Source organism: Brienomyrus brachyistius, chromosome 17, assembly GCF_023856365.1.
Source record: "Brienomyrus brachyistius isolate T26 chromosome 17, BBRACH_0.4, whole genome shotgun sequence".
NCBI classification, from domain to species: domain Eukaryota; kingdom Metazoa; phylum Chordata; class Actinopteri; order Osteoglossiformes; family Mormyridae; genus Brienomyrus; species Brienomyrus brachyistius.
In genome coordinates, this window is record NC_064549.1 from 1,877,398 (window position 1) to 1,949,486 (window position 72,089).

The 72,089-nt window shown below is 48.2% G+C and overlaps 1 protein-coding gene across 3 annotated transcripts; it reads right to left on the reverse strand.

Annotated features, from left to right (window-relative positions):
- Positions 1-10,023: 10,023 nt before the first annotated feature.
- On the reverse strand, positions 10,024-48,177 carry LOC125711958 (cholinesterase-like). Of its 3 annotated transcripts, none has more exons than XM_048981455.1 (5): positions 48,087-48,177; positions 41,724-43,235; positions 41,280-41,437; positions 39,943-40,051; positions 10,024-13,036 (listed from the first exon to the last, which is right to left on the reverse strand). In XM_048981455.1, exons 2-5 carry the CDS (start codon positions 43,217-43,219, stop codon positions 12,844-12,846), a joined length of 1,956 nt encoding a protein of 651 aa, XP_048837412.1. In that variant the 5' UTR covers positions 43,220-43,235; positions 48,087-48,177; the 3' UTR covers positions 10,024-12,843. The 3 variants fall into 3 exon arrangements, with proteins under 3 accessions (XP_048837412.1, XP_048837414.1, XP_048837413.1); XM_048981457.1 differs by lacking the exon at positions 10,024-13,036 and adding an exon at positions 15,324-15,479; XM_048981456.1 differs by lacking the exon at positions 10,024-13,036 and adding an exon at positions 37,442-39,686.
- Positions 48,178-72,089: the final 23,912 nt, after the last annotated feature.

Genomic DNA, 72,089 nt, shown 5'->3' on the forward strand with positions numbered 1-72,089 from the left:
GGGCGTAAATGCCAGGAAGCTGCAGATGGGCAAACGTCTGGCTGGACGACTGCCACATTGTCAATTAGCCCCGGCTCTGCATCTCCCAGGGCACGCTTTGTGCCTCCCCGAATACCGGCACTACCTCGGGGGGCGGGGCACACATCCGCCGTCATTCCACGCCGGGACTTCTGTCTTGGGCCGCGATGATGTCATCACCCTTGTATGACGCCGCCCTGTCAGAGGCGTGATACCTGCACAGGTCGTCCATGAGCCTGTCGTCACGCGGGAGCAGGTCCCCCTTCCTCCAGGCCACCGGTGCGAAGCCATGCACAGCTGCCACTGCCTGCATTCGCATCTTTCTCCGCGTGCTTGAGATTTAAATTCCCATGAAAGTCGAAACAACGTGGACAGGCAAGCAGCTAAAAAAAAAAAAAAACATTTTATTCTGTCCTTCTGCCTGTGGCAAACAAAAAAAAAAGTTTTAATGGTGATTTTTTTAAAGCAAATTGTGACAGAAACTGAGGGGTGAATGAAAGCCTGAACGGCAGAACTAACTTCCAGGTGCAGCGTGACTTCAGCCCAGTAAACACCTTCCCTCCCCCCACACCCTCTGCAGGTAAAAGTACATCTTTCCTCCCTCGCTGTGCCAGTCTGTCCCTGTCACTCCCCCCGTCTGCTTCAGCACCCTCATCATGTCTGATGGCATTTCTGCAGCTTCTCACCATGGTGGGCTGTGCTCAGAGAAAGGGCAGCTGACAGCCTTAAGCGGGACGAGAGCACGGCTCAGGAAGACGGGAGCAGCTAGGGCCGTATGAGTGAAAATAGGACGCTTTTCAAACCAGGCATTTGCGTGGGGGCCACAAAGTTTGGGGGCCTCCTGTAGGCCACAAATAGTCACTGCACTTAATATTAAATAAACGCGTTCCTCATTTAGGAGATGCTGAATCAGCGTGTTCCTCTAACCAGGCCTTGAAACATCTGGGGTAGGTGAAGATGCTTCAGAAACATCTAGCACATAACTGGAGCCCGCAGGTTCCTTGCAGATTTTGGTGGCAGAGTGCCCTGCATTCAGATTGTCCCTCCTTATGCCCCTCAAGGCTGTGTCAAGCCCCTTATCATGCATGGGGGGGAAGCACAGAGACACTGAAAGGTCTCCAATTCCACCCGCCTCCACGTAGGCTGACTGCAAGCAGACGTTCTCTTTTCCTCGCGTTTGTTCAGGATGGGAACTGGGGTAACACCGATGGAGGTGCTCAGATCTCAGGAGTTTCAGGGGCTGACCTAAAACATCAAACGCTCTCCTAAAATAACGTCTGCTGCTGTTTGAAGGAGCGAAGGAGATGCTTCTGTGTTACCGTGAGGTTTGATGGGAAAACACCGGAGCCTCAAGGTTATTGAAAAAAGAAATCGAGCTAAGAGGAGCAATGTTTACGGTACGGTCCGGCCATTCCCCAAAATGCCACCCGTCCCATTTCCACACCAAATTTGTCATTATTATATTTTAAATTGTCCCCGCTGTTTAATTTGGATTGGTGACACATTGTAATTATATCTCAAGGCCCCCAGTGAATTTAAAACTATACATTTTAAAAATTCAGCCTCAGGAACGTCTCTGTGATGCTCACTGACGGTACATAAAGCACGGTGTCTGTCTCTGGACCCTAACTTTGACGTGCCCTTTAGCCATCAGAATATCACTGAGCAGGCTGCAGAGTCTGGTCCTGCTATGCTCCTTCCTAGCGGTGCAGGGCTGTATTCCGCAACTAACACCGATGGCTGAGCTTTACAGAAAGTTCTCATTTCCATCCATCCCAGGTTGGCCTGAGGATCCACAAACTCCGTCCCCCTTGAAAACTGATCCTTCAGCAGCCCTGGGGGAGATTAAGGGGGGGGGGGGTATGAGATGTGGGGGGGGGGGTGGGTGCATAACGAAAGAAGAACAGAGGAGCTGAAGCTTAGTGATGTAAGCTGGAATATTAACATCCTCATCAGCCCCCGTCCCACTGGGTATGAGGGCACAGAGTAGCAGCAGTGAGGATGGGCATCGGCCGGAGCAGGCAGAGGAGGGCGAGAGGAGCAGGACGTGCGGATCTCAGCGCTGAATCGGAAGGGAAAATTAGCGATAGTGGAGACGATGATGCCACAACAACAGGGTCAACAGCAGGAAGCACGTGTGTAAAGAGGGTTTATTTTAACCCTGAGATTGGGTGTCTCTGGGTGTTCAGTGATGTGGGACAAAGCGAAAGTTGAGCGTGTGGGCATCATGCAGACGTTCTCCCAAGGCACCATGTGTGGCGTGAGTAATTGGGCGCCCGGTAATGTGTGCCTGTGACGCGCTTAAAATAAAGTCCAGCCTCGGTCTGTCTGCATCCGTCCTCTGCCTGTCTGCGAGCCTCTCGCTCCTGCCCTACTTCGGCATGCTGTCTCCCTGCCCAATCCGATTTCCAGATCACAATTTGCTTTTTTCCCCTCTGTTAGCTGAGTAATTAGGCCATGGTAATTTCAGAGTGAGAAAGGATGACCCTCGAGTTTATCTGCTAACTCTTCTCATTGTTCTGGGGGGGGGGGGGACGGATTGGTGGAGGAGGGGGGGGCGACGGCTCGCCCTCTAAACTCACCATTTATCCAGGTCAGCCTGTTATTCGCCGCTGCAGCTGTTCCGGAGTGCGTGCCGCTTTCTTCTGCCTCGGTGTAAGGTCGGTTTTTTTTTCCTGGTGTTTTAAATTGAAGCAATTACTATCATTGTTAATTTAAACGGCCTGCACGCTGACGGGCCTCTTGGTCACACCGGGCTCCGTATAGAACGAATTAAAATTCACAGCGGAAGTGAGAAATGGAAGACCATTTATCATTTTATGTGGTACCACTGAATACAGCACAGAAATTCAGTATCTGTCTATATACACAAACTGCACCTCGCTATATATACATGCATATGCAGTAAATATACACGTATAACCTTTATCTATCTACACACACATGCAAACACAGCAGCCTTTTCTTGCGGCCTAATTACTTGCAGAAGTAAATGCTGACTTTCCTCTCGACGCATTACAAAATGATGCATGCACATTTTTTAAGCTTAATTGTCGGTCGAGGCCTGACCCTGGATGTTGTTTGCAGATACTTACTGAAGCTTGGGGGGTGGATGGTTGGGGGGGGGGTCACTTATGAACCGCAAGACTCAGGCATTCTCAACGTTGTTTAACTTTGACTCATCTACCCAAGGACATCCGCTCTCTCCCCTCCGGCCGTGAGCTTCAGATCTGCGTGGAGACCTCAAGCTCAGGGATTTGGGCGAGGCTTGAGCCTGGCTCGTGATCCGGCGGGTAAGACACCATGGGAAGCTTCGCTTCGGCGAAACGCTGTTTCACCGCGGTATGAAGCCATGGGGAAAAAAACGCCCATAAGAGGCAAGGTCCCACTTCCACGCGGACAGGGGGGGCGTGAAAGGGAAAGACAGCAGGGAACGAAAGTGAGGAGAAGAAGCTGCAGGTTATTGATGAATATGTGATATGATAGTGCGGCCATCTCTGATTCCCCACCTGCAGCTAACTGCCAAGATTCACCCAACTGACATGATCCAGCAATGGGCCTCCCAGTCATCTCCTCCACCAGTCTTCTCCTCCACCAGTCATCTCCTCCACCAGGTATCTCCCGCATCCTGGAGAATGACATTAACGATAAATAAAACATTTCAACGGCGGATCATATTCATAAAAGTAGGATTAATGTGACTGTGATGGGTAGTGATGAAATATTAAAATGATCTTAAACGCAATCTGTTTTCTTTCTGCTACCAGGAGGAGAAAATCAGGGCCGGACTCCAAAATGAAAAATTTAGGAGAAACATCTTTTGTACTTTAAGTAACTCATGAATTATTGGTGCTCGGAAGAGCATGATGAAGATGATGTTTTACACTTTACACGAGCAGAAAGTATCAGAGCTGGTAAATTTCAGTCAACGTTAATGTTTCATGAATAACCGCTTTGACAAGCATGGGTCCTGCTCACCTGGGGAAGCTTCTATGCTCACTTTTACACTCGTGCAGTGAACCCTGCAGTGATCCCTGCAGTGAACCCTGAATCCAGTGTAAACTGAGGCTCCGTCTGGTGCTGAAATGGACTGCTTAAAATAACGCTGCATACGTGTGTGTGTGTTTAGCGTAGGATCATCGCAAATGCCTCGCAGCATGCGCGCGCCTGTGTGTTTAGCATGCCGCCGGTCTGTCTGTTGGCGGGGGTGAGTCAGCGTGTGACCGTCCCGTTCCTGTCAGATTCTGACGCGCTAGCGGCTGTTGGCTCCACTCGCGGGATCATGCTGACCTCCAAAGAAACCCTTTCGGCTCCCCATGCCGCCACCCTGGCACTGCTATTTTTAACCGCACGCCAGCGCCATTGCCCACCCCTCTCTCCCCGTCACTTGTGCAAATGTTACACGGGGAGGGTTAAGTGGAGAATATTCAGGATTTCTTCTGCATGGGGATTCCTCTGATGATACAGGAACTTAATTCAATCTTTGTCTTCTCCAGCCTGGACAGGCTGTATGATATATACCGATGTCCTTCGTTTACATTGGCTTAATAAAGAAGACGCAGTACAAGATTCTTTGAAGATTCTTTAATGGAAATCTCTCCAGGCATAAAACAGGTAAATACTACTTGGATTTCAATTACCACTATGTATGAAGTGTCATCTTCTGGCCCAGCCAGTATTACTGCTGTTTGAGTTTTAATAATAGATTATTAATTTTTTTTTGTATTGCTAGATTCGGATGTTATTTTTGTCTCTCCCGGTACGCAAACAAGCCCAGAGTAATTAATGATCTGCTGTTTGTGTTCGCATTTACACCTCGTCGTGACAATGTCAAACAACCTTGCACAGTGGCACGTTTCGGACCGTTAATGACTCACGTCCTCGGTGATTGGTTGGAACGGCATAAATAGACACCCCCCCCCCCCCCAGCTACCCCATCAGGATAGGATTCGGACAAATGGATCACTCGCATGACTGGACTCGCTGCGTGACATAGGAGAGAACCTGCCGCCGCAGCAGTGCACTATGGGTAATAGTGCCCAGCAGTTGGTGGCTGTAATCACTTCACATTTGTCTCTTAATTACTTATTCATTACCGCCGGTCGGAGGCGTCCGCGGTGCTGCTGCCATGGAGACCGCAGAGACAGCGGCCTGAGGTTCATCCTGCCTGCCACGCTTCACCGTTTCCTGCAAAGTGCAGGCGCGCTTCAGTCCGCCATGACACTGAGCACCTTCCCACCTACAGTAATCCCAGCTTCTCTCCCATACAGCTTTCTTCCAGTCAGGCAGACGGCTTCCTCCATCTAAACCACACGTCTGTGACATTCCCCCCCAGCGGAGGGTGCGTAGCTCATGCTGACAGGCTCCTGTGCTCGCGATCAGAAGGTTGGTGGTTCAAATTCCACGCTTGGCAGAGTAGCCACATCTCAGTGAGGCCTTAGAAAAAGGAAAAATCCTGAAATTCCCAAAAAATTCTCCTGGGCTGCTGGGTGACCCTGCAGTCAGACTCCAAGCTTCCTGCTCACCCCTAAATGTGTATAAAAAACAATAACATGTAAAATAACATATTTAAACGTACTTGTGCAAATAATATCGCACTGACCTTATAACTGCATTTTCACTACTTAAAAATATAATAATAGATCTTGATTTGAAGTTAAAAGGCTCTTTTTTCCATCCTGATGCTGGAATTTCACTGCAGAAGTCCCCCCCCCCCCCCCCCCCCCCCCCCGCCCCCCCATCCTACTCCCCACTGCTTTGGGGTGCAGTTTGGATGCTTTCCACGTAAAAGCACACATACTTATGCTATAAAGAGCTGTTTCTGGAACTCTCCAAAAGACCAAGGTCACTGAATTCTACTGAAAAGACTTTAACCCTCTGACCAAAAAGAATCGGTGAGGGTTGGACTGAGCAGCGGTTTGACATTTTTTTCCGGCAGGTAACATATAGAGAGAGAAGGATTACAGGGTCCTCTGGGAGAGAGGGAGGCACTTCCTGTTCCTATAGACTACACTCCACCCCCCCCCCCCCCACCCAGCTGAGGGCTTTATTGAGCAAGTTACCATCAGCCAGGGGTATACAGCCACCTTTGCTAATGACGAGGTGAAACATCTCCCATCTTCTTCACAGGTTCTGTAATTTGCAACTTTACTGCTGCTCAAAATCTGCCTTTTCAGATCTGAAGACAGACACTGAATTCCAAGTGTGATAGAACGTGCAGTGAAATACACACACAAACACACACACACACACTCACACACACACACACACACTCACACAAACACTCACACAAACACACTCACACAAACACACACACACACTCACACAAACACACACACACTCACACAAACACACACACACACTCACACAAACACACACACACACAAACCCACTCACACAAACACACTCACACAAACACACACACACACACACACATACACACACACTCACACAAACTTGCCCACCATTTCCTCACAGTTGGAGCCTGTGGCCTCAGACGGGAAGGAGGTCCTCTTGGTTATTCTTTATCTGATGTGTCCTGTCCTGGGTCCCGACCAAAAGCAGGAGACATAAAGTACACACAAAGACGGGGGAGCTGGGTGTGCCCTCGAGTTTTACGGTGCTAATACCAGGGAGGAAATGTGCTCCCCCCAGCCCTGCACTCGCCGCTGAATCAGGCAGCGGAGATAACCCTGAGACATTATGGGCTATAATTGAGTAGTATGGGTAGTTAGGGCATTAATCGCACGTGGAACTAGACTTTAAAGAACTTGCAGAGACATTTATGATGATGGATGTGGTTCGTCGCCATACCAACCTGCTGCCTTTACAGAAATGTATATATTTATAATATATATATACATACATACTTATATATAATCATGCATACACAAATGCACATGCATTTACACTTCTTTTCAGCCAGCTGGGACATCAAAACAATATACAAGTACAAATACAAATCTATTTATTAAATTGGCATAGAAATCTATTTAGAAATTAAAATACATCTTTTGATATATCTGCCCAGTCTCATTGTGAGATCCAATCAGTTTTGTTTTAATGGCCCGCAGGGGTGAGATAATAAGCCTTGCAGAGTCTGTCTTGTGATTTCTGCTCTTTTCATGTGATGCTGAGTAAAGCCTCCTCTTCCCACAAGTGCAATCTGATGCATCGGCCTGATTGCGCAGAGATAAAACACGCATGACTCGCATGCACGGCTGAAACTGAAATGCCCGTCAGTCGCGGAGATCTCCGGATCATGGGCTCTCCGGGGCTTCAGGAGGAACGAGAAGCTCGCAGCGTTCCCACCAAGGTTCCTCAAAGGGTCTGACGTCAAGTGGTGGTGCCATTTACCCTGAGAACACTGCGGTCAGCTGGATTCCCACAGAGCTTCACTGCGTTCGCTCACAATGTTTCATTTAAATTGGTTTCAGCAATAATAATGTCTAGAAAGTTTACTTAAGTATCGTAACATGTCAATACAAGGGATAAAAGGGACAGAATTATACCTTTCTCTTCAATAGAACAAGCATTTAGAGGAACGGTTGTTGTACCCTAAGGTGACATTATTCACCTCTGATTGCTCTGTGTGCACCGGGGCCGACACTGCGCAAACACTGGAAATCTAAGCAAATGGATGCCATATAATCCCAGGCTTTGGCTGGTGGTACATCTACACACACACACACACACACACACACACACACAGACGTTGGCATGCCTATCTAAATGGGGACCTTGCATTCATTTCTATGGGAAAAACCCTAATCACAATCATAAGCCCCACCCAGCCCTAACCTTAACCAACTTAAGTAACCAAGTAACCAAACCAAGTACAAGACTTCTGGCAGTTTTACTTTTTTGATTGCATTCACAAATCTTTGTGAGGGCCTGGAAAATGGGACCTGGGGCGCACGATGTCAAAATAATAAGTTTTTATCACATTATGGGGAACATTTGGTCCCCACAATGTAATATAAACATAAGCCACACACACAGACTGCCATGTGTACTGTCACACAAAAACCATCACATATTACTGTTACCGGGCATTAGTGATTATTTAGAAAAAAATTTGCAGCTTGCAGATTGTTTAGATGTTGTTTATTTTTGGCTCAGGGACAATTATAAGCCGAACTTGCTAAGCTCACAATATGCGTATTACAGACTGGCTGCAGTGAGATATTTGCTGTGGTGTTTTCAGGTTAAGTACCTTGCTTCAGGGTAAGACAACAGCACCATCCCACAAGGGAACTGTGGCACTGGTCACTACGGATCGGGCACTGAGGCAGTGTTCGTGCTGGGATGAGAGGAGGCCACATCCTCCTGGCTCCAAACACCGAGCCTGGACGTCATCTCTCCAGCCTCCCTGGGAGCCGCACTCCCATCCAGACACCGGAAGAGGATCCAAAATAAAGAGCAGATGCATTTTAATTTGTTTAGTGGATGCTTTTATCCAAAGCATCATTCTTTTTTTGAGAAGAGAGGCGCAGCTATGCCCCGGAGAAGCCGGGGGTTAAGGGTCTTGCTGAAAGGCCCAACACTGAGATGACTCTGCTGACCCTGGGATGCAAACCAATGACTTTTGGATCACAAGCACAGTATCTTAACCTGCTGCGCAGCACGGCACTCCTAGACATACAAAACCAACGAACCCACAACACCGGAACGTGCGTGAAGCGGTATCCACATCATAAGCCAGAGAGCGGGGAGAGAGCCAAAACGTGGACCGTCTGGGGCACCCCGAGGACTGTCCCCGATGTTGTCATCGGCGATTTGGAGCATGGCTCGGAGATGTGCGGAGGATACCTCACTGCAGGTTGCCTGTTATGCTGAGTGCGGGAGGACACAGACAATAAGTCCGTAATGTTCATCACTCCTACATATCGAAGAGCCAGTCCACCAATATTCCTTACACAAGGCGGAGGCAAAACCTGCCAAGTGCTCATTTTGAATGTAAACTATAAATACCCATAAAATGTTTTGTCAGTTGAAATTTCCTGACCTGGCAACCTACTGTAATAGTTCCTTCATCCTGACTTAAAATGACAGTAAATAATGACCATAAAGAAGATTAATGAACAAATAGGGGCCCAGAACCAGAGAGACCTCATTGTTTTAGAAGTTTATAGGGTAGTGAAAGGGGAATCCTTCAAATTTCGCTTGGTCAAAAACTGGGAAGAGTTGCCTGCTGTTCACGTTGAGTGGCAGCTCAGGATGCAGACCCAGGTCCGGCACCGGACTGGGAAAAACTGGTGGCTCCCAAATGGATATAAGTTTCGATTCTCGGATCTTGAATATTGGAATATTGGAGTATTATTGATGTGTTAATTTCCAAGACGATAGGATTCCACTTCACTTGGAATATATTGAGATATTTATCATCAGGAAAATCAATGTATTTAATACAAAAAATTCCTAGGAGGCTGGACTGATATGTGGCAGCAGGATGTTTCCGGAGCAGGAGGAGGAGGTGCTGAAGATGGGTCTGCGGGCCATTCCCTGGGGGGAGAGGAACATAAGGGGCAATCACATGACCTGCCCCCACCGCAGCACAGCGACGCCCAGTCCTGCTCAATGATCTGTCTCCAGGCTCCAGCTCTGAATGGCCAAAGAAACGGCAGAGGGGAAGAGCTGGCGCCAAACAGGGATTCACATGCCCAGAGGTATGAGCCAAAAGTGTTACCCGCCAGGTCAGTGTGCCACCTCAGGAACAGGACCGTGGTACAAGCAGGTACAGGCGCGGCTTCCTGTTGATGTCAAGCTTGTTAGAGAACGACAGCGCCCTGTCTGTCTTACGGGAGGTCTGCGTACTGCTCAGGCCAGCAATGCCAGCAATCAGGTGACCGGGAGCTCCAGTGAAGTCTCACTGCCATATATTTGGACACTGTGGCGTACAGTGTTACTCACTGGCACCACTCATCCCCACAACTCCCCCATCCCACCCCCCCGTCGGTAGTGGGTGACCCCGTTCCCCGCTCCTCCCGGTGCCTCCTGCTCGCAGCACCCCGCTGGGCCTTCATCTCCTCACTCCCACCAGTGCTGCTCTCGCTTACGCTGCCGCCAGCTCTTGGCTCTCGATTAATCTCCGTTTTTAAGCTGATTTGGATTTCCACATGGCACGGCGGACGTCCATGCGATGCTAATAATTCACATTGTACACATGCGTGTATATTTATTCTTAGCGGCTAAGAAGATGTCCGTGTTTTGATCTGCAGTCGTAAACCGGAGAGGTGCAAACCTCCATTGTGAAGGAGGGGTATTGAACGCAGAAGTCCTTACCTGGCTCGACATCTTCACCCATCAAGTTTCAGCTGAAGGGCCACTTACTTCCGCTTATGGGTGAAACGAAGGCAGACACACGCTGCCACCTGCTGAGAGCATTATCTGTGTCAGGGTCTTAAAGAGAAGAAATGATTATATGATTATTTCTTTATCATATTCCCCTCCACAGCCATCTCATAGATCTTGGGTCTGGAGTGGGCACACGGTGTGTCTTCCAGTACAGCATGACCGGGGATAGCACGTTGTGTGCTAATGTGCCTTGTACTCAGCGGGTGGAGATGCAGTGGGCAGCTCTCTGCGTCTTAATCTCTGTGGAACAGAGGCGGGTCAGGACAAGCCAGATACCAGCTGGGCGCGGGACGCAAACTGTGGGGTCTGCAAAACCTGGGGAGACTGTAGCTGTTACACCAGGGTATGGAGAGGGGGTGTCGTTTTAAAGGGAAACACCTGAAACGTGTAAATAGAGAGCTGAGCTCAATGTGTCAAAAATAAAGTGAAAGACAATGGGGAAACAGAGCATAGGTAGGAAGAGGGCTAGCGTTAGCCGTATGGGGAATACCTGCATTGGGTATACAGAGATGGTTAGCGGTAGGTTTGTGCAGAATGCTAACTTCGGGCAGAAAGTGAGGGGTAGCATTAGCCATGTGGGGAATATTAGCTTTGGGTATACAGAGGGGGTTAGCTTTAGCCATGTGGGGAATGTTAGCTTTAGGCATAAAGAGAAGGAACACTTTAGCCATATGGGGAATGTTAGCTTTAGGCATAGGAGAAGGATAACATTAGCCATATGGGGAATGTTAGCTTGAGGCATGCAAAGAAGGTTAGTTGTAGCCATATGTGGGAAGTAAAGCCTTAAACATGTAATGAAAGTTAGCTTTAGTTTTAATCATGTATGGACGGTTAAGAGATACTTTTTAGAGGGGTCTTCTGGGGGGCTCAACCATCCAGATAAACACCAACAGCACCGAAAACATACAAAAATAAAAGATTTGAATAAGATTAGCTTTAGCTTTAGCCATGTCAGGAAGCTTAGCATTAGCCTTACGTAAATGGTTAGCGTTAGCTTTAGCCATGTCAGGAAGCTTAGCATTAGCCTTACGTAAATGGTTAGCGTTAGCTTTAGCCATGTCAGGAAGCTTAGCATTAGCCTTACGTAAATGGTTAGCGTTAGCTTTAGCCATGTCAGGAAGCTTAGCATTAGCCTTACGTAAATGGTTAGCGTTAGCTTTAGCCATGTCAGGAAGCTTAGATTTAACCATATGCAGGGTTGCCAACCGGTCAGCTGGCTTGAGTGAGATTTTCAAGTCTGCACATACATTGCACACATATTTACATGTATGCAACAGTTTTACCTGATAAATAGTCTGTAGGGTTTGCAAAGAACGCCAATGCTTCTGACGTAGCTATTTTCAGGATTATAATGGAATATTATAAATTTGCAGTTAGATTTCTTGCTTGAGCAGGATAGTCTGAAAGTGTGAGTGTCACAGCAGATGTGCCATAAGGAAATAGTTAGCTGCAGCTTTAGCTTTGTCAGGTAGCTTAGCTTCATGCAGGTGTTCTTGTTTAGTTGTAGCATAGCGATGGGGAGGGATACGATTCAGTTTTAGTCATGGGGAAAGGTAGCTAGTGCCAGCTGAGTGCCCCCATCTCACCTGAATGATGATACCAGCAACTGGCTACTGCTGACTGGTAGCGTGATGTGACCAACAGACACCATGGAGAAGCCATCGGTGGGTCTCTCAGATTTACCAAGGGGGGATGCTGTTCCAGATGACAGGACTGCGATCCCTGTATTGATTTATTGCTTGCAGCTTGGGGGGGGGGGAGTGGGACGTTGGACATGCATATGCTAAGTTAACAGCACCCGGGCGTGTGTGCTTGTGTGTGTGTGTTTGTGTGTGTGTGTGTGTGTGTTTGTGTGTGTGTGTGTGTGTTTGTGTGTGTGTGTGTGTTTGTGTGCTCATGTATATTTTACTGTTGTGGGGGGCAAATGTCCTTACAATAAAAACCTGTTATTTTAACCTTGTGGGGATATATTTTTGGTCCCCACAGGGGGAAACTCAATTTTATAAAAATCTGTCACTGCAATCAAAAAACTAAAAATGCCAAATGTCTTGTATTTTGTTGGGTGACTTAAGGTTAAGGTCAGGGCTGGGTAGGGATTAAGGTTATTTTAGTTGGGATTAGAGTTTTGCCCATAGAAATGAATGGAGAGTCCCCGCAAAGATACAGATGCCTAATCTGTGTGTGTGCGTGCGTGTTTGCGCGCTTGTGCAGATGCATGCTGGGAGCCGGTAGCTTCCCGGAGCAGAGCAGAGGGGAAAGCCCCTCTCTGAGCCTCGAATGCCTGCAAAGTGCCTGAGCTTGGCCCATTGGGAAATCAAGCTCTCCGCAGACAGCTCTGCACCCTCTCCCGTCCCGCTCTGTCTCCGCACACCTTCCCTGGGGCCCCCCACTCCCTCCCCCATACACCTCATACTGCCATCTGTTGCTCCCCCAGCACAGAAACATGGCGTACTTTGCACCGCTTCAGCGCTACATTATTTTTGACCTATTAGTGTGTGAATTTTCTGATGCGATTGTAGGAGCCTGACGGTGTGGTATTAGCATTCCGTACATGCCGGTGTTTCCCGAAACCCACAGTGCTGCAGGTGCTTCCTCACGGTCAGGACGAGAGGAAACAGGATCATGTTTAATGGATGGATGCTCTCTGTGAACCGCTTCTGCCCTGTGATTGACAGATGACAGACACTGTGAGCCTGAGCACACACACACACACACACACACACACACGCAGGCACGCACGCACGTGTAGGGTATACCTATCCTTATGGGGCCCGCTCATTCACTTCCATGGGAAAAATACTATTGTTAACTATGACATGCACACACACACACACACACACACACACACGCAGGCACGCACGCACGTGTAGGGTATACCTATCCTTATGGGGCCCGCTCATTCACTTCCATGGGAAAAATACTATTGTTAACTATGACATGCACACACATATACACACACACGCACATGCACACACACACACTCGCACATGCACACACAGATACACACACACACACACACACATATATACACACACATGCACACAAATATACACACACGCACACACACACACACATGCACACACACCTACACACACACACATGTTTGTATTCATACCTTTGTGGGACCTGTCCATTCATTTCTACAGGCGAACCCTAATCCCAACTGTGGCAACCTTAACCCCAGACTTTTAGCTATTTTAGTTTTTTGATTGCAGCCACAAACTTTTACAAAATTGAGTTTCCCCTTGTGGGACCTGGAAAAAAATCCCCACAAGGTCAAAATAACAGATTTTTATCGCATTGTGGGGACATTTACTAATATATAAATCATACACAGACATAAATCCACCCCCTCGGAACCCCACCCTCCCACATAAAGAGCCGTGTGACCATAGAGCAGCCAGAGACGTTTCATTTCCGTGTGGTTCCAGAAAGCGCCAAATAGCTAATGGACGCTTCTCTTCTTGAAGCTAAACTGAGCAAAAAGGTGTATTTCTGCTTCCAACATCTCCACTGAGAATGTTCCCTTTCTTGCAGCGTTCCCTGAATGCCAGCGTGACTTTTCCCGCTAGCGACGGTGCCGCGGGCTCGCTGCATGATTGACGCGTCCGTACGACAACGACGACAGGAATCTCCGACTGCTGCCACCCGGAGCAGAGAGTGATGGAGGCCCTCCTCCACCAGGCTGGCCAGCAGGGGACTCAGCTGCTGAGCTGAGTCTCAGAGTAAATGGAGCCAGGAGTGAACTGGGCACCAGGTCACCAACTGTATGGGAAGGTGGGGGCCCTTGCAATACTGTACCCAGATGCGGCTTTGGTTTCATACAAGCAATAAGGACCTGGATCATCATCCATTCCATCTATCCATCCATCCATCCATCCATCCAGCCATCTATTTTCCCACTGTTTATCCTGGACAGAGTCGTGGGACAGAGGGGGGGGCTATCCCAGGCAGCTGGGGTATACCTTGCATGGAGTGCCAGTCCATCAGAAGGCAGGCATACAAAAAACAATCACATAATGCAAGCAATTTAGAGATGCCAGTTAGCCTACATGCATGCTTTTGGACTGCAAAAGAATACAGGGTACCTGGAGTTTACCTGTGTAACACGGGGAGAACATGCAAACTCAGCACACGCAGAGCTGGGGTGGGATTTGAACCCACAACCATGGAGGTCAAAAACCACAATGCTACACTTAAAAAAAAGAAAGTCTTTGATGATGATAATAATAATAATAATAATAATAATAATAATAATAATGCATTTACAGTATATAATAATAATGATAGTAATATTAACAATGCTTTTATTTTATTATATCAGAATTAGCACCGGTAGTAACAGTAGAGACACCATTTGATGCAGCAATTAATGCAACAGTTACAGCTCTATATTACTAGCTAGTGAAACAGCAATCACAATAGTAACAGAAGTTGAAGCAGCAGTAACAGTAGTAACAGATCTATAATAGAAGAAGCTGCAGCAGTAATGACAGTAATAATAGATCTATGTTAGCTGCATTATCAGCAACAGAACAGCATTAGCAGCAACTGAAGCAGCTGTAACAATATTAACAGATCTATATTAGCAGCGGTTGAAGCAGCAGTTACAGTAGTAACAGATCTATATTAGCAGTAATTGAAAACAGTTACAGTAGTAACAGATCTATATTAGCAGCGGTTGAAGCAGTAGTTACAGCAGTAGGAGATCTATATTATCAGCAACTGAAACCAAAGTAACAGTATTAACAAATCTAGCGGCAGTTGATGCAGCAGTAACAGTAGTAACAGGTCTATTTTTGCAGCAATTGAAGCAGCAGTTATAGCAGTAGCAGATCTATATTATCAGCAGTTGAAACCGCAGAAACGGTATTAGCAAATCCAACAGTAGTTGATGCAGCAGCAACAGCAGTAACAGATCTATATTAGCAGCATTAGCCGGATTGGAAGCAGTCTGTAACAGCAGTAGATCTGCTGGTCGAATTCAGCCGACCTAGAGAGCAGCAGCCTGCTGCTGACAGTGACAGGTGCATGATGGGTTCACTGCGGCAAGGTTGCCTGTGGCAGAGCCCGAGTCCCTTTAACGACAGGGTCAGGCTGATCTGCTGGGAGGAAGGAAGGGGGCGTGTGCTTTTAAGGGTTCAGTGGAGGAGATGCAGCATAACCCCAGACACATTTGAAATCACAATCATCCCATTACAGGAAGGCCTTGGCCAGCTGACCCCTGCCCTCTGCTCAAATGTTACCCCGCCTGTGTGCACAGTGCAATAAATGTATGTTTATTTAGCATTATTGCAAACCAGCTACACCCATATGATGGAAAGGCTCCTCCATACAGTAATGCCCATTGGCATGTTTAGCCAATAAAATCTGTAAATGTCACAAGTGTAGGGGGGCGGGGGGCAGGTTATAAGGTAACCCAGGCAGCCTGAACATGAAGCACGTTCACGTTCATCCCTCACTGGCCTGGCCCGCCGCCTGACGTTTAACATGCAGCTGCGAGGCCGTCGGCGCGCGCTGGTTACCGCCTGGCGCGGCCTGGCGTGTCCGTCCGCATAAATGCGCTAAATCTCAGATTCTTCTTTGAAGGGGATCGGTGTTTGCTGATATATTTAGAGCGACCATCTGCTTCCGTGCCGAGTCTCCAGATTTGTCTCACCACGCTGTCCAATGCTCGACTGTACAGATAAGTGATCCGGTTCTGCCTGTACTGAGACGACCCGATCCTGTTTCGCCCCTTACAGGTTTCCGCCATGATGAGTATACCGTTCAATAGCCAGTCGTATGTAAACTGAGGAGCACGCTTATGACAGCTCACTAGCCATATCTGATATGAGTATTTCTTAAGTATTGGTTCTGATAATATTTATCTACGGATTATGCACGGATGATATTCATTTCCGCCGTAATAGCTTTCTGATGGCAGCGGTAGCATTGCACTCCGCAGGACGCAGAATACATGCTAACTCAAGACGCCCATGGAAGCCAGGATCCCCCTCAGAAAAGTAAACTCATCTCCGGTTTCCATACACGCCACTTAAACGGCATTAAAGGGATATTCGAGTAAGAACCCAAAAGAAAATGAGAAGCAAATGTCTTTACAGGATTCCAGTGTGAGCATTTTGCGAAATTCATCTGCAGTCATGTTGGTTAAAATGTTTAGAGGCAGCTATAACAAAACAACAGCTGGATTGCTGGATATATGAGATGACCCAAATACTCATTACTCATTTGCATATCTTTAAGACTTTACGAACCTTTATCGAGTTTAATAGCAAGCGTAAACCACACACTACAGCATGGAAACACAGGCCAGCATCAGGCTGGAAGAGTTAGTCTACAGGGGGAACTGAGCCAGGTTCCGTGGGGCTGATCCTAGAACAACAGGACTCCTGAGCATCAGTAGGCTTCCTACCTGTGGATCTGCTCTTCGGTGAGAGTGTGTAAAAGCACACAGGAGTTATTAATGCCAAGCCTGTAAAGCACATGCATGACCAGGTGCTGAGGGAGTGACATAGTACTGTACTGAGAGTCTGAGAGAGTCCCGTACTGAGAATGACAGCGTACTGTACTGAGAATGACAGAGTACTGTACTGAGAGTCTGAGAGAGTACTGAATTGGGAATGACAGACTACTGTATTGAGAATGAAGGAATACTGTACTGAGAGTCTGAGAGAGTCTCATACTGAGAATGATGACGTACTGTACTGAGAATGACAGAGTACTGTACTGAGAGTCTGAGAGAGTCTCATACTGAGAATGACGGCATACTGTACTGAGAATGACAGTACTGTACTGAGAGACTGAGAGAGTACTGTACTGAGAATGACAGAATACTGTACTGAGAAACTGAAAGAGTACTGTACTGAGAAACAAAGAGTACTATACTGAGAATGACAGAGTACTGTATTGAGAGACTGAGAGAGTACTGTACTGAGAAGCAAAGAGTACTGTACTGAGAATGACAGAATACTGTACTGAGAGACTGAAAGAGTACTGTACTGAGAAGCAAAGAGTACTATACTGAGAATGACAGAATACTGTATTGAGAGACGGAGAGAGAACTGTACTGAGAAGCAGAGTACTATATTGAGAATGACAGAATACTGTATTGAGAGACTGAGTACTGTACTGAGAAACAAAGAGTATTATACTGAGAATGACAGAGTACTGTATTGAGAGACTGAGAGAGTACTGTACTGAGGAGCAAAGAGTACTATACTGAGAATGACAGAGTACTTTATTGAGAGACTGACAAATATTGTCCTGAGAATACCAAAGAGTCTGAGAGAAAATATATGTCTTCACAATGCCAACTTGAATTGAATTTATTGAACTGTAGAAAGATTATTTCTCTGTGCTGGAATTCTGATGAATATGTGAATATACCCCCCATGGCCCCTTGCGGACGGACGTCAGACTTGCAGGCCTCCCTCCCATGGCCCTTTTGATCCACACATGTGCATTATTAGGGGTTTTCTGTTTGTTCTCTGTGAAAAATAGCGCTTACCAATCTGTGACCGAGCTGCTCCTGAACTTTCACACGGAAGAGAACTAATGGAAAACCGCCTAAGGATGGGTGTTGCGCAGAATGAAAGTCGTATTGATTTGTGTAGCCGGATTTGTGTAAGAGCGCAGACAGGCCTGAGGTGGGTGGGTTGAGTGGGCTGTGAAAGGAGCTGCACTGCTGCAGTCTGGACACCAGGGGGAGCCGGATGAGGGGTGTGTGGGTGTCCCTGTGACTCTCTCAGCCTTCTGTAGTGCAATTGGGAACACGACATCCCAGTGACAGTCTGCCATTACATCATACACACATACAGGTTTGTAATTATATCTTTGTGGGAACTTTCCATTCATTTCTATGGGGAAAACTTTAATCCCAACATGACAGCCTTAACCCTTTCCCAGCTCTAACCTAAACCATAAGTAACCAAAGTGATTACATTCACAGATCTTTGTGGGGACCTGAAAAATGATCCCCATACTGTCAGAATAACATGTTTTCATTAGAACATGGTGGCCATTTGGTCCCCACGATGTAACATAAACATAACCCACACACCCGTGCGCACACACATACACATACTGTCGCTATCCTTGTGCTCTTTAAACGGCACTACAAAGGGAAACGTGATTTCCCTGTCGTACTTGTGAGATGTGCCAGCGGGCAGAGTTTCAGAGGATGTACCGCTCAAGGCGACCGCCGCTCGCAGCCTGTTGCCGCCGGTGATACGGCGTAACCCTAATTAACACGGCACTGGCACAGCCTTGTGTCTGTATCGCTGCCACATCCAGGCTACCAACCTGAGCAGCGTGACTCACAGCTCAGGATTCTGCAAAGCAGGATGGTAACGTCACAAGCATAAGGCCTTCAACCGACTGAACGGCGGTATTGGTTCAACTGCAAAATTATTTGTGATGAGCCCAAAATAGTATATTTGTCCAGAACACAGAATTGTAGAAAAAAATATGTATTTTCTTTAGGTCTTTTATAGTTTTAGTAAAATTACAAACGCCACACGATGATGGACTTGCTGCTGTATACCTTGATTGCACGGCGCTGAGAGAGAAAATTTCAGAAATATAGAGAATTTCATTTGATTCTTTTCTGCAAGGTCACGTAGCAGAAAGCAGGCTACTTGCATGACACTCCTTCAGATCCACTCCAGGTGAGGAAAAAAAAACCCTTTTCACTATTATTTCACTTTGCCATCTTACGGGAAGCTACGCTCGAGTCTCTGGGAGCCCTCGAGATAAAGTAACAGACAAGGAGCAGCGTGGGGCCCTAAGTTTCCCGGGCCAACGGCGAATCTTCCTCCTCCTGCTTATTCTGCATGAAAATATGATTGGGATAAAAATAAAACCCTGTGAGTCAGACATGTGAGTCTCTAGCTCTGCCTGCCTCCCTCCCCCCATACCCCCCCCATGCGTGTTTTTGCATAATTACCCAGCGTTACATGATCGTCAGCCTCCCCGTGTTTTTGGCATCACCTGAAGTGCCTGGGAGAGGCTTGGGAAAAGCCTCTCGGATGAGTCACGCTGCCCCCCAACTCCCTGCCTCTGTCACCGTCGCCCGATACTTGAGCTTTGGCTGTGTGGGCAGCTGGGGAGAGAGTGCGACTGGGGGGGGGGGGGGGGGGGGGGGGCGCAAAGAAGGAGAGAGTGAGGGAGCGAGTGAACGAAAAACCGACATGCCAGCCCTTCTCTAATGAGGACCCCCTGTCAGATGGAAGGATTGTAACCACTGCCCAGGTGCATCACCCTTATCAGTCATAAACGGCCAGCGCCGGCTTCCTGGATGCTCCGTTCCTGCTAAACTCCTTTTTGCCTCATTTGGTTGAAATGCTTTGCCTTTTTTTTTTTGTTTCACCGGCATCTGTCAGCCTCTCTCGCTTTAATCTTCCTCACTTCGGCACACACATAATAAATCAATAACTGATTTATTATGCCTTTGAGTCCCACGCTGCTTCTGTCATATCACTCTCCCTTTTTACCGTTACACAGTTGTGCGCCACAAATTTCTTTCCCCCTGGCAACATGAAGATTTCAGCCAATGGTTCCAGATGCCTTGTTAAGTAATTTCTCAGCACGAGTTTGGTATTTTTCCTCTATTTTCCAGGCAGCAAGACACATTTCTTACTGAGTATGTAGCTGTAGGTTTGGTTTTGGTGCATGGATGAGGGGGAAATCATATCCACCCCCTCACATCCCAAACATCGGTACTATAGGCCTCCTCTTGGTCACACTTTAGCAGACGTGCCTAATTGGGCACCTGGGGAGCTTGAGTGGGTTCCCCAACCCACAATGCACTTCGGCTGCTATATACAGTCCACTTGTATTTTAAGGAGAATGGATGGTGGAGCTGCATTGCATCGAGGCTGGTATCAGTAAATCAATAAGCTGAACATTCCTGTAGGCTTAAGGTGACCAGATAATCCATGTCAGGGAGGATACATTGAGCTAGTTAAATGTTAACTACCATTTCACTTAAAAGGACCTGGATTTCACTTCAGCACTGAGTTATTGCTGTGTGCTGATCAGAGGTTGCAATTTCAGGTCCAGAAAGTAAAAAATCCAGACCATGATTTACTTTCAACCAACCAGTTGAGCGTAACGAGTCACAGTCACAGAGGACTCATCTGGTTGGTTGAAAGTAAATCATGGTCTGGATTTTTACCTTCTGGAACTGAAATTGCCACCCCTGGTGCGGATTAGTCAGTCTCTTTTAATCATGCATGTGTCACTAATGTTAAAGTGGAACAGCTGGATGAGTCTATCAATGAAGGAAAGAAACCAGTCAAAGCACAAGAAGAACTGAACTATTTAGTCAATCACAGGAGCCTTTCAATTTTAAAGTAGTTTGTAAAACCTGAAGTAGCTCAATGTGTCCTCCCCAACTCAGATTACCTGATCAGCCTATTCAGGCTTGACCCAGATTCTTAGCTTCTATCTTTGATTAATTAGTTTTTTCTTTCCTTTGATCTGCAGGACAGAGGAGTTTGACTTTTACTCCCTGCAAATGTCTTAATGTAGAGAGACACCAAATGAGTGGCTGATGCCACAAGCTCCCAACAGGAGACAATTAATCAAAGGTCACGCTAGCCAGCGCTAACAGCAGGTAGCTGCGCTCTAAGTCGTGTTTATTTATCTGCTATCCTTTGGGTCGCTCCATGTTACTAAAACAGCTTCCGTTTATCTTCTTGCCGTCCATCTTCAGCTCATCCATACTGTCTCCTTACTCATTCCGCTGTCTCTGTAAGCATAATATCTCCGCACATCCCCTTCCTTATTCCTCTTTTTATTATTTTTCCTGTTTCTCTTTCCACTTCTTCCTCCTCCCCATCACCATCTTTTTTTCCACAAAAAAAGCAGGTCTGAGCGGGTTTAGGTTCATATTCAGGATTAGCTTTTTTTTTCAGGTCCAGGTTCAAGTTTAGATTCAGGTTAAGGGTTAGTTTCCCCTATATAAGATTTAGTTTCTGATTTAGGTCCAGGTTCAGGTTTAGATTCTGACTAAAATTTAGCATCTAATTTCAGTCTTGGATCAGGTTCAGTTTAGGTTCAGGTTTAGTTCCTGGTTAAGTTCCAGGTTCAGGTTTAGATTCTGAATTATATTCTGACAAGCTAAATTTAGCTTGTGGTTGTGGTCCAGAATCAGGTTTAGATTCAGGTCCAGGCTCAAGTTTATATTCACCTGCAGGTTCAGCTAAGTGTTCCAGCGGAGTACATACCCTGTTAATGTAGACTCAGCTGCCCGGGGGCTACTGTATCCTTCCCTTCCCTGCCATAGACCACCTGCCACTGAGGGGATGAATGAGGTCATTTCCTCTTCCGTGTGTCCCGCAAAGAGCTTTTAACAGACCCACAAGTAAATACATAAATAAGCACATAAATCAACATGCATCAGGCTTGCCGTGTCATTCAAGGTGAGGATCTCAGCCATTTATATTATATATGAGAGAGCAGGGAGGGGAGGGCGACGGGGACGCAGTGAGGGGTAGAGCCTGGTGATTTAGGGAGTTATGTGTGCTTTATTTTTACCACGTCAGACTGAAGACTGACACAATTAAGCTGCAGTAGCAGGCTGCTAGTGGCTGGAACACACCCTGGGACTGAGCGTGCACTGACTGGCACATCTGCGTACATCAGCCCCAGAGAAGAGGGAGTCTCCACAAAATCGCTGTAGCAGGAAGTGGGCCACGTAGTAGCAAACTTGTGGCAATGTTTCTTGAACCCCCATAAATAAATAAATACTGTTGTTCCTTCTTTGGGGCCAGAGCTACCGCTGTTACACAGACTCACCGGCAGGCTGAGAAATTATGGTGATATCACTCTGCGAACCCTGGGATTTAAACTCACAACCTACTGATCACAGACACAGCATCTTAACCCACTGAGCCACACAGCACTCCTGGAATGCCTGAGTAAATGTGGCCACCGCTTCCCAGCCCAGCCTGGGACATCATGAATCCGACCCGTGACGCACGAAAAGAAAAACGTACGCGCACAATGCGTAACGGTGAGTGGGGCGTGACCCAGGCCAGGTATTTCTGGTTGCAGCCTCATTCTGTCGTTGTTATGCAACAGCCAGCCAGCCAATGGGAAGAGGGGCAAGGCTGGTGGGAGCGCTCTGGATCCCTGCCAGGCATGTGTAATTAAACACCTACACTCCTTTAGGGACAATTAAAGTCTCGCCGGTCTGCGTGCAGAAATCTCTGAAGAGTCCTTAATGTGTTCTGTTATTTAACAATTACCCTTTCAAATAAAACCACATTATTAGATGCATTTTTTTCACTTTATCCCAGTAAATTAAAATGCATCTGAAATTATAATTTATGCATGCAGTGCTCGGTGCAAAACAAAATTCCCTGATTCGCTTTGCCTCTGGACATAATCACTTAAGGTCTTATTTTTGTTCCGTCATCTGAAGGGTAGATGATGTGCCTGCATCATCAATGACACCGTTCAATTACAGGAAAACTTCCAGGTTGTTGTAACATAATAATGAGGAGGGATGTCCTATTTGCTGGAGAAAAGCTGTGAGGGGTCTGACACTGACTGGTCTGTTAGCAGCTAATTACAGAGCCGCTGACCTCCTTAGCTACGTAGGGAAACAGCACGGTAACATCAGGACCCAGGTGTTGGCAGCCAGGAAGCTGAGGTGACCTAAGTTTTTCCTGAGTTAATTTATAAAGCTTCCTTTATTGTCAATCAGTGGATGAGTCAGTTTCCATGGGAACTGCTGAGTGTGAGGCCAAAGGTCTGCTGTCCTCCGGGGCCCAAAGACGCTCTTCCACTCCGGTCAGTGGTCGTCGTTGCTGTTCCCCAGATGCCACATTTTTTGCCATATTTAAAATGTGAATATGCCGCCTGCACTGGGATTATCTCTGAATAAACAATTTACTGACAGGGTAAAGCTGTCCCAGGCTGAGTATTTGTGAAGCTCTTTGTAGTGTCACCATGTGTGCATTGACTGCAAGTTACTCACTTTATGACCAGCATGTGATTTCCAGAGCCCCCTTTCCAGAAAGATCATGCCCCTCCTCCCCCACTGACCATTTGGTTTATTATAAGAAATTTGACCTAATGTCCCATAACACTCTGAACACACGACTATTCACATATGGCTCTCAGAGCAAGAAAGGAGTCGTACAAACTGTGCAAAATTGTACATTTGTACAGCCCATAAACCTAATAGCATGTTTATATTCTACTGAGATGCGCTAAGGAAATTGCATTTTCTCTTTCCTCTTGACAGTTTATGCTAATCTATTTGTCCTTGCCTTTCATTTCAGACTTCCTTCAGGTTAAGAACACCTACTCGATGTAGACTGAACCCTCTCAGTATGAAAGACTTTGCCTGGCCTCGTTATACAATCACTCTGAGGTCACAAATTGTTCATAACCCTAATTAACTCTACCATAGCTCGAGTGTTCAATCGGCCTTATGTTTGGACGTGTTTCTTTTTTTTTTTTACTGACTCTCCATACCATACGGGTACATCGTTCTCCACTATGTCTGTTAGCACATTCCAGGGGATCGTCCATTTGACGCCATTTGCATTCCTGTCCAGGTACCTGACATGGCGAAAGCTGCCAAGGGATGTTCCGGCGAGACAGACGGATGGTGTTTTCCACATGGGCCGGAAGAACATAGAGGTCCTTCTCCGGCAGTAAGGATGGATAATCGCGGCTGCTTCAGCGCTGCGTATGGAAACAGGAGACCATGCGTGTAGCAAGCGCCGTTCAAAAACATTGCTCGTATTTTCCGTGGACGTTCCCAGATCCGAGCCGGACAGTCTTACATTCCAGTCCAAGGATCTGTGGCAGGACTGTATGTTGTTTATTAATTATTTATTCGCTTAGCAGGTGATGCTATCCAACGCTAACTGGCGCCTGGACGCGTTTCAGGAGGAGGGCGCCACCTAGCTGCTCTCAGGCTCTCAGGACCCGCATTCATCTCCCACCAGCCGTCTCCATAAACGGAGAGCAGCTGGCCCTCCCTTCCAGGCGCGTTGAAAGACTTAAAACCTCAAGGTCTGGCTCTCTTTTTAGCCCCCCACCCCCCCCCCCCCCCCCCCAGTACCATTTGTAAGGTCTGAGGTCTAGGAGAACTTCCAGGTCCCCGTCGCTCGATTGCTTTTGACATTTTCCAACTTGCCAGCCTTCATCCATTTAAAGGGTCTGGCAAGATGGGTGTCGGGATCCATCAATGCCACCCTCAGAGACATCATAATAACATCTTTTTCGGGAATGAGCCTTATGAAAGCTTTGGGGAAGCACCCATTTCAGTTTAGTTATGAAGGCGTCTGCCTGCTTCACACAATCCCCGTGTTTCTTTGCATCTAATGTAAGGTGGGATGTCTCATTACCGTCTCCTAATGGCCTCTTGCACTCACTCGCATGGCTGCCTCCTTCCCCGAAGCATTAGAGGCCCGGTACAACTCAACGGGACAAGCGGTAACCCCTGATCCCTCGGCTCTCATGCCGTTTGCCTTCACCACTGAGCAGCACACTGACTTACAGTCCATAACCATGGCCCCAGGTTCATAATGCCCTCCTCGTCCCTCTGGGAGCAGAAGGGTTTCGTCTGTCTGCACTCGGCTGAAGTCGCACTGACTTGTAATTAGATCCTTCAAAGCAGCTGATCAGCGGATGGGGAGGGGGGGGTTGTCAGTGTGGGAAGTACAACAAAACGTGAAGGACAGTCATTCGGTTGCTTGCTATGAGTACGAAGAACCCACACACACATACATCCGGGATGATTCACAGAGGTATTAAACATACACCTCAAGGGCATCGCATTCATAGAGAAACCTCTCTTCACAGCTGCCTGATCTGTATGTCTACAACAGCGTTAACTATGCTGACACTTCCACGGGCAGCACTGTGGCCTCAGGGTTGTGGGTTCAAGTCCCAACCGGCTCTGCAGCTTGTGTGTACTCTCTGTTCGTGTGGGTTTCTATGGGGGGCTCTGGCCTCCGTCAAGTCCAAAGTGGTTTAAATCGCCACTCGCTTGTGCGGGGCCGGTGGGCTTTGCCGCTACGGTGATAGGCCTCAGGCTCACTGCAGCCCTGCACCAGAAAAGCGTTTCTAGGAAATGCATGAAAATGTGACAGTGGCATTTACTCTTGTGGCTTTGTGCTTGACAAGGCTTGAGGATTCATTCAGAAATAATATGTTGCTCAATTAGGTGTCCGATACCGTCTTATCTGACAAAAAAATGGTTCTCTGAGCAGCAGTTTGAGCATCTGACATTGTGTAAGAGCAGAGAGGCCGTGTGTCAGTAGGGAGGAGCCGGCCGTCACAGCAGCGCGCGCTGACGTGGGGAGAGTGGTACGGACACTCGGCTGAGGCTCCATCGGCAGTATGCTAAGTGACAAATGACTCCTGAGAAGGTCCTCCTGAAGGAGGGGTGAGGCAGGCTTTGGGAGACCAAACCATACGTCTGGGTCAACATGGAACCCAGGGAAGCAGCCGCTAATTCACAGTTATCTCACTATTAACTAATGGGGGAGGTTAATGAAGGGTGTCAACAACAGCCGGTAATGATCTTTGACAGCCGGTAATGATGAAGATGATGATGGTGACAATGATTGTGATAATGATGGTGGTGATGATATCTATGGTGATGATGACGATGATGATGATGACAATAACTATGGCGATGATGATAGTGATGGTAATAACTATGGTGATATCGATGATGGTGATGATGAGGTGGTGGTGGTGGTAGTGATGATGGCAATGACGGTGACGATTATTGTGATAATGATGGTGGTGATGATGATGATGATGATGATAACTATGGTGATGATGGTAATGGTGGTGATGATGACATCATAAATGGTGTTAAAGGAAAATGTTTAGTGCTCCGTTTTCACTGTGCGTGTACATCGTCCCTGCTAACACCTCTCTGTGCCATGAGCAGAAGATTAAATACTGGCTGAAAAATCACCTATTGGCCCAGTTATCAAAGGGTCAGAGCGATTACACTGGCTAAACGGACAGGACAGATGTTCATTGGATTTCACGGCTCCCGCTGTTCATAATTGGGATGGATCTGAGGAGACTTTACACCGTCATGGGAATATCATTCCCCATTGAAACATCCGTCATCTTTTCTTCAGGATTGTCTTTGTTTTTCTGTTTTCTAATTCATTACACATGAAGGGAGCGTCACTGTGTGCTCATGAATGGACTGAAAAATGGCGTCACTACCCAGAACCCCCTGCCACTCGTGTCATTTCCTGTAAAGACCCCAGTCACGGTCAGTTGAGACTTTCTGTCTGTTTCCTCTTACATATCATCAGTACAGTAATAAGTGAGAGCAGAACCTGGAGAATGGATAAGAAGAGGTTCACTGTACCTATATTGGCAACAAATATTACCTATATTTACCTATAAATAAATATACAAATTTATAGTCAACCGCTGGATGCCCACAACAGCAAGGCAGTGACACATACAGATGTCACGCTAATGAACTGGAGACTGTGCATGTCAGATCCCGATCACTACCTGCTGTCCTCCTAAGCTTGGGAGCTGTCCTCACTTCAAATCCTGCTCATGCCTCTGTGCGTCTTGTGTTCATGCAGACAGCTCACCGCAGCCTCAGTAAAATCGCAGACAATAACTCGAATGGACTGGAAGTGCCACTCGATTCAGAAAAGCTTGTTGCTTTGGGCCAGGAGCCCGACTCGGCCCTGTCTCTAGGAACATCCGTGGGCCACCTGCGGCCTGCCAGCTTCTGTCACAGCTGACAACCCCTCACAGGGAGCGACAGTGTTCACCAACACTCAACACACGCATGTGTGTGGGCCCCCCGCAGCTACTGCACTGTACATGAAAAAACGCAGTTCTTATTTAGGAGATGCTGAAGTGGCGTGGGGGTACACTACTTAGCACTGTTGTCTCAGGACACTGGAACCAGGGTTGAAGTCTCCACCATGAGTTTGCATGTTCTCCCCATGCCGTCATGGGGTTTCCTCTGGTTGCTCCAGTCCCCCCACCCGCCCCACAGTCCAAGAACATGCTGAGGTTAATTGGAATTGGTGTGTGAGTGAACGGTATGTGACTGTGCCCTGTGATGGGCTGGTGCCCCATCCTGGGTTGTTCCCTGCCTTGCACCCATAGGCTCTGGACCCCCCGATGACACTGAATAGGACCAAGCTGTGACAGCACATGGACGGACGAAGCAGCATGTTCTGCTAACCAGCTAGCTAGCACCGATCTTCTGACTTGCCACCTAGAGAAATAAAGGAAATCAAAAGGGAAGAAGGAAAGTTGGAGCAGTCTCTCCACTGTAAACAAAGAAAAGCCGGATAAGGATGCAACCAACAATACAAAGACAGCCGGGGGGGTCAAAGAGACCCCAAGAAGACCAAACGGATCCCTGCTCAGAAGGAGCTTGTGTATGTATGTGGTGTATGTGGGCAGTCACTGAGTGAGATAAGAGAGCTACAGAGAGCCAGAGAGCTACAACTCGCCACCCCATAATACATCACCCATCTGCTCGCAGCCCAACTGCACGCAGAGAGGCTGCTCTCAGTCGCTGTTGTTGCTAAATGTTTATATCTGATACTCGTAGCTGTGAGCTATACAAATATTTTGGATTTAGTTTTTTTTTTTTTGTTGTCTTTCAACATGATTGAATTAGATCTGTCTAAACGAGACCGCCGGTCGATAGTCGCCAGGGTGAACAGCTCCATAATGCGGGGATTATGTGCTGAATATTTCTCCCGAGTGCTGGCAGTGATTACACAGTGCGGCCGCTCCCATTGAAACAGGCCTAATCGAATTTCACCCCGCCGCTCACGAATGGGAGACAGGTAAAGGACCACGTTCCCTCAACGTTCCCCCGATGCTGTGCAAATCAAGCGTGTCGTATGTGCTTTTCGGCTCATAGAGAGGTAGGGAGTCTTGCGGGGGGATGGGAAGGTGGTGATTAGATTCAGAGGAGCATAAATAAGGGCCGAGTGGTTCTGTTTTCCTCGTCAATGCTGAGCTGTCAGTCGGAGGGTTTCGTTTACTGTCACTAGACTGGGGCAAGAGTTTGCCCCCCCTAGCCCCCCTACACCTACTTTACTGCTGATGCCTAGATCAATTAAGGCAAAATAAATACGAGGCGCTCTACTCAGCTGAGGTCGGACGGCCGTAATTCGCGTCTGGACCCAGAATCGATAGCTAAGAGCTTCGAGGTGAGTGGTAACTGCCGGGCCTCGTCGGGTAGGTAATTACATTTTACCCCCGGTTTAATCTGCACCGCTGCGTGGGAACAAGGTAGGCGGAATGTCGGGGAGGGGTCGCCCCTCCTCGAAAGACAGCCGGATTGCATTGGCGCCTCCCACGTGGGGCCGTCGCAGAGGCTGCAGAACGCTCCAAAGTGGCCTAACAGGAGGTGAATTCCTAACATGAAGTAACGGCATTCTTACAGACAGTGTATATAAACAGCAGGTGCTGGGTGAGATGCCTGGCCTGGTCTGTGTGCTGAGTCATGGTGGGAAATGCCTTTTGGGTAATTAGCTCATTACGGGACTGCTTACAGTAGCTGCGGCTTGTGACAATGGACGAGCAAAGGATTGCTCTAGAGCTTTCACTTTGAGGAAACAGCATCGGTGGCCAAGCCGTGTTGGAACCCCAGGTCAATTTGTCGCTGTTAAATCCCCGTAATTTCACTGGAACTTCACCCATAATTCACCAGAAACTCCACCAGATTCAAGAGTGTTTTTATCTGAATCTGCTCATCCTGCCCTTCTAAGATGAGATAAACTTTATGGATCCCAGGGGAACTTTCTGGTGCATAGAGCAGCGAGGTTGGTGAAGTGCAAGCAAACACAAGACAAAGTGCAAAACAAGGCAAGTACATAAAGTGCAAACAAATTCTAAAAAGTACACAAACAGAACATCCTAAAAAAGCATATTAAGGAAATTAATAAATAAAGCTTCTGTTCAAAATCCATTGTCTCAGAACTCCATCTCTGCTTTGGAAGCGTCCCCAAAGCAGGTCTGACCTGGGCTGTAGGAGGTTTGTAGCTCTTCAGTGGGCGTAGAAATAAGTCAGAGAAAAAGAGGCAGGTGGTGGAGTGCAGCCGAGCAGGGCCAGCTGTCCTGAGAAGCACCATCCCCAGCACCAGCCATCAGTCACACAGAAACATGTGCACGTTCTCAGAGTCGCTGGCTTCTGCCTGTGCGAAGGCCTGCCAGCCGCTAACAGCATTTTGAATCTCTTTTATGGCGGACCTGGGAAATATATTTACGGCGAACGTGTGCTTTTTGCTCGTAACAAATCTAGAGCGTTAAAGGAAGCGCGTGGCGCGCGTTTTATAAAGAGGACGCAGGTTTGTAATAAGCTCTGTTACTCACTCACTCCCTGCATGTCAGATTCCCGCTGTGGCCAATGCCTTTTGAGGGTTGTGATTTTTTTTGGGAACCCAGGGTGTTGGGATTGCTGAGTGTTACAATCTTGGTCTCTTGGTGGGACGGGAGGAATACAAGTCTGTGCTCGTTCCTGCGATAAACTTTTAAAATCCCTGATTAAATATTCCCTCATCACCAGAAAGACGATGCGATGACCGCGGCTCCACTTGTCCTTCCGTTCAGTTCATTTTATTTATTCATAAATTTTTTTTTTTTAAGAATATAGAGCAGCCATCGGGCCGGAACCCTCGGCACTGCCGGGAAGCGGCTCGGCGTTTTGCACATAACGCATCTCATAAACATCCATTTGGCCCACGGCGTGACGTGAAGCCAAAGCGATTGGATTGCGGTCCCCCCGGTGAGTGAGTCTGGCGTTTCCTGATTACACGCGTCCCGCACGCTCCATCCTGCTTACCGAGCTGTCAGCGGCGGGGGGGGCCTCCTATCAGGACCCGGCCCTGTCGGTTTGGACTCCGGGCTGCACCGGTTTATTCCCAATCACCCCACGCCACACATCAGCCTGCTGAACCCACTTTGCTCCAAATGTGTCAGGCGAGCCGACTGGCCTCTGAAAATGGCCATCTTTCCTGCGCCTGAATTACCGTGTAAATTTTTCACTGCTGGGTGGCAGCTTTGAGGGCTACATGTTGGGGGCTCAGCTGCTGGGCGACAAGAGGCTCTCAGACCCCAGTATAAGCTATGAACCCTCCTGACGTCAGAGACAGTTCCAGGATTTTTTTAAGGCGGGGGGTCATAATTCATATAGAAGGGCCTTCAATATTATTAGACAATTATATGTTTTGAATCGGAGACTGACAGGGGAGGGGGCACTCCGGGGGCCAATCAGCTTTCAGCCCTGATCAGTGCTCCTGTGTCCTCGCCCCCCGCATACACACCTGCCTGAGATCCTGTCAGCAGATGGGTTAAAAGCCGCCGTGAGCTTGCAGTCGGCGTGTCTTTATGTGTTTAAACACACTTCCGTTTGACCGCCGACTGAAACCCGATGTTGTTTTTCCATTTCTTGCTGGCACTGATCGATGGCTTGGCAGATGGAATCCGTCGAGGGTGAGATGAATGGACACCCATGCTTCAGGGGTCAGCGCGATTTTAATGAAAGGCGTTGGGGAGGAGAAACAGAACGAAAGGCCGCTAAACGGGCGGTTCGAGTCGCCGTCGGCCACCACGCCTCCGTCTGACTTACAAGGCTCAGCTGTTACCCCGGCGAGTTTCCTTTACTGGGATTAAGGAACAGGGTTATAGCGCCATAACAATCCAATCATTAATCAGCATGATACTGGAACCTGAGTGAAATATAAATAATCCAACACCACGGAGACAAAGCCACTCTCCAGTGGACACCTGCGTCTGCTCCACATGGCGGCGAGAGGGACACGGCAGATTCTGCTGTCCCTCACTCTAGGGCACCGGTTGGATCCGTAATAAAAGAGTCACCGGCAGAGACACCTCTCGGAAAACCACGGGATAACTGCCACTTTCCAGCGGTTTACAGATAAATATCGAATGCCACTGAAAGCCCATTATGGAGTAGGACTGTAATTTGACCTGTGAATGATGTTATGTTAGCCTGGGCAGAACCTTTGCTGATATTTATGTACGACAGAGACACAGGCGTCTGTAAAACATTGTTTGGTGGCGATGCTGTGAAAGCACTGATGTATGTGGGATCATGGTCCGTCGCCACAGCCAAGAGCAGAAGGTGTGGATGCTGGAAGAGGGGGGGTAAAGGAGGTGAATAGAAGGGTTCAGGGAGTCTTACTCATACTTAAACTGAGAAGTGACCTCTCCATTGAATATCAGCTCATAACCTGCCCACTCCAGCGCCTGCTACAGACCACAGACCCACCCCCCCCCTCCCCGGCGCCTTCTATAGACCATAGGCCTGCCATGCCGCCTGCTATAGACCACAGGCCCGCCCTGCCACCAGCTACAGACCACAGGCCCTGTCCGCCCTCTGCTACAGACCACAGCCCCAACCTGCCACAGACCACAGCCCAGTCAGTTGTCCCACTACAGACCACAGGCCTGCCGCACCGCATGCTACAGACCACAGGCCCTGTCCGCCCTTTGCTACAGACCACAGGCCCAACCTGCCACAGACCACAGTCCAGTCAGTTGTCCCACTACAGACCAGAGGCTATGCCCACTGCCCTCTACAGACCACAGACCTGGCCCGCTGCCCACTACAAATCACAGACACGGCCTGTTATACTGCTACAGACTATAGGTCATGCCCAATGCCCCGCTACAGACCACAAGCCGTGCCCACCGCCCCCTGCAGAGGACTGATCCAGCCAGCTGTCCCACTACAAACCACAAGCCATGCCCACAACCCCCGCCGGCCCACTTCTCATCTGCTTAATGATACACAGCAGGATCCAGAAAAGGCAGCTGTGGAGTGAGATGGGGGGGGGGCAAGGAGGAGGGCAAGACGGAGTGCGAGGGAGGGAGTAAGGCGAGACATGGGCCCCTGATATTGGTGCAGTGGCTGGATCAGATTGATTTCTGCTGAATTCTGGGTTTTCTCCCCAGACGCCCATGAGAGCTCAGCGACTCTCCTGATGCTTCAGTGCAGCTGCATTTCGGAGGGGGGGGGGGTCTTCTGTATCCATGTCATATGTATCTTTCTTTGTAGGGACTCTCCATTTATTTCTCTGGCCATAACCCTGATCCCAACATGATATACAACCTTAACTCCTACCCATTACCTACTTTAACCATAAGTCATTTCTGGGGTTTTTACTTTTTTGATCGCATTCAGATTTTTATAAAATTGAGTTTATCATTGCGGTGACCAAAAAAACTTCTCCACAAGGTCAAAATAACAGGTTTTTGCCACATTGTGGATACTAAATGTTCCCACAATGTCAGGATAACCTTGGGCATTGTCTTCTAATACACACAAACACGCACTTGTGATCTGCGGCGTCTGAGATTCTATCCCTCCTTCCGTCTTGTAGGTCACATGACCTTGGTGTGGATACTGCAGACTTCTTCCCACAACAGTAAATATAATGTGACCTTCCAAGTCATACTTAATCAAATTTCTTTCACCGAAAATGAAATTAAAATAGATTTATTTTAGGGGGGAGTGTTTTTTTAGCGATTACATTAATGTTGCCAGGCAAGGGGGAACATACCCCCCCCCCGCCCTTCAATCAATAGGAGGCCATTAAAATTCCACCATAATAGGAAAGGAAGATCAGAACCCTTCTATACGGAGCTCTCAGGACTGGGGATTGCATCAGCGAGCCGACACCATCCTCCAAGGAGCCCGGAAGAGTCTGGATGGGCCCGGTCCATTTCATTTCTGTGGACGTCTCCAGTTTGATTCAGCCTTTTAAATGTTAAACAGGCCCATTACAGTTAACCCACCTCCCCCCACCACCACTTAATAGGCTGCCAGACGCTCCATCCTTGAGAAAAGTATGTTAGTACAGGGGATTGTTTTAACAGGAGTGCTCAGCGCTGCGTGGTGAGAATTGCAAGATTTTGATGTCTCAACATATGTAAGCTGATTATACCCTGGCTTCCCTCTCACTGCCAGGAGTGGGGGGAGATTAATGCCTCACTGTAGTGTCCCCCACCTGAACACTTACCTAAGAGGAGTGAGATAGAGATCTCCGCAGACAAAGGAGGTCTGACGGTTCCTGCTCGATGGCCGGACATGTGCGATACTCATACCTGATTCTCAGGTATCTATCTGGGCGCTAATGCCACAGAGCTCCTTAAACGGTGTGAGACCGGCCTTCTGCGTTCAGATTTCAACGAATGTTTGTTAGTAGTGCCCTTGTCGGCGTGGATGCCCATCTATAGCTAGTTTTCCTCTGTGTACTTTACAGCTCTGAGCCCCCTGCTTCTGTTTTGCTCTGCAGACATGCCTGCTAACCATTCCGGTTTTCTTTTCACACTGCTGCCGTGACATCACAGAATGAAGTCACTCTGCAGCGCCCAGCAGCCGATGAATAAACATGAAGCGCAAGCTGACGTTCCTTTTATAGGCAGGGGAGGCGCTGTGTGCGGCTGGTGTCTCTGAGCCCGGAAAGAGCCGTGACATTGAACGCACACACAAACACCCGCACGCACGTACAGCCAGGCAGATACCGAGAGGGCGAGCAGCGGCATTTTACCTTGATGCAAGAGGCCTGATTTGCAGGCTTTTTAAAAGTGACGATTGCCCCATTCTCATATGCCACTCGCCGGTAAACCCTTCTGCTGCCAGGTGGGGGCGGTCTCCGGGGGGTACTTAGTCTCATGAGGTGCAGTTCCCGCTCTGACAGCCCACCTACTTACCAGTAAGCTGCAGAGCAGGTACTGACAACTGCATTTTTCATGTCTAGTGGTGTTGGAATATGGGGTGGGGGGGTTGACCATAACTCTATGTTGCTCCATTTCCCCCTCCCATCACTGCACCCTGACTAATCTCCGACACAGTGCTCTGACACTTCCTGTTTCATTTCATTTTGAAGACGGTCACATGATCAGACATCCTTGGTCAATCATGACACAGCGCAGCCAGGACCGTGTCCAAGGGGCTCTCAAAAGATCTCTGTAAATCAATTCAAATTCACCTTCGATTCAGAGCCGGCTCCGGAAAAGCCTCCTAGTCCACCTGGATTTAATCTCACATCAAAGACTCTTTCACGGACGAATCAAAGACTGCCACATTCAAGACCCCTAATCTTCATCTCGCCTCCCCGATTACGGCAGTTCAAGAAATGGCATGGCCGACCTTTTCGGCATCAGCGCTGCCAACTCGGCTGGCTTATTTCCACTGGGTGACAGCAGAGACAAGGGCGACATAAAGCTGGAGGAAGATGTATGATAAACAGGGATTTTATGTTAATACTGAAAGAAAGAAATCTGATCTGTGTGTGATCTACGTGTGTGTGATCTACGTGTGTGTGATCTACGTGTGTGTGATCTACGTGTGTGTGAGGGTTTCTCTTTGTGTGTTTTAATCTACTGCCCCAAACACTGCGAAACTGCGCTATGCACACAAACGTGTCTTGAAGAAGTTGCCTCCCAAAAAAAAAAAAAGTTAGAAAGTTATAAAATCTACCTTCAGTCGTTTTAATAAACGCCAGTCGCTCTGTTTCCCTCTCCAGTGTAAAGAAAATCCGTCCGGCTTTAAAATTCAAACCAGCACTTTTTTCATGACTCTCCTGTCTATTTTGAATGGTTCTGCCCCACTGGGAGAAGTTTGAAAGACTGCCTTTTGTGGCCAGAAGACATACTTTGGACCCCTCCAAGCCCTCCCCAGTGGGAGCACCAGGCAGGGATCACCCGATTTCAAACTGTGATGCTGAAGTCATTGTGGGACACCTACTCAGATCGTCCTCTAGGATTGCCGCACAGAAATGCAGAATCGGGTCCCTGCATAAAAATGGAACCTCCCAACTTATCGAAGCGAAGCCACCCCTCGTGTGCACAATGGTACAACCAGAAGAGGTCAGGCATGGGGAGCAGGAAGTGATGTCATTCAAACTATAGGAGGGGTCCTGTTCGAAAAGATCTCTCAAAGGATGAGGTAGATCCCATGTGGGTAGCTGGATGGGGGTGGGGGGAGGGGGTCAGAGACATGGCCTGTGGTTTGTGCCAAGTGGGTGGGTGACGTTGGCAGGAATGGTGAATAATCTCTGCCGTTCATGGGGCTTCCGCAGGAGAGCTGGAGGTTTGAGAACATTGTGATGCCAGAGGGTAAAAACTGTAGCGTGATGTGCTGAAAACAGACAACGTCCTCTGCCCTGCTGGAGAGGCATGGCTATACATAACCAGCTCGCGCCTCCTCTGTGGTGTGTGACTCAGTGGCCGAGGCCTCTGTGCCTGTGATTGGAGGGTCGCTGGGCTGAATCCTGTGCTCAGCAGTGTAGCCACATCTTCGCTGGGCCCTTGGCCAAGCTCCTTAGTTAACGCCCCGGAAAATTGCTGCAGGGGTGCTGGATGGATGGCCGACCCTCTATTTGTGTGTATGTCTTAAGAAGAAGAGCATGATGGGAAATGCCAGAACGAGCACATTAAATTGCACCTGTTCAAACAGCAAAGAAAGCTTCATTTCCCGTGGCTTCTTGCCTCGGCTTCAGACCAGCGAGGGAGATGCTGACCCGGTTCAATCGGGGCGATGATTTGTTTAGCAGCGATCCTCCCGAACACGCTGCTAAGTGTCCTGCAAGAGCTACAGCATCTGAATTAGCAATGGAGGCCGATGGTGCACCGACAGCATTAAGCCCCATGGTGGGACCGGCCCCTGATCCCCAAGCCTCGCTCATCTTCCGCGGCAGATAAATCGGCAGTCGATTAGGCCCAGGCCGGGTACAGAGTGGATCGCGTCCGTCCGGAGATTAACTCCCGGCTAATTCGATGGATGGCGAGTGCTGAGAGCGCCGGCAGAGCGTGTCGACAGACGGAGGCGCGTGGCCCAATTCGGCAGGACACGGAGCGTGACACCGGAGCGTTAAATCGGGCCTCAGGAGGGTGAGAGTCCGGTGCAGGAGAGGATCTGTGTTAACGGCAGCAGAATAGGAGGCTAATGCATTCAGCAAGCACTGACAGAGCTTCTCAACATGCCATTAAATCGGCGGCCATCGTCATTACCGCACTCTCATTCTTAATAACACTGAAGAACTTTCTGAGGTCGGCAATTTTAGGATAGTGTTTAATGCTAAGCAAGAACAAGAATGATGTTTTAAGCATTATAATGAAACCGGTGGAAATACCTGATGCTAATTGGGTCGTTTCAGATAAATACACAAGAATGAACTATTTCAGGTAAGGACAAATGAAAACTTGAAAGAATGAGACCCAAGTAGCCATGTGCTGACTGTCCACAAGGTGGGCAGGGCTTTTGACCCTGTACTCACTGAAGAGGGCTGGGCTTCGTAACGCATCCTGATTGGGCAAGGCTTCTGGCCATTTCCTGATTGGGTAGGAGGAGGGCGGGGCTTCTGGCCATGTGCTGACTGTCCACAAGGTGGGCAGGGCTTTTGACCCTGTACTCACTGAAGAGGGATGGGCTTCGGAACGCATCCTGATTGGGCAAGGCTTCTGGCCATATGCTGACTGGGTAGGCGGAGGGTGGGGCTTCTGGCCATTTCCTGATTGGGTAGGAGGAGGGCGGGGCTTCTGGCCATGTGCTGACTAGGCAGGTTCAGGGCAGCAGCCTTCCCACATTTGCCCGGCTAGCCGCCATTCATCCCTACAACTGCAATCAGTGTTAAGGGCCAGCTGGATTTCATTACAGAGTTTCTCTGGCCATGGGGCTGGTGATCAATCACCGCAGGAGCGTGAAGTCAGTTAAACCCAGGTCTGCGCTACCGCCCGGGCCCCTCCAGCTTGCTGTTTCCTTATACAGCTAACAGGGGGCAGGACATGGCGGCGCACCTCAGCGCCCCCTAAAAAGTGCCAAGATCACTTTACCTCCACAGCTCTTTCAGAAAGGTCAGGGAGGAAGCGCGTCCCAGCGATTAGCTTACAAACGAGCAGGCCTGGCATTTCAAAGATTGGCCTCCGTCCTGTTAATAAATAAACGAAAAGCCCGACCAACCATCTCCAAACTGGATTTTCATAGAATGCATCACCGTATTGGGGGGGGGGGGATCATGCCAGCTATAGATGTAAAACCAAAGGGGAATTTCACCTTTAAAAAATTTATTGCTCCATATAACATTCCACCATTTTACAGCATGTTAATGGATCCCGTAGTGCCACACTTATCCCACAAATACACACTTACATATCAAATCCTGAGACACACACGTGGGTGTCACACATCGACACACAGGGAAAGAGGGTCTGTAACAGAGGTCAGCTTTGCGGTTCACGAAGCTCTTCAAGAGATGTTATTTTTTTATATCCTTGACAGGCAATGAAGAGGCAAACCGCACCCAAAGAAGCACATACCGCATAATCCCAACGGGGCAGTAATGAACAAAATAAACAGGTTACACTGCAGTCATTAGAAGGGCAGCCCTTGACCTGAACACAGAAAGGGCAGCCGGTTGGATTTGGCTTCGCGACTCATGACAAAGGCAGCCTACTGTGGATGGGACATGGGGGGGGGGGCACTCATATTCCATATAAACTTGACTCAATCTGTGTGACTTTACACAGCAGGGAGGGAGAAGTGTAGTGATTTTTAAAGGCAGGGTGCATCTGGCCCTCTGGTGCAGGCCATGAAAGACAGGGTGACCAGCCCCCCCCCCCCCCCCCCCCCAGCAACTCAGCAGTCAATTAGAGTGTCTCACCGATATGCCCAATCATCACCCTCTAATAAAATTAAGTAATTACCCGCAATTATCGCATTACAGCCTCCCTTACAAGGTACAAAAGGAGGGGACTGATTCAATTTCTACTACATTCCATTCTCTTATCGCTGCAGAATTACTGCAGCTACATTCCGGAACCTGTTGCTATGGCGGCTGGTCTGTCCTGTTAGTATTCCCCCCCTTTCCCTTCAGAACAAAGAGGAATGAAGGATTATCCAGCGCGGATGTGTATGTACCGCAAGAAACATGAAAAATTATATTCATTAACTCCCTCAAACAACTTTTGTACTCTGATACTTGTAGAATCAGAGACTCGGTTTCACAATAATTATATGAAAAAGTTTCATGCTCAACAACGTGTCCAGGTTTATAAAAATATAAGACTGTGCTGATTTAAATGAAAAAGCATTTTGGCAAATCAACAGATGATTAAAGGTGAATCATTCAAAGGACTGATTAAATGAAACAGGCCAGAGAGGTCAGCTAATTGAGTAAATCTTGAAGATGTGTTGTAGGGTTATGACGGATTCATAGGAGTGCCTTAAAAAAGGAATAAATGTAAAGGAATAAGAAAATAAATGTTGAGTAGGAAAGTAAAATGAATTCAAAATATAAATAAAAAATATATGAATGCTTTTCTTTATTACTTTCTCCATATTGACTTTGTTTATCCTGTATTGCTTTGGTCTTTTCCCTGCGGTGCTCGCTTTTACTCAAAGGGCCAAGCTGTCGGTTAACTGGTTTTGCACAGGCCTTCCCGCCCAGGCTGAGTGGTCAGCAGCGGGCATGGGCATGCGGGCATGGGCATGACATCACAGTAGGCGGGATATACTCTGGTAATACCCGCCGAGTTTGTGGCAGCCTTAGTGTTCAGCTTGAATGCCATAAATGATTGTGAATGATTTTACAATGGGAAAGAGCTGTTATGCGATTGATTGTACAAAACAATTTGACAAGAAATCTTTTTACAGACTGCTGGGTCACTACAATCCGCAGCAACAACTGGAAACTTCTGTCGGGCTTTTGGGTAATATCATACCTTAAGTTCTAAACTGTCTTGATTACTCATCAATTACATATTTTGCATAATTCATGGTCCACTGGTCCTTTGGGAAGTTGGATGAATCCCTGTTAAGTCCAACTGCCTTTAATTTAAGCAAGTAATCATTTGTGTCTCAGTTTCCCTGACTACAAATCAGCCATGTTGCAGCATGTTTTGCTAGTCAGTCTGTTTGAGGGGGCGTGTTCCAGCAGGAAGGCCCCGCCCAAAGCCAGTTGATTGACAGCTTGGCCCTTTGGGGAAAAAGCAAAATCAAAACAGAAGAAGCGAAAAGAAAAGCATTTTTTAAAATTATTTTATTTTAATCTGTATTTATTTTACTTTCTTACTCAACATTTTCTCACTCTTTTATAGAATCCTATGATTCCCTAGTTTAGCACAATAGTTTGATACCGCGGTAATACTTTTCCAATCCGATCTCTTCCATTTGCATAGAAATACATCATCTAAGGCAGTGTCTCTCACCGCAGCCTTCAGGGACCCCCAGACGGTCCACATTCCTGCTCAATCCCAGGGCTGAGAAATGCTGATTTCAGGCAGTCTGTAGAAAACTGGTCATTTACAATACATGTGAATCTCATTAACAGTTAAATAAAATACTACTCTTCCTGCTGTGATGTTTGAGAACCATAATACCCAAACATCACCGGGTGGGGGGGGGTAGTTACTGTGTATTGTTTAAGCCTGAGAGCTAGTGGTCTGTCTACCGGGCTCAAGAAGGTGCAGCAGGTGCGCGCACACACACACACACACACGCACACACACACACACTCGCGTGCACACAGGCAACATCAAGGCTCCTCACACCTCTGCTTCTGGGCCGTGTAATCACCGAATCGGATCTTCCAACTCCGCATGAACGAGGCCCAGCGCTGAAACTCTTTCTTCCACTGCTGTTCCACCTCATTCACAGATGCTGAGGAGAGCAACGACAAGACGACGATCAGCGGGAGTACAGCCAGGTTTCCTGCCCCCCCCTTTAGCTGTGCCTGCAGCTCCTCCCCCACCTGACACCCACTATGCCACCATCTACCCTGAGCCAGCACCCCAGCCCCCCCTGGCTCCGTTCCACATCTATCTGGGACCGCGGTTCCCTTGCTGTCTCTGCAGGCATCTGCAGGTCCTCGTCACCAGCGGTCTCCATAGTGGGTCTGAGTCTTTACATTTATTTTTATCCGGCACTTTGGGTTAAATATTAGATTGCTTAGCAACAGGTTTTCATTGTTCCTCTTCTGGGGAGGGGTCGACTTCCCATGTTAGAGATGGCCGTTCTTTTCTCAGCAAAGGTCACACATATTGGTGGCTTTGCTTATTGTACAAGCTTGTTATTTTGGATTTTGGCATAAATCCCTACACAACTACAGAGGTAAACATTAAAAGAAGAAAAAATGCATTCTATACACTTCACACTACACACGCCGCTATTATTACACACTGTTTACACAATCTATTCTCCTTAGAAGTCCCTCCACATGCATTTCACTTAAATGCCAATTAATTTCAAATGTTAATAAAATTTTTTGAAAATTCAGCCTTTAAGGGTTTTAAAATCCGTCAAAATTCTTCCTCTTTCATATTCTAGCAGTTTTTTTTACTTCTTATAGCCAAGCAGTAGAAGGATGAACAGTGAAGGTCCCTGGGATGAAACTTATATGCATGTAAAACGTAAAATAAACTGAGGCCAGGGATCATGTTTGCATAATTAGCTCCGAGAACAAGGCTGAATGTTATTCATCTTTTAATAATATTAAATATTTTTCTGATGTGCTGACTGACTGACTTGCCCACTCCCAGTCTCCCCACCCCCCCACCACACACACACACAGACACACACACACACACGCACGCAAGCGCACAGCCCACACGCCAATGTCAGCTCCTCACTGAAGCACAATATTCACGCTCCACGTTCATCAGCTTTGGATCCCTGAAAGCAGGGAGAGGAATCTGCCAGCTAAGAATCAAGAAATTTCTGACGTAAAAGATTCAAATCCCTGGAGGGAAATTCCATCGCACCTCAAACTGCTACGGTGAGCATTCCGGAACCGGGGAAATGCCAAGCGATAAATCCGTTGCTCAAAAGATGGTAAAATCATGTCGGACATAAGGGTACACATGAGCCGCTGACAAGCAGAGCAGTCTACCTGTTATGGCCTGGAGTTTGTCCAGGAAGCTGTTCCAAAGCTTGCACTGCTTGGCTCTCAGGAAACGCTCGATCTTCAAGGGATCCGCATCCAAGGAGACATATTCCTGCCGCACTCCCTCGAATGGCGGCCATTCCGATCCCGAAGTGGTGGGGCTCCTGGCGAAACCGATGTTAGCAAGAAGCTAACTCCACATTAGCCACCACTGAGGTGTCAAACACGTGACTGCTAGGAACACCACCTCACGTTGCAGCCTGAAAATACCCAAATTTGGCAGATAGCAAGCCCCATATGACAAAATAACCTAGAAGCCTAACAGAAAATGTTAAATTCATGATGGATAGCAAGAGGCAAACACTTAGCATGCAGCTGAAAGGTTTCAATAACATGGGAGCCATGTGACACGTGTTGTGTTCTGCTAACGATGCAGAGGAGCAGGCTGACCCGGTTTTGGCGAAATTAGCCCAGAGTTTCATCATCTTCCGGCTCACGGCCTCCTCCTCCTCCGTGTAGCCCAGGCTGAGGTTCAGTGGCAGGCCGAAGACAAACTCGATCTCGTAGCCGTGCATCACACCCATCCACTGCGGCCATGGGTTTCTCGAGGAGCGCTGGCCGAAGTAGTAGACAAAGGCCTTGTTTCCAAAGCCGGCGAACGTGCGCACAAAGTCCAGCAGGGGGCAGGTAAAAAAATGGTCGCCAACCACATGATTGAGCGCATCCCTGTTTTTGCAGCCGCTGAACTCGTCCTCCCAGTCTGTGTACTGGAGGACAACGGCCTCCTGTGAAATCTGGCTGAATCCTGGCAGTGCCAGTGCCACCCCTACTAGGAAGTCTTCCCGGGAGATCAGACTTTCGTGCATAATGCTAAAGCCTGGAGCTCCGTATGGCAGGAAGTATGCCCCCTCGTCTCTGTTCACCCCCAGGAGCAGGTTGCTCGTGCTGAACTGCCCAAACTGGAGCAGAACTTTGGGCAAGTCGGTGAGGAAGACTCCGTCGACCGTGGGAGGAAAAGTCGTCCCGACCAGTGGGAGCTTCACCACATCATTCTGTCTGTTGACGAGGTCTGTGGGCTGCATGCTGCGTAGGCAGGACTCCACATCGACGCCGGGCTCTGGCAGGCATCCCAGAAGCCTGGCTAGGGCCATGGACCGGTCTTGGGCTTCCTCGAGTGGGATGGCTGCCCATGGCGCATTCAGGGTACCGCTCTGCAAGATGGCGCGTGCAAACAGGCCACGACTGCCTGGGGACAGGACGTGGAAGCCGACGGCAGCGGCACCGGCGCTCTCGCCGAACAGCGTGACGGACCCTGGGTCCCCGCCGAAGCTTTCGATGTTTTCAGCCACCCACTGCAGAGCCAGCCGTTGATCGAACAAGCCGGCATTTCCCAGAACATCCATACTACCCGGCAATGCCAGAAAGCCCAGGGGACCCAGCCGGTAGTTCATGGAGACAACCAGCACGCCCTCCGTGTGGCTCAGAAAACGCCCGTCGTACAGAGGCAGGGAGGCAGAGCCAGTGGAGAAGCCGCCTCCATAGATCCATACCATAACAGAGGCACGGGTTGGCTTAGGGTGCGGCATCCATATGTTCAGGTAGAGGCAGTCCTCACTCATCTCCGTGTTAGGGTTCCACATCTCTGACCCCAGGAACCCTGGGAAACTTGTGTCTAGAGGTTGGTGACAAGAATGAGAGTACCGTGTTGCCTCCCACACCCCGGACCACGGCTTCCGGGGAATGGGCTGCTTGAAACGGAGATCCCCAACAGGAGGGTCTGCGTATGGGATGCCCAGGAATGCTGAGACTTGGCCGCCCGGCACGGGGACCTGCAGTCCCAGGACTGACCCCTGCTTCGTCAGGATGGTAAGTTGGTCCTCAGCATGAGACACTGCGAGCAGTTGGAGCCAAAACAGTAGGTGAGAGAAGGTAGACAGTGTGACCATCTTGAGTTTCTTAATCCTACAGAGAGGACACAAGGTAGAGAGCATGACCATCACCCTGGTGATCATAAGATCCTCGGTCTTACAGAGAGATTATGGGAATCAGGATATATGGGGTGGAGGACTGAACCTAAACACCTTCAGTCCATGCTCTAAGCCAGTTCTCTCATCTGGCCCCCCGGGACCCACAGACAGTCGAAGTTTTTGCTCCCTCCCAGCTCCTGGGAGCAAAAATGTGGACCGTCTGGAAGGGAGCTCAGAGGGAACAAAAACATGGACCGACTGTGGGTCCCCGACGACTGGACTGGGAAACACTGATCTAAGTTAAACATCCAGTATAAAAACAACACAAAACAAATGCTTACGAGCCCTGATTCAAAGGAGGGAGGAAAAGTTCTTCAGACTTCAAAAGCTCCCTGTGACTCACTTAACTCCAGACCCAGATTAGTAAAGTCCTAGCAGCATGCTTTGATCAAGCACACCTCTGTTTTAATTAGTCTCAGTCTGTCAAAAAAGGGCAGAGCGGACCGACCAAACAGCACGAACGAGTGAGGAGAACACGGCGAAGCTCAAGGTTCCTCCAGAGAAACCTGCAGCTCACACCCATGGTTCACGGGCAGGTTCCCAGAAGCCAGTTCACTGTGAATGGTTCTGCGCTGTTTGACGAGGCTTTAATTCAGCGTCCCGTGGCATGATGGAAATGGTGAAGCTGAGAGCATTAAGACTCTGTGCTTATGATCAAAAGGTTGCTCCTTCACATCCTGTGGTTGGCATAGGCGTTTTCACCACTGGGCTGCTAAATAAGGCCCTAAACGCCCAAGTCACTGTGGGGACGGGATGACGCTGCTGTCTTGAATGGCATGTAGCTTTGTGTAAAAGCATCTGCCATCTAAATCTAGCATTAAACCTGTGAATCGGGTTTGAAACTGTATTTTTACAGAGGAGGGGGAAATAGTTTTTTTATTATTATTATTCATCTGATGCTTTTATCTAAAGCAGGATACATTCCTTTTGTTTTTTTTAAAAAGCCGGGTCAGTCAATCCCTGCAGTAATTGCAGGTTAAGGCCCCAACAGTAAAAACCACTCTGCTAACACTGGGATTTGAACCCACAACCTTGCACCGTGCCCTAACCTGTGGAGCCACTCACCCAGAACATGCCAAAATATGCCCGATTCAAAATAGCACAGCGATCAGGTCATGCTTACTGTGATGCATCCCCGGAGCATGGACCGGTGTCGGGTGTGTGCAAACGGACACACTTGGGGCTGTGGGTAGCGGCCAGCGTGTCAGTCAGGTGGGGGGAGATGGATCTGACCGGTTAAAAGGCGGGATTAGCAGTAAGGCTGAGACCCTTGAGAAAACAACAGCCGTCATCTAGTCCATCCGCAATTGATGCGGGGAAGATAAAGAAAAAGTGAGGTGACAGATTCCCCAGCCTGAGCGTGAGATTTTAATCAAGCCAATGGTGACTTGAGTTGGAGACGGGTGAATGGGCAGGCGTGTGCGCGGTGAGGTCCTCAGCGACCCCCGTTATCAGATCTGAGCGGTTAATAACCACCTCAGTAGCACCTCGGTCTCTGCGTCTGTTATTGTTTTATTTGTATATCTGCAGCATGTACAGTTTTCAAGATTATTTTTCAGGAATATGAAAATGAAAATGTCCATTTTCCCGTAACTCGCAGCTGGGTTTTCCTTCTTTCACCTTTTCTGTCAAAAAATCAAAAATAAAACTCCGGCAAAGAAGGATGTGGCCTGGCGTCTCGGAAGATGCCCGATGCTGGGGAAATGTGATTCGCGGTTGAAAGAGGGGAGAGAAAGATTGTCCCCAAACATTTATTTTCTCTTCTTATCATTTCATTCACACTGAGTGGTAGTTGAATAAAAAACACATTCAACTGGGGCGAAATAAATAAGCGCAAATGCACACACACACACGCGTGCACACAGACACACACACACACACACACGCGCCGTCACCCGCGTGTCTCAGAGAAATGCATGAGGGGATATACGTCAACTAGAAAACTCCTATGTGCCTGTTTAAATAGAAAATAAAGCGTTGTTCACTAAATACCGACCCCAGGTGGTAACTAACATCAAATTAAAAGTCTACAAACAGTGACTCATTCATAAACATACAACAGAAATTATAGATATGCAAATCGGCTCTATCAATGATAATGCAGCCTGCGTGGCAGTCGCTGGGAACAGGGACTAAAAACCTCAAGGCGTAAGATGATAATTGAGATGACGAACTGTGGGGGTAGGGGCCACTCGCGATGAAGATGATGGTGATGATGGCGTCACACCAGCAGTGCTGAGATTCCTTCCCATCTATGCTTCTGGTTCTATTTAGACATGCAAAGGAAACATAAGAGCGACGTAACCTGCAGTGGAAAACCCACCCCACCCAGGGCGGCCCCTGCTGCCTGGGAAAGGCTCCAGCCCCACCCCAATCACGACCCGGACTAGCATGAACAGAAGATGGATGGCTAGATGCACGAGTAAACATTATTCCTCATTAATGGTTTTAAAATATGCAGTCTTAATTAATATTTTGCTCTAACTCTATCAACCTCTGTTGTTGCTGCCATAGAAACTTGGCTACATAAATGGGTAAGAAAAAAAGGTAACTTTAGAAATTGCCATGGGTATGACAGAAAATTAGCAATCTGCAAAAACCCAGTGGGATTCTGGGTAATAGGAGAAAAAAGTGGCCAAGACAAGGGCCCGGCATCGCCGCGGTTGGGGATTGTTGTTATGCGCGCAGCTCTCTTAAAGGGCCAGTGCGTTACATGTAGGAACGAGCTGGGATGATGAGCCAGGCGAAGTGTGGCGTGGCCCACCGCGATTGTCCAAGGCGATAATAGAGCCCCAGTGCAGCTGAGGTGCTGTTACACATGCTGGGGGAAGGCCAGAGGCTGCAGGGGAGGGAAGGCCTGCCCGCCCGCGCGTGTTATCATTACCAATGGATTACAACGCATTACGCAGTATTTTGAGCATAAAAACACTGTAGCAACATGTACACAGGTAGCAGGTGGATAGTACTGTGCGAACAACCAATTTAATGAGCCACCAATAAGACATAACTGCTAATAAACCATATAAAACTACAGCTTTAACTTCTGTAGACAAAGGCGGCAGCCATCTTGAAGTCTGAGGTCGAGGTTGTGTAGATTTCTCCGATTTTCCTAGTTGTAATTCTGACTGGGTTCAAATGGAACGCAGCATTAGTCCCTATAAATTACCCCCCCCCTCAAGACGTTCAACCTTCAAACCTTCTCTATACTGTATGCTGAGTGTCTCACACTGATGACATCACTAATTGTGGCCCTGCAGCAGTTCCAAATACACCACAGGTTAATTAGGTAACACGGATATTAACAGGCAGTCACTGCTTGAGGACGGAGAGGTGCTCTTTCACTTGGTAATAGCCAGATCGATAAACAGATCTGCTAGATGCCAGATCTTTCCACAAACAATTGAATTTCATTTTCTTCTTCCATTGTCCTTCAATAAAAATTGGAAAACAGAAAAAAACTGACATTCCTAAAAAGGTTCCCACATTCCTCTTGTCTTGTGGGAACAGCAGCCCTGCTTTTCCAGGAAATCCTGGCTCACAGTGTATATACACATATTTAGGCGGGACCACGGGCATCATCAGGTCCGATCATTCGGAGAAAAATACCCGAAAATCTTAAGCCTCACCCTAATGCCAATATTCCTTAAAAAAAATCTTAAAAAACCCCAGGAAAACTTCACTTAGCCCCTGATTTTTTTCAATACCTAGAAGCCCCCACTAGCATGCGGATTCCAGCTACGGGGTCAAAGTCAAGTGCCACGACTCTGCCTCTGGTAGCAAAGTAATCAGTCTTAAACCTGTGGAAACTCAGGCTCTCACACTATTGGAAGGACCATCCTGAACTGCGAATCATCCTTCTCAAGAAAATGTTTATGGAGACACAAACCCAGGGTCACAAAATGCCTGAAACGTCTGTTACCTCATTTATGTGCAATGAGCCCAGTTATGGATTTTCTTAATTTAACTGCTTATGTATTTTTACAGCAACGCGAAACTGCACCCACAGAGCAACTGCATATTATATTTAAATACTCAGTTTGCAATATGCAAGGTTGAGCGACCCGCAGTATAAGTCAAACTGTAAGGGCTGCTGGTCCGCAATCTGCGCAAGATTCGCGCAAATATCCGATTTCGGTAGCACCTGTCCCCATTGACCAAAAGATGATGATTTCATGTTTATTTTGTTTTTGATTTGCAAGTTCATGTTAATAACAAATAATAAATATATTAAATGATTAAAGTACGAAAGTTTTCTCTTTATTTTTTTTTACGCAAGAAGTCCCTTCCCTGAAATAGAGTACACCTTAAACACAGGAAAACATGTTGAAGATCTGATCTTGCATGCTGCGCCAATACATCTTAGCAGGCTACTGCCATAAATCTTAAACGCCGCTGCTTGGTGGAAGTGATCTTCGGGAAAGATGTTCTGGAGATGATCCAGAGGAGCACATCGCTACTACAGCGAACGGAAGGAATAAAACACACAAGAAATAAACGGAGGGGATAAATGCAAAGAAAAACTTAAAAGATCGAGGACGGTGGATGGTAGAGCCACGCCCCCCGCGTCACTCCTTTAGTTTTACCTTTTAACGACACACTTGTTACTTGTTACTGCGACCACAAAATGAAACTGACGAAGACATTCGCTTAGTTTTTGGACGGAGCTCGGCATTCCTATGAACTAAGACGGAGTTATTGGAGGGTGGTGGCCAGATGGTCGCGAAAAGCGTCTACGTTTCAGTTATCAGTATCGCACGGAGAGAAAAACGCCGTCCTGATCACCTACCAGTCACACACAGCCGGCCTTTGGTGCGGTGAAGAACAGGGTGAAACACTGTGTATGCCCGTAATAACGGGACGAAGCAAAACCTCGCGAGTGTTTGACCACAAACGGGAAGCTCCGCAGATCTGCGCAGATCTATGAGAGGTGGTAGTGGTAGCAGATCTGTGAGACTGCAATGTAGAAGCAATGCAATGCAGATCTGTGAGACATTGCAGTCCTGCGCGGATCTGAGAAACACTGCATGTATGTACAGATCTGTGAGAAGTTAGAGACCTGTGCATTTTCATTCCCCCGTACACTAGATTCTCCCTAACATCCTCAGTCCATAATGTCCCTGCCTTTAGAGAGATATGCAGAAACTTTCTTTCAAGAGAATGTCGCAAAGTCCTTTAAAATGTGAAACTGGCGACGCTCCGTATTAAAAAGGGCCAAGGTGGCAGGTCCGTCCATTTAACGCGTGGCACTGACATATGTCAGGTCCTGGAAGATGCCTACAGCTCTCGCTTGTTTCTAGCCGTGAGTGCCACCTGTTCCAAGCCGAGACAGGTGTTTTCGCTCCACTGTTTCAACCGAGGATTTCATCAGACCCATTATCCGCCTCTCAGCCCATCCCCCCCACCCATCCACCGGGAAGTCACTCAAATATTTCAGAAGCTACTGCCTCAGATGTAGGAGCATCCCGCTCTCCCTGTCCTCCCGCTACGGCTGGCTTATATATAAACCTCGCGGTCTTCTTTTGCACCTCTCTAATTGGATTTTCTGTAAAGGGTTACATCATACCTCTTAGCGGTGATGCAGCACTCTGATAATATCTTGGTTTTATTTGCTGTATTTATTCCCGAGGCTGGGGAACAAGGTATGATTTGAATGCCAGTGTGTAAAGTGGGGGCGTCTTTCTTATTTATGTGTATATTTTTAAATGGCTGGGGCAGCCCCCGCAGAGTAACACTGTAAATGAAGCTACCACCATATTTCTCTGTCACTAATGATCCTCTTATTGTCGTATTTTGGTCCAGCTGAGCCTTGTAAAAGCTCGCTGTGTTACTGAAAAAAGCTGCAATCTGTATATCTTCATGTTTGCTTTGCGTATTTATACACTAGTAACACTCTGGGATGTTGTGTCCGCTGCCCACCCCCCACCTTCCCCAGCCCCCTTAGCTCCCACACGGCCTTCGCTTCTGACGTCTCTGGTGCACTCACGCCTGCGCCCCCCATGTGTCATTTAGGTTTGAGGCAGAGCACAAGGTGTGCCGGTGGGGTGGCCTGGGGGGGTGGGGCGGGGGGTGGCGGCTGAACTGGGTCAGCGCCTGGAGAGCTGCCGTGTTCCGGTAGCGCCTCGATTTGCAACGGGCCAACAATGTACAGTGTTGCTGCTATGTTGCGGAAACATTCATAAAATGGGTCATGGTCTCTGGTCTGCTAGGGGTGGGGGGGGGGGTTAAGGGGGGGTCTGGGGGGGGGGTCTTTAATAAAACAGCTCAATAAAATGACTGACAGGGTGAATCGGAAACTGAAGTCAGATGGTTATTTAATCTCTTTATATAAGGATTTTAACGTCAGAATGATGACTGGTACGGAAATGCAGCCGAAACACAGTGTTTATACATCAGCTACTGTCTGTATACCAAGAAATGCAGGTATACTGGCCTTTAGCCTGTTTCCATGAACAGTCACCCCTGAGTGCACAGGCCCTACGTACCCTGATCCTGTGATCCATGTTTCATACTGTGACCATGTGATCTATGTGTCACACACTGATCCTGTGATCCATGTTTCATACTGTGACCATGTGATCTATGTGTCACACACTGATCCTGTGATCCATGTTTCATACTGTGACCATGTGATCTATGTGTCACACACTGATCCTGTGATCCATGTTTCATACTGTGACCATGTGATCTATGTGTCACACACTGATCCTGTGATCCATGTTTCATACTGTGACCATGTGATCTATGTGTCACACACTGATCCTGTGATCCATGTTTCATACCGTGACCATGTGATCTATGTGTCACACACTGATCCTGTGATACATGTTTCATACTGTGACCATGTGATCTATGTGTCACACACTGATCCTGTGATCCATGTTTCATACTGTGACCATGTGATCTATGTGTCACACACTAATCCTGTGATCCATGTTTCATAAGGTGATCCTCTGGTCCATGATTCATACAGTGAACCGTTCAAGTAACCCGTGCTGGTGGGGGCTGTTATTACAGGGGTCCCACACATTTTCAGGAATATCGTGTCTAAGGACATTTTGCCGTCATGCTCTGAAACTCAGCGAGCGTTTTCTGTCTGCCTCCATCGCCAAAAGCCCGGGGATGTAATTTTCTCTCTGCGCCATGCAGTTCTTTAATTTGCAGTTTGTTATTAAATATAGACTCAGATAGAGCGTATTGCCTGGTTCGCGCTCCCTGACCCGGACTCAGCCATGCGCCTCGTCTTCTTTTCCCTGCTCTGGCTCATCGATTGCATGTTTTTTCACCCCCACAGTCAGCTGAAGGCCACACTTCCAGTCCGTTGTAGAGGACGGATACGTGCTCCTCCCAGAAGACGGCCGCTTAAACCAGGACATGTTGATGATTTGTGTCCCCCCCCCCTGTGAATTGCTGTATTATCTTAATAAGAAGCCCTTGAGCTGGCATGGTATCGCAAACTGCGGCGCTGGTACTGGACCAGCTGCTAAGGGTGGTGCTTAGAGTTTATGGTCCGTTGGCTCAGCGCCACAGTGGCTGAGGTGGGATTCCAGCTTCCCAGCCCAGAAGCCCTCGGCATTCATTTGGTAAGACCTTAATAAAAGTGAACCCCCATTGCAAACCGTTTAGTGTTCTGTCATGCTTTTGCGTGTCGAAGTTTTATTGCCGGTGTGTATTTGAAGTGTATATATATATTGTGGCAATAATTCACTGTGTCCCACTCCTCTAGCTCTCCCACGGAGCCGTGCGTAAAGGAGATGGTAACCTTTATGAATTACACTGAAGGAGCCCCCAAGCAATAAGCCTGCAGCTCCTAACAGCGGGTTCTGGGCCCTTTAAGATGAAGAGTGATGAATTGTCTGGAGTTTATTCATTTATAAATATAAATGTGGATGAATGAAACACCTCAAATAAACAAAGAAACAATTATTGTTATTAGTATTATAACTATTATTGGTAATAATGAGGGGCGGCATGGTGGTGCAGTGCTTAGCACTGTTGCCTCACACCGCTGGGACCCGGGTTCGAGTCTCCGCCTGGTTTACATGTGTGTGGAGTTTGCATGTTCTCCCCATGTCGTCGTGGAGTTTCCTCCGGATACTCCGGTTTCCCCCCACAGTCCAAAAACATGCTGAGGCTAATTGGAGTTCCTAAATTGCCCATAGGAGTGCATGCGGGAGTGAATGGTGTGTGAGTGTGCCCTGCGATGGGCTGGCCCCCCATCCTGGGTTGTTCCCTGCCTCGTGCTCATTGCTTCCGGGATAGGCTCTGGACCCCCCCCGTGACCCAGTGGAATAAGCGGTTTGGAAAATGGATGGATGGATGGATGGATAGTAATAATGAAGGTTATAGTTTAAGGTAGAACTTCTTTAGAAGCTGGAGCTCGAAGCCAGCATGTTAAGCAAAATCCATCAGTTTCTGATTTTCAGTTGTCTACAGTCCTCATAAACTTGAATACGGCCTGCAAAGGGGCAAAGGGGCGAAGGGGCAACAGAGCTTTCTGGAGAGCTTCCCTTCAAAGGAGGGCAATGGTCAGACTCGGTAAGACCTGGCCGTCACGCGCCTTTGCATTCGTTCTGGCAACAATCACGAGCAGGTACAAGGGAGAGAGATAGTTGGGGACTCAGTGCCTTCTGGGAAAACGATCTTGATGTCAAGGCGAAGCGGCCACTGTCCGTGACTCACTGTTTATGTATGAGCTGCAGAGATGGTGACATAACCAGCCTGGAAGAAGGTGACATCTTCCTGGCCACGGTGGGATCATGGGTCGTACATTCGCCCAGCGGCGCTGTTTCATGAACGAGGCGACATTCTCAGGACGTCCGCCATCATGCTGCGTTCTCATCCAAGATTAGACATAAGTTTTCAGGAGGTCGTGACCCCACAAATCATAACATTTTTGTTGACAACATAGATATTACTTAGATTTGTGTCAGCTTAGCTATCAGTGACAGCGCTTGCCAAACCTGATTGGCCACAGTGTCCCACAGAGAGGCCTTCGATAACAACCCCTTTAAACTTAATGGTGTGGCCTAGATATGAAATCCTTGGCTGCAGTGTTCACCTGTGTATATCCATTTAACTGCAATAACTGAGGTTTTGTGCAGGGTATATCCAGGACGTGTGCATGAGTGTAGAGGCGATTCTTCAAAAGTGCACTCATCCGGTTTCTTTCTATTCTCGGTGTTCCGTTCGGTCTTGCTGGTGCCCCACTTAATTTAATAAGTCTTCTTCTGCACTCAGTTGTACAGATGAGTGGAGGACATGAGGTTGACTTGGTTGAGAAGTGGCTGAGAAGCCACCTTGAGAAATGAGCTTCAGACCCAGTGCTATGACGGGACCCATGGAAGTAACAGCGACAGCACACATGGTACAATTATCCTCACACGTGGGCAAGACTCCCTTGCTGCCAGCAGAAAGTCATGCAACCTTAATACAAACACCAAAGTTTTTTCCTGATAAATTTACACCGTGGTAAAAATAGCCATTTTAGCAAGTCTATTTCCACCAACGATCCATCTGTGGGTCTTCCCTTCCCCGCAAACGGGCTCTGCACGGTGTAGTTCCAATTATGGTAATTACTTATGGGATTTCAAGGGTTCTTAGCAATAATTGACTGCTCTTTCGTATTCAAATGACACGACCCATCCCCGGGGCGTCGGTCTTACAGCGGCTCGCGACCCAGCCCCCCTGGAACAGATCTGTCGCCGCTGATCCCGCTGCTCTCTCCTGGGCAGCATGGGTCAGTCGTAGTCACACTCAGTCTCCAATCCCAGTAGTAGCACGGATAGCCTTACACAGCCTGCTCTGACTTTGTGTCATTGTACTGGGGAGGGAAGCCTTCTTTTAAACCAGAGGGACGTTTAAATTTATCCTCTATTTGCATGGGCGAGGTCAGACGATAGCCAATCCTCGTTCTCAGTGTCCACCCAGGGAGCAATCGCATCACACGTGGCCGTGCACGCGTTAGAGCGGGCGTCCGGCGCGCAGGAGGAGGCTGCAGCTACTGGGGGCGGAGCGAAGGTGCGGCGGTGAAGGACTTGTTCGGTGAGGTTCACCTCCCAGGATGCTGTCGAGCCCCAGAGCAACGACCCATAATGCCCCAGTAAAAAAAAAAAAACAAAAAAAACATATAAGCTGCTTTTTTATTGCTATTCATTTAGCAGAGATTTTCAGCCAAAGTATCGTACATACTGGCAACCCTGGGATTTGAACCAGTGGCCTTCCGGTGACAGGAATAACATCCTAACCCACTGAGCCACACACAGGATGTCAGCTAAACCTCCGGACAGAAAGAGTAGAAAAGAAGGGGAGCTGCGGAGCAGCTGCGCACTGCAGAGGGCTGGTCTGTTTTCGTAGAGACCGACACGGCATTAAATCGTCAGCGGGATCCCGCGTCCACAGTGCCCTCGGCCTGCCACACAGGCAGCCAGGAGCGTTTAAGCTCACAGCCACGCTTTGGCTCTCGGCACATGTAGACACTGAGCTGCCAAACTTTCTCGTTTCCTTGAGAGAGTTACCGTTATGCGACAGATTACCACAGTGCTTAAAAATATCACAACAAGATGGCTGATGCCGAAGTCAGCCTCTCAGGCCCTTCATTAACTAGCACATTAACACTAATGCAGTGTGTGTGGACCCCCGGCTGGTGATTTACGGTAATCACTCGCTGGCCTTGGTAATTATGCCGATTCCCACTGCGAGGCGTGAGAGTGTGCAGGTAAAAATGGCACTGGGCAGTTGGTACTCCGACGGTCTCCTCTCTGACCCCCGTGGTACAGTTGCACACCACTGCCTCACTGCCATTTTGCTGAGAAGATGGGATCCTTCAGACACCGTAGGACGCCTCACGGTGACTTTACCTCTGCGTTCTGCAGCTCAGTCTCACCAAACTCTGTCTCTCAATAGCTGTGTTACCATCCACTCTTCTTCATAAAGACACATGACCCTAACCCAGCATGCACTGCGTTGGTTTACAGCTGTCACAGATTCAGAGGCGATATTCTCTTTTGGTGTCTTTTGGTGATTTTTACCAGTAAACATACTCAGGGCTGGGTTTGTTGCTTCTGGCAGCCCACGTAAAAAAAAATCCCCCCCCCCCACCTCTGCAGTGTAGTGATGCTTAAACCTAGGGGGCCTCATGCAGATGTTCGCATTGAGTGACAGTGCCACTGAGCATACCATCACAGTGCCCATGTACTGAAACTGCAGCCAGGACAGCAGGAGAATGTAAGTATTTAGGCATCACTGTCACGTGTTTCTGTCTCTTCCTGCTGTATTATATGATCTCACATCCACCCAGCAATTTGCTTCCCAAGGCCTGGGGTTCCGAAGGACCCCGAGCAGGTCTGCGGGAGCATCTCCTGCATACCCATGCGCCTTTTCTGATTGGACGTAGCTCCCCTGAGTCACTCAGTAGCCACCACCCCCCCTCACCCAGCATGTGGAGGTCCTTTGGTAATGAGTGAGGAAGATCTTTTGGTAATGATCAGTCAGATATGGAATGAACCAGAAAACCTAAAGCCAGCCTCTGACCCGCTGTCTATCGCAGTGCACGGCTGCCTGGCTGGGGTGGGGGGTGGGGGGCTCCCCTCGGCGCTGCCGTGATGTTTTGGTGCGAGCCCTGGCTGTTTATACAGCACTAACATCGCTGCACTTTGCCGCATGGATGCTTTCATTTGGTTCAAATTCGCAGTCAGCGGAGAGGGACTGTCACCTTAACGTAAGACAACCTGGGAACTCACTTTCTCTTTAGTAAAACAATATTTCACTCAGTGTCCTGCCTCAAACTGACACACGGCCTCTCTCTCTCGCTCACTTTCTCTGTCTCTCTCTCACTCACTCTCTCTCTCTCACAATAACAAGCACTTGCAAACACACCAACATATTTTTTTGCACAGGTGTCGCAGGAAGGTGGCTGTAAGTTTTGAGACATGAAAAAGCCACGATCCATTTCTCCACTGACCAATCGGGAAAGTGCATGTCAGCGCAAAACACAGCGATCGTTGCGCGTTTCATTTTTCATTTTGCAAACTTTTAGTAATAGAGCAGCAACTCCACGATGCCAAGGATCTCCTGAAATAACTGCATTTCGGTTTTGTTCTCTTGAAATACAAAACATAACCGAAACTGCAAACTGTTACCCGAGTCAGAATGTTCATTGGCGCATGTCCAAGGCCGCTGGAAATTTGTGTTGGCACAGCACAGCTGGAGACACCATGACAATAGGTAACAAACAATTAGGGCATAACATGGATGGAGAAGAAATATAAGAGATACACTTCAGAGAAGCTTTGCATGTTGCTATGTATCTTGTAGCGATCAGATATGTTACCAGAAGAGTCAGCCGATCGACACATGAGTTTCTACAGTCAGTGATCGGCATGACAAGATCCGCATGACGATTCATGACGACAGAGACTTGAATGTGTTTCTGAGCACATAGATAGAGCCAAGACTGTCACTCGGTCCCGGTGTCACCCCCACCTGACGGCAGGCTCAAAGCAACAGCTCGGGTCGCCACGGTCACAAGCGATTGTGACAATAGTGATAATGCTCAAGGGGCCTCAACACCGTGCCGAATTCCTCCTTCACCGTCCTTCCCTCCTCTGCATGAACCTGCCCTCGGCCAAGCTGGATAAAAACCTCTCGCCAACCTCTCCTGTCAAGGCACAGTGTGCTGGCAGTATGGCCATTAGAAATTGCCGGAACACGCCGGATCGGCGCCTGTCCCGACCTCTCTGAATCCACCACGGGGGCCGGGTGCTGGGCACGGAAGCACACACGTGCGGATTAACACAGTCTATCCCAGAGACGCGATTCTGGCGTCCAGATCACGGTGGGGATGTGTTTATCACAAGCGACATCAGAGCCAAGCCCAACGGACGCTGGTCAAACAGCAAGAGTCAGAGAGACGTACGTGTGTCTGGGTCTCTCCGAATTTTGGCATTTTCGATGTAAATGGGAGATCGTCTCAGTCATGGGCTGCTGCCCAGGGCACCCACGGACTCCGCCCTGGCACATCGATGCACCTCCTCTTCGGTATTCATGTGCCCACTTTTTGTTTGTGTAGAGGACGTCTCCCATAGTCCCTCAAAATGACAAACATTTCTCCCGGTAATGTCAAGCAGCGGACGGACGGCAGCGGTGCTTCCGCAGAGAGCGTGTCGCCTTGGATACGGCAGGAGGTGTGACAGGTGACCTTGACGCGACGGCTGGATGAGGAATAAGACAGACGTGATAGGACGGTCCGTCAGGGAAAGGTTCCGTGTTCTGCTCTGAGGAACGACGCGTGCACAGGGCTGCTCCACGGCAACAGCAGGCGGTTCCTCTCTGGCCGACAAGGAGCAAGATTTAGGTTCGTCCCCGCGGTCTCTCCTCTCAGTCACACGCGTCATTACCCCGTTAATCACTGGGCGGGGTCCACAAGTCACTGCCCAAAAGAGGAAGTGAATCTGTCCAGTCAGGAAGTGCTTTGATGAGGGAAAGTCCCCTCTGCAGCTGTGCCTCTTTGCCCTGGATCATTAATAAAAAGCCTTTCTGCTTTATATTTGGCACAATACACCACAGCCACAAATAGCAAAGAGGGACAAATTACAGGGAAAAAAAATAGTTCAGATGTTTAGTGAAGGAGGCCCTCCTGCTACTCCCGCATTTTCCAAAAACAGTCCAGGCTGAGGACTAGCAGCCAGGGACTGATCAGCAGGAGAGACGCTTGCAAGGTAGCAAATGGCCCCGAGGAAAGAGCCTCGGAGTGGGAATTCACAGCGGGCCTCTGCGTCCTTCCTGCTTCGCTCGGCTGGATCGCCGCTCAGCCCTTCGTCGGGGGCCAGGGGCCCCGAAAGCCAGGCGTCCCGCCCCTAGCATGCTCCCTCCTAATTGGGCTCTCCTCTGACATGGAGGAAGCCAGCAAGAAGGGGAGAGGGGAGCCCCCTGTGCTTCTGCCCCATGAGGATGTTGCTGGCACTTGGGCACCGGTGGGACACCGACTCGCTGCTAATTGAACAATTAGAAGCGATGGGAGCCGCCCCCAGAGAGACGAGAGGCCCGCTAATCACACTGGCGAGGAGCAAACATCATGTCTCCGCATGCATCTATGAGCAGGGGGACATTAAGGTTGTGTCTCCTGTCCCCCCCCCCCCAGTACCAGCTCCACCCTCCACAAGGTGAGCTGCACAACAAAACAGAAAAAAGTAACATGAAATGCATGGTTAGGGAATAGATGAGAGCACAAAGAGCAGCCCCCACCCTCACCCCCCCATCAGCAAGGTACCCCTCCCTTCCACCCCATCCCACCCTTCTCTCCCTCATTCCCTCCCTCTGTTAGCCTCCCCTTCTCCCCCTTCTTTCCCCTTCCCTCTTCTTCCCCTTTTCTTTCCTCTTCTCCCTCCTTATCTCCCCTTTCACTCTCCCCCTCTCTTCCTTTCTCTCCCTACTTCTCCCTACTTCTCTCCCCTTTCACTCTCCTCCTCTCTCCCCTTCTCTCCCCTTTTTCCTATTTATCTCCCCTTTCACTCTCCCCCTCTCTTCCTTTCTCTCCCTACTTCTCCCTACTTCTCTCCCCTTTCACTCTCCTCCTCTCTCCCCTTCTCTCCCCTTTTTCCTATTTATCTCCCCTTTCACTCTCCCCCTCTCTTCCTTTCTCTCCCTACTTCTCCCTACTTCTCTCCCCTTTCACTCTCCTCCTCTCTCCCCTTCTCTCCCCTTTTTCCTATTTATCTCCCCTTTCACTCTCCCACTCCCTCTCCTTCTCTCCCTTTCCCTCCCCTTCACCCCCTGTTCTCCCCCTTATCTCTCATGCCTTGTGTGAAATGAAAATCTCCTTTAAATCTCCCCATCTGCTCGCTGGACCCCAACGCCTATCGACAGGGTTACATTTTAAATTAAAAACCAAGTTTGTCCATTTGTAGAAACCGAAACGGCGGTTTTTACATTCCTGTCTTATCAGCACAGATCACTCTAAATTGTATCGTCTCCGTTCCAGTAAAAATCCTGCACAATCTGCTCGATAAGCTGAGCATCAGGGTCCTGGCCTTACCATACTCCCAACACTAGATGGCGCTGAATGGCACTCCGTATGTATTGGCAGAACAATTCCCTCCTTGCAGGTGAGAAGCTGCACAACTATTTAAAGCTGTATGGTGAATGATCCTTTAGAGAAACAGCAACAGTGAGCACAGCAATATTTACTTATTAAGATTTAATGACATGGCAGGACAAGGTTGTTTTCCATACATTTAATAACACAGAGCACTGTTACACTGTGTAAAATCAGAGAAACACAAATCCATGGATATACGCTGTGATGATGTTTAGACACTGATGTTTGTTGCGATGTTTGCATGCTAATTTCAATGCACACATTCAGCGGTAAGATCACTGCATGCTCTCCTTTGGTAACATCACTGCACATGTACTATCTGTGGAGAAGTAGGTATGTGGGCAGGGTGGGGTAGGAGGGGGTTCCTGTCAGGAAGTTGTTCTGAACAGGAAATACTTGCTGATAGGCAGCTCAATCTGTGAGCCTGAACTGGTGCCGTAGCATCACCAGACAGCTGGAGAAGGTGGGCGAGCTGGTGCTCCTCATACACGGTGAGGCAGAGGGATGGGTGTGGGTCACGGTTCGCGAAGCGGCGCCGTCAGCCAGACGGACAAGTCAATTACAGCAGAGCGACAGGCAGCTTCTGGACACAGTTGGCTGGGAGGCGCAGAGTCAAGGACGATTCATTGTGAGATAGAGGGACGTTTGGGAGTAAACGGTCTACGACCGCTGCAGCTTTCGGGTAGAAGGTCGTACTGTAGTACGGGCTAGCATGGGCCCCGCTTATGGACCGGGGGGAGGGGGACAGCCAGCTCAGGGCGACGCCAGCCCCAAGGGCTGTCTAGACAAGCAGATGGCGCCGTCCGTGTCGAGCGACGTGGAAAAAATAAAGCTGGTGAAGCGCTTGCAGAGGGCCATGCGAATGGTAGTGAGCGTTTAAAAAATGCAACAGGATGTGCACAATGGGATGCAAAGTATACAATGGCACAGGAAGTACACAATGGGACAGGAAGTACACAATGGAACAGGAATTGTGCAGTGGGGTGCGTAGTATGTAATGGAACAGGAAGTAGATGATGGAACAGGAAATGTGCAGTGGAGTGCAAAGTATGTAAAGGAACAGGAAGTAAACAATGGAACTAAACGTGTGCAGTGGGGTGCAGAGTATGTAATGGAGCTGGAAGTAAACAATGGAACAAAAAGTGTGCAGTGGGCGCAGAGTATGCAATGTAACAGGAAGTACACAATGGAACAGGAAATGTGCAGTGGGGTGCAAAGCATGTAATGAAACTGGAAGTAAACAATGGAACAAAAAGTATGCAGTGGGTGCAAAGCATGTAATGGAACAGGAAGTGCAAAATGTACCAGTGCTCTTCTGTGTTACTGTATATCGCACTTCGACTTGGTCTCTTACTAGATTCTCTCTTGGCTGATTTGTATGTGTAGCATTTCTGATATGAGATTCTAAGCAGTGTCTGTATAGCTGTTTCTAACGACTGTCTTGCACTTGTTTCTGATCAATCACTTTAAGCTTAGCCTACAGAATCCGTACCCAAGTTGACTTCTGACAGCAGCATTCTTGTTATGTATTATTTTCCTCACTTGTACTTTGCTTTAGATAAAAGACTCTGCCAAATAAATACATTCAAACGTTAATATGAAGTGTGCAGTGGGATAGTAACAACCCAATGGAACAGAAAATGCACAATAAAAGAGGAGGTCTGCAATGAAATGGGATATACTCAGCGGGGCTGAAAAAATAGCCAGGGGTGTAGGAAATACCAGAGTGAAGGATTGAAATCTTACATTTCGGCTCACCTGAGGGCCCCTTGTTCAGCACAACTTGTCACCTGTGGGAAGATCGGGTATCAAAATGGGCAGCCCTGTCTCTCTGTAATGAACCTTCCATTTTGTTCCAACCAAGTTCCTGTCAAGCAGGATGAAAGTGAAATAAGGGGAAGGAGTAACAGTGAGGGTGTGTGTGGCTTCGTGAGTAAGATTGTTGTGCCTGTCACCGGAAGGGTATGGGTTCTAATCCTAGAGTTGGTACAATGATGTCAACATCGGGCCCCTAACCAAGGCACTTAACCCCCAATTCATTCTGGGTGAAGGAGTAATAGACTGAGGGAGCAACATCTCCACCATGGGATCCATACGAATGTCTCCACCCCAGCGTGAAGGTTGAGGGCGCCCACCTGCTCTGGCTCACCCCGCAGCTGCGACTCCGCCTCCTCCCTCCACAGTCAATAGGTGCTCCATAATTAAAGAGAGCAGCTTAATGAGTCTGGAGTCAACATGACTCCTCAGCTCATGGGTGCCCGGGCAGACCCTTAACCCCCCCCCCCCCCCCAGATCACACTCCTCTATGTGGAAATGGGGTTCCTCCTCACATGTTCACTCTGCATCACTCACAGATGGGGGGGGGGGGGGGGTTCAGGTGCTCATCATATTCACATTCGTCTGATGATGCACAGCAGGTCGTAAGAATCCATCAGTACGTGAGAGAATTTCTATCGGCCGCAAGTCTCTGAATAACGGGCCCCTGTCTTTCGTTTCCACTGAGAGAGTATTAATAAAGAGCGATAATGTTGCCCAGCTGTATTTGAGATATCATGGCCAATTTTCACAATCAGAAAAATATCCTTAACAGTGGGATGTCACACCCCTGCAATAATGTGTTTTAAACGCGGAAGACAGATACACACCTGCCGTTTGGTTGTCCTAAATGAAATCGCAGAATATTTAAGATGGTTATTTATTGGTGAAGACGTTGTTCATCCTGACATCCTCCCACGCCGAGGACAACGACTGAATGGCTACGATCCTGATATCTGCCTCCCTCTCTCCCTCCCACTGGCTCAGGCTCTTTTCAACAAATTTATTAGGTTTTTATTACACTTATACTTATTGCAAGCGACATTTAAGTACATTTAAGTGAATAACACAATGGCTATTAAAAGACCCAATACACCAATAAGAGCTGAGCAAGGACTCTCATCTGCATTATTATATTTAATTAGAAGTTAGAAAATGCAACTTTATACGGTGACAATATGCACAAACACCAAACACTCATTAACACTGTTAATTATAAAAGTAACGTATAATTATCCACTGAGAGACACTGGGCTCAAAGCGGAGTCAAACAATTGAGGCCGAGCATATTTATGACATAATCCTTCACCACTCTTAGACATTCTGGGGAATCCATTTTTCTGTAAACTGGAAAGAAACTTCCAGAATTCCAGTGGGATGGGGGTACAGGAAGGGGCGGCATAGTGGTGCAGTGGTTAGCACTGTTGCCTCACACCTCTGGGACCCGGGTTCGAGTCTCCGCCTGGGTCACATGTGTGAGGAGTTTGCATGTTCTCCCCATGTCATCGTGGGGTTTCCTCTGGGTACTCCGGTTTCCCCCCACAGTCCAAAAACATGCTGAGGCTAATTGGACTTGCTAAATTGCCCATAGGTGTGCATGTGTGAGTGAATGGTGTGTGAGTGTGCCCTGCGATGGGCTGGCCCCCCATCCTGGGTTGTTCCCTGCCTCATGCCCATTGCTTCCGGGATAGGCTCCGGACCCCCCGCGACCCAGTAGGATAATCGGTTTGGAAAATGGATGGATGGGGCGACAGGAATGTAACATTGATTCCCAAATGTCATCCACAGTCCCCTTATGTGCTGCTGGTATCATGGTTCTGATTCCGCTCCAGATGTTGTGGTCTGTCCAGAGACAGAAGCAGCGGCCGAATTTAACTTCTCTGGGGGCCCCAGGCTGACGTGCACCCCCACCTCCCCACCCCCGACTTGAGAAATGAAAGAGAATTAAAATCGATGTCATGTCAATAATGTGCTAATCAGTGGTAAAATTTACTGATCGGTGGTGGCAGTGTGCTGTCAGTAAAATTTGCTGATGAGGTCAGCCTGTAAATTTAATACGTTTAACCGAATCGTGGGTTGAGGCTTGGCCTTAGGCTGCTACTTTGAATAGACTGTGCACTAATCTGCCGCTAGACAGAGGCATGTATAGATGCTTCACTAAGAGTATGACCTGGGGCATCCCCTGGAGGGCAGCAGTGAGCAGGACACCCCAGCTTAAACCCCTCAACGTCCATCAGGGTGCAGCTGATGCAGCAATGCCTCCATTTTCACCCCCTCATCTTCTCTGGAAGTCCCTCGCCATTCGTAAGCCCGCCAGATGTGGCAGGCGTTTGCCTTCTGCCACAGAGACAGCCAGAGGATCATGGGAAAGTAAAGCGGCTTAGCCAATCATGCAGCACTCCATAAATAGTCTTGGAATTAGCTTGATGACAGAGTGGAGTTTATATTGTAATTAGGTCGCTAATCACAATCATTGTTGAATTTCCTGTCTTGGAGATGCAGAATCGCAGCTCCTAATTGGCAAACACGTGGCATGCGGTGCAGAGTTTGCCAGTATGATTCCCGGGTTCGATTTCTCCTGATTAGCCAGCTCTGTGTCAAGGGACAGCCTGAAGCACAGACAGACCTGTTTGGGGCGTGGGCCCGTGCAAGCAGGTAAGGTCAGCTCCCTCCAAAAACTTCACAGCCACGAGTTCATTTGCATGTTAATGGGACTATAATGAAATACTCCGCTTAAAGAAAACTTAGCGATCGCATTTTACACTCCAATAAATTTCTATAACTATTATTAACATTAATTGTATTAATTCTGAAAAGGCAGCGGGAATGACAGTTAATTAATTGGCAATTCTTTGGATGACAGTGGCACAGAAACACATGGATTTAAAAACCAGGCGACATCTAGAGCTCCTCTTGTTATGGAATGAACAGCAGAGCTGTTGTGCTTCCGGGTCAAAGGGTGATCGCTGCCTCGGACAGATATAAACAGCGACGGTGAGAGCCGGGCTCCTTCAGAGGGGGGAAGGTAAGGAGATGCAGCCAGCCACAGCACGCTCGACCCGCAGGAGGCCCTGCATTCGTTTTTCTGAGCAATGGGAGACGGGAAATTGTTGATTTCTGTGAATGATCCTTAAAGTGCCGCTTGGGGAGTTCAGGGGGATTTAGTGGGCGGAGCAGCGTTCCCGGGGGGAGACGTGGGGAACTGGCCACATTAATAACAGAGATCAGATTGGACCATGAGAGCACGAGGACCAAGGTCAGGACCTGGGCCAGTTGACCGGTTAACCGGTGATCTCCCTCAGCTGCGCAAGCACACAAAACACTTGCATCAATCCTCTGCGAGCAAATCCCGGGCTTATTCAAGCAGAAACACACACGTGCGCAGCCTGACACAATAAAAATATGTGCATACCTAGAACGCTCCGTCACAGCAAGCAGAGAAGGACAAAAAGAGCGGGCGGTAAAGGATTTAATAAAAGGGCAATGCTGCACGAGCTGACTTATTAAGACGGCATGGAGGGTCACGGTCAGCAGGCCTGCAGCTTTTGTGCATATTTAGACATGCAAGTTCTTTGCTCTGCACAAATTAACCTTGAAAGTTATTAGTGCTGCAGCAGGAGGACCTGGCAGCTGACTCGGGGTAATTTACAGCACGGGGAATGAGGCAGCATGACCCCCCCCCACCCCAAAACTGTCAGTCTCCCTAATTGCAGGCGACATGTACCTCAGAGATGCCGGCGACTGCCTCCAGGTAGTGGGATTAGAGGCGGGGGCTGAGGAAGTTGCTGGAGGACACGCCCATCTCCACCTCTCCTGGTGGGGTCGGGGGGGGGACTTTGGAATGAGAGCCAAAGGGTGCAAGATGCTCATGGGCAAACCTGCCTTGTCTCTGTTGCTGGTCTAGTTTTACTCACGGTGACCTTAATCAGCCAGGAATATAGTAATGAACTGACATGTCGTTCACTTGTAGCAATGAACACAATATGTGAGGGACTGGGGGTGGAAAAGGGGAACTTTTCCCCATATCAGACCCTGTGGTGCTTTCCTTCATCATGAAGCTGCCTGCTGACTGAACATTCCAGAAGGACCGAGAAGGACCTGAGCAGAGGGACATAACTCATCAGCAGCTCAAGCTCTCGTGTCTGTGCTCCGCCACCTTCTTGCTCTGTCTGCCCGCGATTAATGATCGTGGTCCCATTTCTCTGTTAAACACGAGACCGCACCCGGCCGCCTGTGCGGCCCTCTTTGTTCTTTGTCATGTCGTTCCTGCACCTTCGGATACGGCACCTATTTCCAAATCCAGTCCGACTGCTCCCATTAGAAGCTGGATGAACGATGCGTGTACATTATTGCTCTTTAATCTTTTTCGTTTGTTACCATTCCATGATAAACCCGGATCATTGTGAACGGAGAGGTAGCATAAACGGAACAGAAAAATTGAAACGCTCACTTTTACTCAAACATTGGCTCTGATTATCAGTAAGAAATCCATCCCAAAATATTTGCCCTCTACCCAAAAACAAGGTATAATTAATTAAACAAGGACAGTGTTTACCACAGTATTTATAAATGTGTCACGGACACATGTACTTCGTAAATGGGGAACCAACCATAAATATTACGAATAAGAGTCATCTGTAAAAATAGAATGTGCTGGACTAAAATAATTATATTTAGCTATTAAATATGTGTTGGCTGGCTATGAAATACATTAGCACCAGGCCTCGATAGCGCCCCCAGCTGACAGAGTTGGGACAGACCTCTGTGATCCCCAGAGCAGGAATGATGCCCCTTTGGGAAATGTTGTAGCTTTAGTGGCAGCATCGAAAATTCCTACATAGCTAACTCTGAAAGCAAGCGAGCTTTGCGGAATTCTCATGCGAGAAATGCTAATGAAATATTTATATTCCAAATTCCTGCATTTTCATGGTTCTTAATACACAATAAAGGCTTCATTCAGTTGTTGTGATATCAAAGGTCATTAAAAGGAACCCATCCATTCCAATCTCAGTGAATAAGATGATCATAAAAAAAGTATCAGTATTGAAAAGGATCCACCAATCATGTCCCAGCACTGAATCACATGATCTTTTTGCTGAGAGTTTATCAGCTTTCCACTGGAAGTGGTTCAATAATGGCTCAGCTTTCCCCGGGTCTCATTATCAACATGTTGCGCTACATGATCTCGCTACAAGATTCGCACTCCCTCCCGCTTAACTGGCAGCCGATTTCACCCATTTAAAGCTCAATGTCATGTTATATATGACGGAAGACTTTGGTGGAGATAAGCGCGGCTGGTTATCAGATGGAGCTGCATGGATACAGAGAATTCCGCAGTGGATTCAGGATCTGACTCCAGACAACGGCATTGTGAGACGATCAGAGGGACAAGGTGACCCGTCGCTAGGAACCGGGACTAGGGGACGTGGCCGGGAATAAGGAGGGGAGAGTCAGAGCACAGACCAGAGCAGGAACAGGGGCAGCAAAGCCTTCCAGTGAACAGCCTCATAATTAGATCAGAAGGCCCCCCTGGTATGAAGCATCTTACCCATGATGCTTCACTGTAAGGTCGCCGTCCATGCCAGCTTCTGGGAAACCCTCAGCCTAATCTCCGATCGATACGTCTGGATCCCTCAGCATTACTGCGATTAATCTCGACATACACATACTTTACCCGCCCCCCCCCCCCGTTTACTGGACATCATTAGTGTGGTTGTAATTAATGGTGACAAGGGCTAGGGTGTTCTGCCTGCCTGGCACGGCAGGCCCGAACCCAGGCATTCCTGCTGCCAAGGCGGGTGGACAGCACACACATCTGCTTGGCTCGGAATCTCTGGAAGCATTCATCTGTCCATTCGGACCTATTTAGTTACATTCATTTATTTCTTTGCTTTGGATCGTAGGTATGAAGGGGCTCATTACCCAAGGGGACATTATTAACTTCAGACCCAAGTATGACCTATGACCTTTGCCCTCCTCATGATCACATGCTCAAATAATGTGACTAGTAATGCACTGTGGGCAGTTTAGACCAGGTAACCTGATATTAGCCACCTGACATCGCTTTACTTCTGACCTCACCAACTCTTCCCCATCCCTCACACGGTGACCATTACCAGATAACCACACTAACCTAATCAGAGCCACATACTCCAGTAACAGTGGATTCCAAGGACTGGAGTTGAGAATCGCTGCTTTATTATTGGCTGACTGAGAGGCCATCCCATAAACCCACTCCGGCTCTCCATGGATCAGGTTCCCTAGCCCTGCTTTAGGGTCTCCTTGTCCCCCAGACTCCATCACATCCCCTTTCCTCGTTCTGCCACAATCCTGTCCTCCCAGAGAAGCTGATCTCCTGATCTGAATCCACAAGTCCGAGTCCACCATTCCCGGCAGCATTTCCTGCTTATCGATCCCTCCGATGCTCCGGAAGCCCGGTACAAGTCCGGATGGACCTCGAGTCTGTCTGTGAGATGGACTGACGGTGTGAGATCCTGGCGATAAGAGAGGAAGCTGACATAAAGGGAGGTCCCTCTGCTCATGCTGGATTGGCTAATTACTTTGGGACCAGCAGGGTTTTTACAGGTAATAACAAGGGGGGGGGGGGGGGCAGTATGAATGGTGCAGTTTTGTCATTCGATAAAGAACCAAGCCACTTAGTTTGTGATTCCCCATTGGTGTAAATCTGTAAACTTGACTAGCGTGACTAGTACCTTAGCTGTGCCCCCCCCCCCCACCCCTGTGTCCTCAGGGCCTGACATGTTTGCATTCCTGCCTCTAGGGGGGCACCCTCGCATGGGGACACAGACTCGAGTTTTAGGACAGGAAACACTGCCCTGTGATCACATTGCACACTTCCCCGCAGAAACCCACTTCACATCATCGGACAGTTTGTTGTAAACAGGTTTATTCTCAATGTAATATTGCGATAATGCGCTATACAAAAATAAATTTGTTGTTTGTTTGTTTATTCTAAAAAGGAATAATCAAGGAGAGAATGAAGAGAAATGCTTTAAATTGGTCTGTTTCAAAAGAAAATCGTTAAAGTTATATATCTTAGTTCAGCCAAATCAAAGAAGCAATCGGGTGTTTGTTTTGTGACAGTGAATGATAGAATCATATATTTCCTGTTAGTGGATGTTACAGCATTTTTAATTGATAAGGCTGTATGGAGTGTAAACCTCCAGCTCGGATTCCCTGTGGGAGACGGCATCACTTCCCCGCTAAACGGACAGGCAGGCGTGTTCTTTATCTGACGTTATTCAATCCGCCCTGGTAATTCAATTTCTGTTATAAGGAAATATTAAACCCACCAAGGAGGGTGACCATGGCACCTGCCGAGGGGTATGTCAGCTGCCTGCAAACGATGGGGGTGTCTGCAGAAAATGGATGAGGGGAAGCTGTGTGGCTTTTCTCTCTCCTTGCGCGGATTCGCTCAAGTTGTAATGGAACACTAGATTAAATCTTGCCAGTGTCCAGTCCAGTGGTATTTATCTTTTGAGCTGTGCGTTTAGAGTTTGTTTCTTTGTCTTTAATGGCTTCTGGATGCCATATGTCTCAGTCTGACAAAGAACAACGCAATTATAGGCCCTTCAAATTGGGAGAAATGTGTGTGAACTGGCTTAAGCTGAAAAGCACCTTTAAAAAGCAATAATGGAGTGGATTGTTCAAGCCTTTGACAGAGAAAGTACAGTGGAATGGGCGATGATATGAAAAAAGGGCAGTTTTAAAATACAGAGTGAACTAAGCCATAAATGCTTTTATTTGCATTTGCACTGTTTATTACAGCTGTTTCCCATCTGTTTGCGCTAAGCAGGAAGATCTGAAATCCTTTAAGCCGCGAGGCAGATTCACTTCAGGGTGCAATTCAAATAATAGAGGGTAATTATTTTTATTACTGCTAACACAACTGGCAATGCAAAGGACAGTATGAGGGAGTGATGACTGTTTTGGGGGGGCCTGCAGGTGTGAGGGGCATAAGTGAGCATAAAATGTGCTGAAGGGGTAAGAACAAAGACAAGTTTTTTTACGATAGTTTTTAAACAGCTCTGCATTTTTTCAACTGCACATGGGTTGTTTTCTTTTTCATCCAGTATCTGAGCAGCGCAAAACAGGGGGCTTTTATGTACAGAGCTCAGCTTGGAGCTCATTAGTGAAGGCCTCACTAGCGCCGCCCTGCTGGCTGTGTTGTGCCACAGCGGGCTCCATTCACAATGACAGGAGCTGTGTAAGGATTCAAGATCTGGTCACTCCATGGCAAGCAGTATGACGATACGCTAATTACACTGCTCAGAGTTGCAGAGCTCTACATGGAAACTGGCCCTAAATGAAATAAGGATTTATTAGCTTGTTTGTCACCAGGATGCCGGCTCCTTTTTAAAGAAGCCGAAAGCAAATAAGATAAACAGAGCAAGGCTTTGATTTGTCACTGAGGAGCCGTGACGGAAATGTCTGTTAGTTTTCGTTGTTTGTTGATTTTAATTTGCATGCCCCCCCCCTTCCTGCCTGACAAACAGAGCGCCATGACAACACGGCGTAGTCCAGCCCCTCCAGAAAAGAGGTGCTATCATTTACTGATGATTAATAATTTCTTGCGTTGATAAATGAGCGCAGATGAAAGAAGCTTGTGCTGTGATCAGGCAACCCGTCCCGTCCAAGGAGGGCTGTCCCAGTGTGTCTGCCTGCATGCCTCACCTGTGCATGCATACTGTGAAAACCCTAATGGCCTACAAAAATATTGCAACCTGTTTTATATGACGTTACATCTACATACGGTGGCTGTCAAATAAACTGCATCAATCCTCCCACCTCTGTGCAGATTTACTGCGACAGCTGTTCAACGTTCTGAAGGTATCGATGGAAATATTAGAGCATTTTTTTGATGTGGGAGGTCATTTTAAGTATGTTTATAAAAGTATTTATCGCTACACCTGCATGGGGGGTCGCTGTGTGGTTCAGTAGGTTAGCTTCAAATCCCAGATAGGGTTGCCACCCGTCACTTACAGTATTTGACGATCACGCATTGGTGCATGCTGCATCCTGTGTTATGTGGGACGAGCTCGCATTGGTGCATGCTACATCCTGTGTTATGTGGGACGAGCTCGCATTGGTGCATGCTGCATCCTGTGTTATGTGGGACGATCCCGCATTGGTGCATGCTGCATCCTGTGTTATGTGAGATGACCCCGCATTGGTGCATTCTGCATCCTGTGTTATGTGGGATGACCCCGCATTGGTGCATGCTGCATCTTGTGTTATGTGGGACGATCACGCATCGGTGCATGCTGCATCCTGTGTTATGTGGGACGACCCCACATTGGTGCATGCTGCATCCTGTGTTATGTGGGATGACCCCGCATTGGTGCATGCTGCATCCTGTGTTATGTGGGATGACCCCGCATCGGTGCATGCTGCATCCTGTGTTATGTGGGACGATCACGCATCGGTGCATGCTGCATCCTGTGTTATGTGGGACGACCCCACATTGGTGCATGCTGCATCCTGTGTTATGTGGGATGACCCCGCATTGGTGCATGCTGCATCCTGTGTTATGTGGGATGACCCCGCATTGGTGCATGCTGCATCCTGTATTATGTGCGACGATCCCGCATTGGTTCATGCTGCATCCTGTGTTATGTGGGACGATCCCGCATTGGTGCATGCTGCATCCTGTGTTATGTGGGACGATCCCGCATTGGTGCATGCTGCATCCTGTGTTATGTGGGATGATCTCGCATTGGTGCATGCTGCATCCTGTGTTATGTGGGACAATTTCGCATTGGTGCATGCTGCATCCTGTGTTATATGGGATGATCTCGTATTGGTGCATGCTGCATCCTGTGTTATGTGGGACGATCCCGCATTGGTTCATGCTGCATCCTGTGTTATGTGGGACGATCCCGCATTGGTGCATGCTGCATCCTGTGTTATGTGGGACGATCCCGCATTGGTGCATGCTGCATCCTGTGTTATGTGGGACGATCCCGCATTGGTGCATGCTGCATCCTGTGTTATGTGGGACGATGGTGGCAGCCCTTATCCCAGAACCAGCACAACCCCTCTTTCTGGAAAAAAATGTTCATCGCTCTGGATAAAAGCATCTGCTACATAAGCAAAATAAAATGAAAAATGCATATTTCTGGAGTGTTACCACACTTTATAAGCCTGACCACTTTTGGCTGGGCAGTGGGATTTAAGATTTGCTTATCGAGAGGGAGAACACTGCCAGCTATTCTGTGCAGACATCTGTTGTTTGGTAGTCCAGTCTATCTCCCCAATACTCCTAGTCATAATACTAATAGTAATAATAATCATCATCATGTCTGGTGAGCCTGGGAGAGTCACTCTGCAGCTTTTAAATGCACATTACAAATGTTTGATCACAGTGCAGACAACGCATCACATGACTTTGAAACTTGTCCAATTAAAACATGACTTATTAAAAGTCTGTGTGGCCATGTCCCGATTGACACGGGCCTTATTGAACATGGCCCGCCCCAGCACCTCCCCGGTTATGCATGTTCTTGTGCATACCGCTACACATAATCGGGGGGGTATAAGAGCTAGGACAAGAGTCCGGATGAAAAGTTTGGCTTGTATAGGTGAGGCAGGAGAACTAGAAATAAAATGCAAATCCCCCAAGTCAGATGTTCAATACTGGTTCATTACTCCTGCTCTGCATTGCAAATGAGGGAGATGTTTTCTCTCAGGTTCCGTCACTCGGAGAACGAAGAGTGACGGCTGATTTTATCACTCGGGGTAAAAAATGTAGCGGCTGCTAATCGTACAGGAGTTAGGGTATTAGATGTGTGAGGATGCGGGCGAGGGTCCCTCCTCCGAGCCCTGATTCTGTCAAGCACCTGCTCTTCCTCATGAATTATGCATCCCGCTTTTTGCCAGGGAAAGGCAGCTTCCGTGACCTTTTGTTCCGGTGCGTTTGGCCTAAACGGCGATCCAGCCGTCTGAGGGAAGCGTCACAGGATGCTCAGGCCCCACTTCTCGGGCTCGCCGCTCACGCGCCGTGTGAACTGCCTGCTGAGGTTCTCAGCATTATCGTGCTTAGCATCAGTTCCGACAAACTCAGACCGAAGCGGAACATATGCATCTTCTTCTGACATACAGCTGTTTGTGGAGGGTAATTTCAGGGTTTGCACTACCCATGTTCAAGTTAACAGTGACATCATGATCATCGTGCAAAGAAACTCAGGGCAGGCCCTAGGCATGCCGTTGAGATGGAAAAGGTAGGCACTGTTGTGACATGAAAACGCTAGGCTAGATCAAGGCTACCTCCAGAGGAGAAATGCTAGGCTAGATCAAGGCTATCTCCTAGGAGAATTGCTAGGCTAGATCAAGGCTACTTCCAAAGGAGAAATGCTAGGCTAGATCAAGGCTACCTCCAAAGGAGAAATGCTAGGCTAGATCAAGGCTACCTCCAAAGGAGAAATGCTAGGCTAGCTCTAGGAAAATGTTAGCTGTAGGCTAGCCCCAACAGGGAAATGGACTGACTAACTCTGTGGTCCCACCTGGATTCTGAGATCAGTGTCAGGATGTAGGTAAAAAAAATGAAGACATGAAGATGTATTTTATACCTGAAAATCTCTTTACGACGCAGATGTGTGTGATAAGATCAGTTGTGGTCTGGCTTTCTTCAGGGCCCCACATGCCCCATGGCCAGGACCAGCCCAGCTCAGTTTTCTCTGTAGTCCAATCACCAAACACCATCACATCCAATCCCTACACTTCATCCAACCAGCATCTGAGAGTTTCTGCCCCCTCACAACCCCACCCCATGCTTCGGTGACCTCTGACCTCCTCCAGAATGTAGGGCAGTCTAAAATACTGTGCAGTGACCGTCAATATCTTGTTTAAGTTACATATTAC

What these genes read in the sequence shown, in the direction of transcription:
- LOC125711958 (XM_048981455.1), bottom strand. Translation starts at nt 43,219, where the DNA reads ATGGTCACACTGTCTACCTTCTCTCACCTACTGTTTTGGCTCCAACTG. An exon ending in GCTAATTTCGCCAAAACCGG is followed by an intron (nt 41,438 to 41,723) that starts GTCAGCCTGCTC and finishes CGGTTTCGCCAG; the next exon opens with GAGCCCCACCACTTCGGGAT. An exon ending in CAAACTCCAGGCCATAACAG is followed by an intron (nt 40,052 to 41,279) that starts GTAGACTGCTCT and finishes TGCTCTCCTCAG; the next exon opens with CATCTGTGAATGAGGTGGAA.